Here is a 72,089-nt window from a genome sequence, read left to right as displayed (position 1 = left end):
TCACTTAACATAGAATCCATCATACTGATGTATCTAGTGGAGTCTAAAATCACTATGGGGCCTCCCTTATCAGCTGGTCTTATAACTATTGAGAGGTCATTTCTGAGATTGTCTAAGGCTTGTTTTTGTAAATAGGTAAGATTGTAATTACGTTTTTAGTAGTATTTTTACTTCTGTTATCATAGTACTTATATATATCATTCTCTACCATTCTGGAGAACGTCTCTATAACTGGATGTATATTTGGAATATATAAACTATTAGGTCTAAACCTCTCCAAATCTCTTTTCTCCTCTACTTGGTCTTGATCTCTAAAATTCAATTTCAGTTGGATATTCCTAATAAACATCTTTACATCTAAAATAGAGTCTGTTAATTCACTATCTCGTGTAGGGATAAAACTTAGGCCCTTGTTTAAAACTTCCTCTTCAAAGGTACTTAAAGGCCTGTTAGACAGGTTGACCACTAGGGTCCCCTGTTTTCTCCCACATTTTCTTCAAACTTGGTCCTGGATGTTCCTCCTGACCCTTTCCGTTTGTTCCTTCCTCTGCTTTGGGATCTCTGTCTCCCTGGGAAGGATTTGTTGGCTATGGGGAAAGGGGTACATATGGGAGATCTACTATTACCAGTTCTTGGGAAAATATCATTCAGTTCCTTCATATTCTTCTTCCTAACTACTGGTTCATTACTTTTATCTGAGAGTATGTTAGCCACTTTCCCTTTATCTGTAATGCGACAGTAACATCCTCTGAGTATACAATATGTACCACATCTGATGTATTTTCATTCGTTATAGCATTGGTAGTAACATCGACATGGTTAACCATTGTTACTTCATTAAGTAATGGTGGGATAACATCCTTAGTAATACATGTATTATTCACTTCAGAACAAATGCGTACAGCTTTTGTTACATTAACATTATTGTCATTACTTGTTTCAGTTACATTTCTAAATACATGTCCATTACCCTGTTCTTTGCTGTAACGTCGGCAAGTAAAGACATTCCCACTTTGGGAATCCTGTATGTCCCTCAAAAGTGTATTCTTTTTATTTCAAGAGTTCTCTTCTCAAATAATTGAACATTGTCTAGTAGTTTCTCCATACCATATTGTGCTTGTGGACTCTGAAATTTATTAACAAAACACTCATATTTTCATTTACACTTTTCCTTAAAAGTTCCTCTTCATGAAAATGAAACTCATTAAGGAGTCTCATATAATTAAAACTGAGTTCTAAATTGAGCTGTTGCCATTTAAGCAACAGCTCAGGAAAGTTGTTACCTGAGGTTGGCATCTTGAGAACGCCAGACCTCGAGGTATCACACGCTCTCAAGACATGCCTCAAAATGTTGCCGTTGCAACTGGAGCCTCTTTAATTTAATAAAGTCAAATTCCATCTTATCAATTTCCCTTCCTATCTCTGCGATGTCAGAGATATTACCAGTTCCAATTTCTGGTTCAACAAGTAATAAAATGTTCTCTGTAGCTGTTAAACAACTCCTGAAACGTGTTAACTTCCGATTAGCGATCCAGTTCCTCTGGTCTATAGGGTAGTTCCACATTCACCTCCGATGGACTGCTAGCCATTCCTTACTGCAGGCATTAAACAGGAATAGAATAAAACCAGGCAACAAGTTGCTTGCAGTAAAAGGTAAACGCTCCTAATTCAGACGACAGTGTATCATAAATAAATTAACCACAAAAGGAGCGAAATGGCTTTGCAGTAAAAATCCAGTTCCCAATGTAAAATAACAAAACAAAACAGCAAACCTCTATTTCCAAAGTAAAACAGCTTTTTCAGCTCATAAAAGTAGTATGCTGCAAAGTAAAGCAAGTGTAGCTGGTTCTTCAACCCAAAAGAATCGCACAAAAGTATAATCCAAACGAGAACTTTAATAGCTAGCTAGAGTTAAGCTTTCACCAAATGGCTTTTTCAAAACTTCAACAACTGCCATTAAAACAAAGCATTTAAATATACAATGGAAGAAGTTCATTGGTGCACATGACATAGTTAATTGACTTAAACTCTAGTTCATTTACATATACACAGAAATCCTTCTGATATACTTCTAAAATACATTTAAAAAAGCTAAGATAGTTTATTCATCATAATACAGAAGGACATAGTATAAATACACATCTATGACCTAAAACAAATGTAAAATAAGATAGTGAAATGTTATAAAAAGTTATAAAACATCCATAGTGTAGCATGAAGAGGAAAAAAAGGGTAAAATACGATTGATTCAAGTGTAACTATATAAAAATGCTCCATAAAAGTCTATATAAGTCTATATAAGTCTATATGTCTATATCATTTCTAGATGTCCGCATAAATAGATTACCTAGTGGTTTATTAAATACATCAGTGTATAGGAAACCCTGTTTTAGGAATACACTGTTGCATCGACATAGTATGCACCCCAGATATGTTTTTGAGAACATTATGAAAGGGCAGTTTATGCGAGCATCAAGGTTGAACCCATGCCCCTCAGGACATTCCAAAGAGATTGAATCACTTACAAATAGATTTTTGGAACGTAAATATGTGATGAGAGACATAGATAGGAATAGGAATCAGGTTGACAAGTTGAGAGACACAGTGGCTAAACCTTATTTTTCAAGGAAAGAAGCATCTGAAGCAGTACCAGCTATCAGTAGGGGTGATAATGTTAAGTTGTCCTTATTTTACTCTAGAGATGTTGACAAGATCAAGGAGATAGTACATAGACATTGGGGAATCCTTGGATTGGATGACCAAATCTTAGAAGTAGTAGGTGATAATCCAAGGTTTGTCTATAAGAATAAACCCAATCTAAAAGGACCTTATGCCATCGCCTCTAGTAGAACATGGTTACCAGAAACCAAGATCTGACCATAATACAATATCCTGTCAAAATTGTAATCAATGTCAATATATAGACAACAGTGACACTTTTAAACATCCGACAACACAAAAATTTTTTACTTTAATACTGGCACCAATTGCACCAGCAATAATGTTGTATATATTGCTAAGTGTGTCTCTTGTCCGGTATTTTATGTAGGCAAGACTTGCAGACAACTTAGAGAACGTATAAGAGAACATGTTTACAACATTAGGATAGCATCTGATCATAATGCACTTGCCAGACATGTTAGAAATACAGGACCTGACCATTACTTTAACTTTAGTGTACTACAACAAGTTGAACCTAATCTCAGAGGTGGAGATGTTGATTCACATTTATTGAATGTGAACTGAGATGGATTGTCCGCCTTAGAGCGGACAAATTCTGGTGTCAATGATAGAGTCCAGGTTAAACCATTACTACGTAAGAAAAGGGTTTTAGACCCCTACTTAGTTATTTCTCCCTTCCCATACACACGCCTACCTGTATCACCATTGTCTACTGAGGTGGATTGTCCCCTCTCTGAGCAGACATTTTCCTGGTGTCATTGATGGAGTTCAGGTTTTACCTTTTACTGTGTAAGCAAAATGTTTTAGATTACACACTTAGTTGCCTCCCCTTTTATACACATACCTACCTGCACTACTTTTAATTCATGTACTATCATATATCTGAACCCTGTTGCACATTGAGACTTATATAGACTTTTATGGAGCATTTTTATATAGTTACACTTGAATCAATCGTATTTTACCCTTTTTCCTCTTCATGCTACACTATGGATGTTTTATAACTTTTATAACATTTCACTATCTTATTTTACATTTGTTTTAGGTCATAGATGTGTATTTATACTATGTCCTTCTGTATTATGATGAATAAACTATCTTAGCTTTTTAAATGTATTTTAGAAGTATATCAGAAGGATTTCTGTATATATGTAAATGAACTAGAGTTTAAGTCAATTAACTATGTCATGTGCACCAATGAACTTCTTCCATTGTATATTTAAATGCTTTGTTTTTAATGGCAGTTGTTGAAGTTTTGTAAAAAACATTTGGTGAAAGTGTTTAACTCTAGCTAGCTATTAAAGTTCTCGCTTGGATTATACTTTTGTGCGATTCTTTTGGGTTGAAGAACCAGCTACACTTGCTTTACTTTGCAGCATACTACTTTTATGAGCTGAAAAAGCTGTTTTACTTTGGAAATAGAGGTTTGCTGTTTTTGTTTTTGTTATTTTACATTGGGAACTGGATTTTTTACTGCAAAGCCATTTCACTCCTTTTTGTGGTTAATTTATTTATGATACACTGTCGTCTGAATTAGGAGCGTTTACCTTTTACTGCAAGCAACTTGTTGCCTGGTTTTATTCTATTCCTGTTTAACGCCTGCAGTAAGGAATGGCTAGCAGTCCATCGGAGGTGAATGTGGAACTACCCTATAGACCAGAGGAACTGGATCGCGCTAATCGGAAGTTAACACATTTCAGGAGTTGTTTAACAGCTACAGAGAACATTTTATTACTTGTTGAACCAGAAATTGGAACTGGTAATATCTCTGACATCGCAGAGATAGGAAGGGAACTTGATAAGATGGAATTTGACTTTATTAAATTAAAGAGGCTCCAGTTGCAACGGCAACATTTTGAGGCATGTCTTGAGAGACGCTGATACCTCGAGGTCTACGCTTCTCAAGATGCCAACCTCAGGTAACAACTTTCCTGAGCTGTTGCTTAAATGGCAACAGCTCAATTTAGAACTCAGTTTTAATTATATGAGACTCCTTAATGAGTTTCATTTTCATGAAGAGGAACTTTTAAGGAAAAGTGTAAATGAAAAATATGAGTGTTTTGTTAATAAATTTCAGAGTCCACAGGCACAATATGGTATGGAGAAACTACTAGACAATGTTCAATTATTTGAGAAGAGAACTCTTGAAATAAAGAATAAACTTTTGAGGGACATACAGGATTTCCAAAATGGGAATGTCTTTACTTGGCCACGTTACAGCAAAGAACAGGGTAATGGACATGTATTTAGAAATGTAACTGAAACAAGTAATGACAATAATGTTAATGTAACAAAAGCTGTACGCATTTGTTCTGAAGTGAATAATACATGTATTACTAAGGATGTTATCCCACCATTACTTAATGAAGTAACAATGGTTAACCATGTCGATGTTACTACCAATGCTATAACGAATGAAAATACATCAGATGTGGTACATATTGTATACTCAGAGGATGTTAGTCCCATTACAGATAAAGGGAAAGTGGCTAACATACTCTCAGATAAAAGTAATGAACCAGTAGTTAGGAAGAAGAATATGAAGGAACTGAATGATATTTTCCCAAGAACTGGTAATAGTAGATCTCCCATATGTACCCCTTTCCCCATAGCCAACAAATCCTTCCCAGGGAGACAGAGATCCCAAAGCAGAGGGAGGAACAAACGGAAAGGGTCAGGAGGGGAACATCCAGGACCAAGTTTGAAGAAAATGTGGGAGAAAACAGGGGACCCTAGTGGTCAACCTGTCTAACAGGCCTTTAAGTACCTTTGAAGAGGAAGTTTTAAACAAGGGCCTAAGTTTTATCCCTACACGAGATAGTGAATTAACAGACTCTATTTTAGATGTAAAGATGTTTATTAGGAATATCCAACTGAAATTGAATTTTAGAGATCAAGACCAAGTAGAGGAGAAAAGAGATTTGGAGAGGTTTAGACCTAATAGTTTATATATTCCAAATATACATCCAGTTATAGAGACGTTCTCCAGAATGGTAGAGAATGATATATATAAGTACTATGATAACAGAAGTAAAAATACTACTAAAAACGTAATTACAATCTTACCTATTTACAAAACAAGCCTTAGACAATCTCAGAAATGACCTCTCAATAGTTATAAGACCAGCTGATAAGGGAGGCCCCATAGTGATTTTAGACTCCACTAGATACATCAGTATGATGGATTCTATGTTAAGTGATGGAACATTCTATGGTAATATAAGCCTTTTAGAGGTTGGTACGAAAGTCTTCCAAGTCTATGACACTCTAGATGACCTCCATCGTAGTCATATTATTTCGATACCCTATTTGAATATCTTAGAGTTAGGAATCCCTTGATACCAGTAATACAAGGCTTCAAGATTCACAAGTCATTGACTTCCCTCCCTGAGACCTATTGTAGCAGGGCAAGGATGGCTAACTGAGCCTTTTTCTATTCTACTAGAATATTTTCTTAGACCTTTAGTGGATAGTAATAAATATATCCTTAAAGATAGCAAACAGTTTTTGCTTGACTTATATGAGTTTACTGCTACACTGAAAGATAGGGAACCATTTTTACTGGTTACACTTGACGTTACTAGTCTCTTCACCATGATTCCTAACCAAGAAGGTATGTTAATGTTTCAAAGATATATTCGTAGTAAATCTAATTTTGAAGAAGGGACAGTGGACCTACTTTCTTTATTTTTAGAGATTGTTCTTGAGAACAATATGTTTATTTTTGGAAAGGAGATCTATATACAGAAAGATGGCGTAGCTATGGGCACTTCATGTGCCAATAGCTACGCCAACATTGTGATGGCAGACTGGGAGGAGAATTTCTTTTTCCATTAACTTTATTCCAGAAATATGTGGGTTACTACAGACGGTTCAGATGACCTCTTTTTATCTGAAAGGAGATGAAGCATCCCTTCTGGAATTCTTTGATTCCATTAATGGACTAACGGATTTCTTGAAATTTACTATTAATTATTCCAGTATTGAAATATCATTTCTAGATGTCCGCATAAATAGATTACCTAGTGGTTTATTAAATACATCAGTGTATAGGAAACCCTGTTTTAGGAATACACTGTTGCATCGACATAGTATGCACCCCAGATATGTTTTTGAGAACATTATGAAAGGGCAGTTTATGCGAGCATCAAGGTTGAACCCATGCCCCTCAGGACATTCCAAAGAGATTGAATCACTTACAAATAGATTTTTGGAACGTAAATATGTGATGAGAGACATAGATAGGAATAGGAATCAGGTTGACAAGTTGAGAGACACAGTGGCTAAACCTTATTTTTCAAGGAAAGAAGCATCTGAAGCAGTACCAGCTATCAGTAGGGGTGATAATGTTAAGTTGTCCTTATTTTACTCTAGAGATGTTGACAAGATCAAGGAGATAGTACATAGACATTGGGGAATCCTTGGATTGGATGACCATATCTTAGAAGTAGTAGGTGATAATCCAAGGTTTGTCTATAAGAATAAACCCAATCTAAAAGGACCTTATGCCATCGCCTCTAGTAGAACATGGTTACCAGAAACCAAGATCTGACCATAATACAATATCCTGTCAAAATTGTAATCAATGTCAATATATAGACAACAGTGACACTTTTAAACATCCGACAACACAAAAATTTTTACTTTAATACTGGCACCAATTGCACCAGCAATAATGTTGTATATATTGCTAAGTGTGTCTCTTGTCCGGTATTTTATGTAGGCAAGACTTGCAGACAACTTAGAGAACGATAAGAGAACATGTTTACAACATTAGGATAGCATCTGATCATAATGCACTTGCCAGACATGTTAGAAATACAGGACCTGACCATTACTTTAACTTTAGTGTACTACAACAAGTTGAACCTAATCTCAGAGGTGGAGATGTTGATTCACATTTATTGGAATGTGAACTGAGATGGATTGTCCGCCTTAGAGCGGACAAATTCCCTGGTGTCAATGATAGAGTCCAGGTTAAACCATTACTACGTAAGAAAAGGGTTTTTAGACCCGGTACTTAGTTATTTCTCCCTTCCCATACACACGCCTACCTGTATCACCATTGTCTACTGAGGTGGATTGTCCCCCCTCTCTGAGCAGACATTTCCCTGGTGTCATTGATGGAGTTCAGGTTTTACCTTTTACTGTGTAAGCAAAATGTTTTTAGATTACACACTTAGTTGCCTCCCCCCCCCCTTTTTATACACATACCTACCTGCACTACTTTTTAATTCATGTACTATCATATATCTGAACCCTGTTGCACATATAGACTTATATAGACTTTTATGGAGCATTTTATATAGTTACACTTGAATCAATCGTATTTTTTTTTCCTCTTCATGCTACACTATGGATGTTTTATAACTTTTTATAACATTTCACTATCTTATTTTACATTTGTTTTAGGTCATAGATGTGTATTTATACTATGTCCTTCTGTATTATGATGAATAAACTATCTTAGCTTTTTTTAAATGTATTTTAGAAGTATATCAGAAGGATTTCTGTATATATGTAAATGAACTAGAGTTTAAGTCAATTAACTATGTCATGTGCACCAATGAACTTCTTCCATTGTATATTTAAATGCTTTGTTTTTAATGGCAGTTGTTGAAGTTTTGAAAAAGCCATTTGGTGAAAGCGCTTAACTCTAGCTAGCTATTAAAGTTCTCGCTTGGATTATACTTTTGTGCGATTCTTTTGGGTTGAAGAACCAGCTACACTTGCTTTACTTTGCAGCATACTACTTTTATGAGCTGAAAAAGCTGTTTTACTTTGGAAATAGAGGTTTGCTGTTTTTGTTTTTGTTATTTTACATTGGGAACTGGATTTTTTACTGCAAAGCCATTTCGCTCCTTTTTGTGGTTAATTTATTTATGATACACTGTCGTCTGAATTAGGAGCGTTTACCTTTTACTGCAAGCAACTTGTTGCCTGGTTTTATTCTACTACTGTTATAGCGTTTATATCACTTTATTGAAAGATGAAAATAGCGAACGCTATTTCATCGGCCCCAAAACATCTAAACATGAAAATATCGAACATTCAGAACAGCAAATTTTTTTCCTATGGAAAAAAATTCGCTGCTCCGAAACACATACACACAACACAAGCACATCAAACAAACAGCAACCACACACATACACTTAAATTCCTACATCTAACGCTACACTAAACTATACATACACTACTATCTACCCACTTACCACAACCCAAACCCTAACCCTAAGGTCCGTCACTATTGCACACTCACCTAACCCATGCCCTAACCCTAACTCACTTAAACCTCCCCTAACTCTAAAGTCTGTCACTATCTCACACACGCCTAACCCTAACTCACTTAATGCGCCCCTAACCCTAACGTACAAACAATCGTAAACTTACCTGAACCCAACCCCGTAACTTTCCACCACAGCGCTAAGAATAGCGAAGCCACAGAAATGGCCAACCGAATTCTTTCGCTGTTCTGCAGCTTTGCTATTCTTAGCGTTTGCTGAATAGTGTTCCATATCAGAGCATTCCAAGTTTTAATACTTCAATGTTCTGCTATAGACCCCTGTTATATACTTAGAGAGTTGTAGACTGACAAGCTTTGCATATTATGTTTGATAAACCTATATGAATTTAATATAATCTGTTCCTGAATGGTTTACTATTGGCTAGTATAAGTAGAGTCTAGCCAGAGTATAATAGAGTTAACATTGGCAGCAATGGAATAAGATTCTATATCAAGAAATCTAACACCACCATACTCCCAAAGTCTAATATGGTTTTTATAAGCAATTCTCAGTTTTTAAGGATACCGTAAGAAAGAAGTTAATATTTTTCCATTTTCTTTAATAGTTTTTTTAATTAGGTATTAAGGCTATTGAATGTAATATATAGATAATGTTAGGTAGTATAATCATTTTAATAAGGACTAACCTATCTTCAAAAGTAAAAAAAAAACATTCAATTTATTCAATAAGGAGTAGTACTTCTTCAATTGTTTTTCAAAATTATGATTAATAATCTTACTCACATCTTTATAAGTTTGTATTCCTAAATATTTTAATTCTTGCCCTTCCCAATTGTATTTATACCTGTCTTTAAACTTATTGTCTAGTAATTGATGTATCACTATGGTTTCAATTTTATTATTACTAGAGTTGAATAACAATATTTCTTGAAACATTCCAGTTTCCTCATCTATTTCTTCAATTGAATTGTTTGGCATTCCTAGAGCTAATAAAACATTGTCTGAAAACATCTATATTTTAGATTGAAAATCCTTACTAGTTGAAAACCCATCAATTTTATTATTGCTTCTTACACTATTAGCTAGGGGTTGATGACTAATGCAAATAATGGAGAGGACAAAGGGCATCCTTGTTTTGTACCTTTGTTTAAGATATACCCGTTGAGAAATGCAAGATCTGATTTTAATACATGCTTTAGAATCCCTATACAGATTTCTTAATATTGTAAAAAAAATTGTTCTGGAAGTGCAAATTCTTCCAACATTTTAAATAAATAATTCAAATCCACAGAATCAAAGGCTCATTCTAAACTAATCAGAGGCACTTTTTTGTTCAACCCAACTACTAAATACAGAATTATCACATTTTTGATATTATCATTAATTAATCTATTAACTATAAATCCTGTTTGATTCTTATTAATTAATCTACTACATCTGTTAATCTAATGGCAAAAAAATGGAAGTAAAAACTTTATAATCCTGATTTAGTAATGAAATATGGCTGTATGAAGCAACTAACTTTTTATCCTTTTCTTGTTTAAGTATACGTGAAATTGCAGAAAATTTCCATAAAGGAAGAATTATTTTATCACTCTGGATTATCCTGAAAACTTCACTCAGTAATTCTAAAACATTTAAAAATTATATAATCTAATTCCATAATTAAGCCATCTAACCCTGGAGCTTTGCCATTTTTATCTTTTTAAAAAAAATCTTTAATTTCAATTAAGGTAATAGGTTTATTTAACAGTTACATTTGCCAATCATTTAGTTTATTAGTAATATTTTTCTTTAAATATGTATTAATTTTGCAGTCATCAAAATTAATATTTTGATTTTTATTAAGATCCTTAAAAATATTAAGCATTTTCTCTATATCTGAATAAAGCTTATTAGTATGGGGAATTCTAATATTATTGATTTGCGCTTTTTTTTTTGTTTAACATTTTACTTCTGTTAGCTAATCTGTGAAAATTTTTTGAAGTCATTACATAACTTTGTAGTTATAATTTTTCTAATGCAACCTCTACTTTATGTGTTAAAATTGTTTGATATTTTGTCATTAGTTTTTAATAATTTCAGTATTATCAAATTTATTTGTTGTTCAACCCTCTCTTTTTGTATATTATCTTGAATTTCTAATAACTCTTTGTCCCACTCCTTCATTTTATTACTAGGCCATCTCCCATCCTATTCTTAATATGCATTTTTAAGGAACCCCATAATATGACTTCATTAATCTGACCATTGTCATTCAAGGATAAAAAATCCTTTATTTGTTCCTTAAAGTAACTTTTCTTTCAGTTTCATTGTATATTTTAAAATCTGTAAATAATTTGAAATGTCCTTAAATCCATTGGTATATTAATACTTAATGCATTATGGTCTGATAGAGGGCAAGGGATAGTTTTAAAATAATTAACTTCATTAAGCAAATATATGGAAGCATAAATCCTGTCAATTGAAATGAGTGAAAAGTAATGACTTATCTTCTGCTTTTAACACTAAATCGATTAAGTTATTATCGTTATTCCATTTATTTAATACTTTGCTGGTGCTAGATGTTTAGCTTTCTTCTGAACACTTGTATCTTCAATACTAGATATACAGTTAAAATCTCCAACTTAAATTAAATTATCCCTCCAGTAACTTTGTGTTAAATTTAAGTGATTTTTAGCCACCTCTTGCATCTATTCCATAGATCCAGTAAAAAATTTGCTTGTGTATAGAGTTTGCTATTATACTTCATTACTACAGATGTGTACATTCCTTTATGATCATTAATAGAGTCCATAACCCTAGACATCACCGTGGATTTTATTTTCTATAGTATAGCTGTTCCTTTTTTTTTTTTTTTAAAGAAACAGATGATAACACTTCATAGCCTATATTATTTAGGTATTGTATATCTTTACCTTCCAAATGGGTCTCTAGTAAAAATTATTCATTGATGATTTCCTTTTTGCCATTATTTAATCCATTTACATTAACAGATAGAGTAAAACTATCCATAGTGTGTATTTCAGATAGATTTGTTTACCATGAAATCCACACAAATTCATTAACTCAGGCACCCTCCCCAATTCCCTGAGTGATCATCTACATGCTTTCACATATAGAACCCAAACCCAGGTAGCAAAACCCCATATCTACAAAACAACCAGAAGCCTCACTAAGTTCAACCCATCAACATTTAACACCATTCTAAAAGCCCATAACTGGAGCTCTCTACATTCTCTACAACTAGATGAAGCTGTTAAGTATTTTAACAAAATCCTTCTAGATGCCCTTTACTCTCTTGCCCCTACATGACCAAAAATAATCAAAATTAGCCATGCTGCATGGTTAACTAAACCTACAAAACTACTACTTTTAGCTAGGGATAGAGCCTGGAAAGTCTGGTGCAGTAACAAGACACTGACAAATGAATCTAACTTTAAACAACTCAGGAACAAAGCCAAAAAACTAGTCATCAATGACAAAAAAAATATTTTTCAAAATAACTATCCATCCATAAAAACAACCCCAAGAATTTTTTTGAAATCTGTATCCTCTCTCTTCAATCCCGGAACCAGTCAAAATCCATCCCCATCCCCTGACATGACCTCACAACATATATCCCACACTTTCAACTCCCACTTTATTGATGCCATCCTTAAATTCATTCCTGAACTACCTACAATCATCAGGCAAGCAACCATACAAACGTCTTCCAATCATCTTGCATCCCATGAAACTACCACTAAAGCTATACAAGAAATCTATAGTTTCTCCCTAAAACATGTTACCACCTCTCTAATTCTAAAACTTAAAAAAAAAAAACTGAAACCCTGTTCCCTATCTGCTGGCAACTCCCCCACAGAATACTTGAAAATTGCTGCTGACACAATAGCATACCCCATCAGTATTCTAATAAACCAATCCGTCTCTGAAAGAACCATCCCACAAATCTGGAAAAATTCCATTCTAATTCCGCTCCATAAGGCAGTAATACAAATGACCTTACTAACTATAGACTGATCTCTCTTCTTTCTCCTCTCTCCAGAATATTAGAAAAGTGTACAGATAGTCAACTATTCAACCACTGCATAGACAACAACCTCCTCGACCCAACACAACATGGTGCTCACCCATTCAATAACACCACCACTGCCCTCCTCTCCTTCACAGACACCATAAATAAGGCTTTAGATGCAGGTTTAATAACGTCAGTAGTCCTGTTGGACTTATCAAAGGCATTTGACACTGTGTCACATACCAAACTACTTCAACAACTGTCAGAAATAGGCTGCTCCCTACATACGCTGTGCTGGTTTGCTAACTACTTACACAACAGACAACAATCTACCTGTCTGCTAAATAAAATAGGAATACTCCAAGGGTCAATCCTCAGACCTGCTCTTTAATATTTTCATAAACAATTTACATCTAGTGTCCACTCAGACCATGCCCGTCCAATATGCAGATGATTCCACAATCATATCCTCCTCCAACAACTTTTAAGACCTCTAAAAATAACCCAAATGTATTTCAATCCATAGAAACTTGGCTTAATGACTCTCGATTGCTTCTAAATACCCAAAAAACTAAACTGTTTATTTTTCCTGTCAAATCAACCCCACAAGACGTTAAAATTTACTCCCAAGATAAAATGGAAATTCAGGTTCTTCATTCTGCAAAACTACTTGGTATAACAAGAAATGATAAACTCTCCTATGAGCAACTCATTCTTAACACCATAAAAATAATTCACTTTAAACTAGGTAAACTCTACAGGCATCAAAAGTACATGGATAGACCCAAAAAAATCAAGCTGGCCAATCTTTACTACTTCCTTCCCCTTTTTATGGTACTTCCATCTTCACAAACTTTCACTCCTCCCTCTTTAATAAACTGCAATGGTGCTACCACAAAATTGCAAAAGTTGCCTCCATCTTGCAACACCCTACCCATCCTTGCCAAGCTATCCAGGTGCTTAATTGGTATGAATTATCCCAATCCCTCAGTTACACCCAACTAACTCTGGCTAACAAGCTAGTATATAACCCAGAGAAATGCCCTACCCTACTGTCACCCCTTCAACCCTATACCCCCCTCTAGAAATCTGCGGTCCACAAATAAACAACTTCTGATCACATCAAAACCAAGCAAAAGAGTAGGACAAAACCTATACTCCTATTCCATAGCTAAATTATGAAATGCTCTACCGACATCTATTACTTTGTTAGATTTCCTTAATGCTTTTAAATCCTCGCTAAAAAGCTACTGTTTTAACAACCCCAAATGTCCTTGCTCCCTTAATACCAGACCCCCATAATCTTATTGCTTTCCTCTATCCAAAGCTATAACCAGTCACTAATGACCAATCCACCTACTATTTCTCTCTAACTCATTCCCTGGTGGGAAAAAATAGTGAGTGGGTACTAGTGTATATCTCAGTTTTTAAGGCAATGTACATAAATTGAAGTAAATATAATTTCTTTTTTCTACAAAATGTCTTTTCCTTCGTTAAATAGAAGGTGCTACAGTATTTGTAAAAAAAGTTTGCTATGATGTGATAATTGTTGCCTATATTTTTTATATAGTTTAAAGTCTATCTTTCGAAAATTGTATAACTACCTCTCTATTGTAATCTGATGTTTTTATTTTACTCATTGTGGAACTTTTCTCCCCGGGCTTCCATTGAAAATGGGCTTCTGACCCATTAAACTTTCCTGGTCAACAAATATCAATCAATAAATAAATAAATAAGAAATAATATGATTCATCTATCCACCAAATTGATGCTGTTAAATGTAGATCTCCTCTAATATTATCATAGTTTTCCATATTATTTTGAATTCTTCTTTTCTACACACTAATGTACTAAACCCATTAAGGAATAAAAACAGAAACAAATATACAACTGTAACTATATAGCTATCCATATATCCTCAACCCCTTTTTCTCCATTTTGGGGTGTCACCTCAACAGTGACAATCATTTCGAGCTAAGGTTTACACCCTGGGTGGCTAGCCCTGCCATGGTAGTTCATCTGTACCACTCACTTGCACACACACTCGCACCTATGCCAGTTTAGAGTGTCCAGTCCACTTATTGCATGTCTTTGGAATGTGGGAGGAAACTGGTGCACCTGGTGGAAACCCACATGACTGCAGGGAGGACATGCAGATTCCACATAGAAGGCACCCCAGTCGAGAATCAAACTGGAGAACCTCTGGCTTTGAGATGACAACACTAACCGCTGCACCACCGTGGCCGTCCAAACTGTAACTATATATATGTATATATTACTAATAAAACACTATCATCCATGGATACCAAAGTTCCTAATTTACCTATCAAATAAACAAACTACTAAACTATTTTCTACCAACCAAAACCCGAAGTTTCATCAAGAGCTAGCCAAAAGCTACCATAACTTACAAGTAATTGATATAATATTATGTATACATTAGAAAGACTGTAAATGTAATTATATATTTTGCCATTTAGATTCTTTTTCTCGTTATGACTTTTAAGACTAATAATCTACCACAGTTAATCCCAAACAGTTAATAATCTGGTAAATAATGTGATACATAACTATTTATGTAATGCTAATATACTTATCTATTAAATATTTCTGGACTATTTGATCATTTAAACACTGTCATATTCAAATCTTTAAATCTCAGTAGAATGAAACATGAATAGATGAAGTCATTAATGATGTTGAGTAATATATACATATGAAATAATTCTTAAAAAAGCTCTAAATTGGTGTTAGTAGTATAAGTGACTATACCTAAAATTTGCACATCACCCTTAGTATGATAAATATCAAAGCAACTAAATCTCATTTTACTCATTAAATTAATTCATAGATATGTATACATTACCAAGTCTGATGAAATGATCCTGCTGTTTGACAGGATCAGACAACACTTGTAGTTTATAATGCAATTAAGTATTTCATAATGGTCATTTCAAGTCAATTTCTCCTCTCCCACTCCTAAGAAGATCCACCCTAATCTTTATCAGAAATGAAAGAACTGACTCAGTAATAAAGCACATACGTTTCAGCTTTGACTTGCAAATTAGTTAGTTCAAATAGACTTGATAGATCCAGTGATGTACAATATGTAAAAAGCTTCAGAATTTATGTAACCATACTATAGATTTCAGTTTTCAGGATCTTTTTAAATGTCCCTTTTTGTAACTTTCTGTGAAAATTATATGAGCATTTATATATTTATTATACTTCAATATGTATCAATATTTCAATATATATCAACAATATTCTTAGCCCAGGTACAAAAACCAACCCCTGCCCCTATCCTGACATGCCATCTGACCTTATAGCTGCCAAACTTCTCATATTTTATTAATAGTATAGCTAATCTTACTGCCTCCTTTTCTTTTTCTCTACTAAATAACCTTCTTCCTACATTCTCCTCCTCTTCTTAGCTACCTCACAACATCTCACACTCTAACACAACCACACAAAGCTGTAACAACCCTCCCACTCAAACTGAATTTACTCTCACCTCTATCCCTACTTCTTGTATAAAGAAACTTGTTAGCCTGCCAAATTCCTTAAGATTGCTACTGAAGCAGTAGCCTGTCCCATCAGCATTCTAATTAATAGATCAATCCATGAATCATATGTTCCCTCTCTTTGGAAAAAAAGCATTATCCTTCCACTCCACAAAGGTGGTACATCCTCTGATATTTCTAACTTCTGACCTATGGCTCCTCTATCCCCAATATCAAAAATTATCGAAAAATGTGTCCAAAAACAATTAGTTAACTATTTGCACTGCAACAGCATCCTCTCCCCCATCCAACATGGATTGCTTCCTGGCCACAGCACTTCCACTGCACTAATATCCTTTCAGGACACTATAAACAAGATTCATGACTCTGGATGTATCACATCTGCCCTATTTCTAGATCTGTCTAAAGCATTTGACATCATATCCCATACTATCCTTCTCTCTCAACTCTCTTGCATAGGCATCTCTTCACAGTCTCTTAACTGGTTTATAAGCTAGCTCTCAGATGGGCAACATGTTGTCAAATGGCAGCATTCTCCCTCTATGTCCATAACCCTGCTGGCATCCCACAAGGATCCATCTTAGGCCCCCTTCTTTTTAGCATATTCATAAATAACCTTCACCAAGCATTACCTCATACCGCCATAGTCCAGTATGCAGATGACTCAGCTATAGTCTGCTCTGCACCTAACCCCATTATTCTACAACAAATTATCTAAACACCCTGCTCAACTATTGAATCCTGGCTTCACAAAAATCATCTCTCCTTAAATGCCAAAAAAACTAAGCGTATGTTGTTTACTCCCAAAAAGAACACTGCTATTAATGGACAAGACTTCAACATTCTCTCACTGAACTCAATAAAAATTGAAATTGTAGCTAGTGCCAAACTGTTAGGAGTCATAATAGATGAAAATCTAAAATTTGATTTACATAGCCAATGCAGCATATCAAAAACCGATAAAAAACTTGGCCTACTCTACAGGCACAATACATTTCTCTCCCCATCAACAAAACAAGCTTTAACCCTCTCTTATTTGCTTCCCTCTTTAACCTATGGTGCCCCATTACTAATCAACCTGCATTCCCCCCTTGAAACAAAAATTAGAGTCCTGCTACAACAAGATCGGCAAATTTGCCTCTAACTCCTGTCATTATACCTACCACTGTACAGCCTTGAGAAATCTCCATTGGCTTGAATTTCTACATTACCTACTACTGCTTCAGCTTACCACCTCTCATAAATGTATTTACAAACCACAAGACTGCCCTGCACTCAGCTCCTTATTTTCCCCTTACTCTCCTCCTAGGCCACTTCGATCTGAAAACCAAAACCTACTACAAATCCACAACCTCAACCTATCTACAGGTAAACTCCTATACAGCTAGACCATTGCTAAATCCTGGAACAATCTCCCCTCACAAGTCCATTCCAAACAACAGCCCACCAAGTTCAAAAATGCCCTACACAAGCATCTCCTCTCTAACTGGATTTGTAACTGCTCCTCCCAGACTGATGCTATTACTTAACTCCTTTTCCCCAGACCCAGTGTTGTTTCTTCCTAACTATCTAACCTCCATAACTTTATAATTCTCCAGTAGAATTAATCCATTTCTTCCTTCATTCATCTTGATATCTCCTTAACTCACCTAGGCATACAACCTACTAACTATATCCTATGAAGCTTCTGTCTATGTGCAATTTCCTCACTGCTGTTTTTTCACTTCTTCTATACTCATAATCTGATTTAGAAACTGAAGCAGTAACATGCAAGCAGTACCATTGATTTCTTTAATTTCTCAAACCTGTTTAGTGTAACCAATACTCTTTTTCCCCTTACTTTAATTATTGTTAACATTTGGCTCATATTGTCTTTTGTATCAATTATTCTTTAACATATATGTACCTTAAGAAATCTTGTAAACTTTGTAATCCCTTGGTTGTTGTTAATAAGTAATTGGAGCTTTTAATATGTAATTGAGCTTTTAATATGTAATTGGAGCTTTTCTCCCAGGACCTCCACTGCAAATAGGCTCTCTAGCCCAGTGGACCTTCCCGGTAAACAAATGTCAATAAATAAATAAATAAATGTGGGCACATTTTTAATGGATTTCTTTTCTTTAAGCAGTTTACTAACCGATTATATTATTCTCACTCTTATTTGTCCACTGGTACTCTGCCTTGTTTCACTTAACCTGCATTTTTAAGATCCTCCATCAAAGAGCCATTTAATTATCAGTTCTTACTTTCCTTCAATGCAATAATGAGATAAGATTATCAGAGATTGTAGCTGGTGTATACCTCTCTTAACTTACTAATATTGCTCCTTTATTAATGTTACATAAAAGATGCTTGCTTATTTTATTATTTATGATAGTGTAAGCAATCTTAAATATAAATAAATTGAATTAATGACTGTATAATTTAAATGCAAGCCTTTAGTTATTATGCATTGCTGTTCTAGTCTGTGTTTCAGATCCTAATATTAATGTAAAACTACAACATGTGAGGATGACAATTTATTACAGACAGTAGCTGCCAATCTCTTCTTAACCTTTGACAAATATCTAAATTACTCCTTCCCATTAATTTTAACAGTTGGGGCTGATAACACTGCAGATTCACCTATTATCATTCAATAAAGTGCAAGTAGACCACATATCAGAAATAGCACAATGCAAAATATTATCGCTTCCAATCCTTTACTTCTAAATAAATATTTTTAAAGATAAAATGTATTTTGAACATATTTCTCACATATATATTTGACGTGTAGTTCAGTTCCCTTCTTTCTCTTCATTGCTGAAGCCATGATTCATTCTCTTCATGTTGTCACAAATGTCAGTGCTGAATTTTGAACTCTTCAGAGACCTGGATTATCACTGAAACAGCTCAAGAAGCAAGCAGGGAGAAAAACAAGTAAGAATCAATTAGATTTATATAACTATAGCATTCTTTTTTTTAGCTTGTTTGTAAGTGCTAACTGCTTCATATATGACCTGTGAAAGTAATGTGTTATAAAAGAACAAACAAAACACAGTCACCAGCAGTTTAACACCACTATTTACCATAATGCTTAAATCTGTGATTCTTTTAACTCTACAATGTATATACTGAATAAAAACAAAATTCTTATCTTATATAGGTTTACAATTTCTAGTTCTTTAAAGTATAATTTATTGCCATTATGATACAAGAACTATATCCTTATAATTTAGGAATGCATTTATAGGTTTTGCTCAAATGGAATATATTTTTCTTACACTATAGATATAGTAAGACTAAATGTTTGTATTGCCTGTCCTGCAGACCACTTAAGGTTTGAAGCATATATACACGCTTACATTTGATATAAAGTTTATAGTCCTAAATAAATCCTTTAATTGAAGGGTAAATCTATTGTTTCAAAAGATACAAATCATGTAGTCAGAAGGTAAAAGTCACTTGTTTTTAAGCTTTTTAACTTTAGAATTAGTTTTCCATGAATTCAGTTCAGTCTACCTCTTGAGGAATGAAATATTGCAGTCCATTTCTTCAGTGATGACGAGAATTTTATTTTTACTAACAAATTCTTCTAGTTTGTCAAATATTTTGATTCCTTCAGGAAGAAAGATTTTTATCTTTGCAGGAAACAATAAAGTAGCTTTAATATTATCGTTTTTAAGTACTTTAATAAGTGACAAGCATTTTTGTTTCTTTTATCCATTACTTTACTGGGATAGTCATTATCAAATCTGATTAGTTGCTGACATATTTTAATAGGTGGATTAGACCATGCTGCTTTTAATATTATATTTGATCTTTTTCCATACTGGACATACATTTAACAATTACTGAATGTGGAGGTGAGTTTTTTTTGAATGTGTTATCAAAGATTCATGAGCCCTTTCTATCCCAAAAGGTAATGTTTCAGGTAAGTTTTTATGTAACCAGGTTGTTAAAATGTTTATCATGTTGTTTCCCTCACGTTTGTGAGGGATGACATATATTCTGATATTGTTTCATCTCAGTTTAGTTTCTAAATCATCAGCTTTTATCTATAAGCCACTTGTTTTGTCTTAAAAGTAATTTAGTTTGAGACTCATCTTCAGTTACTCTCCCTTCATTGTCATTTAAATCTTCTGTGCTACTGGCTTGTTCACTTTGCTGCTTCATAAGAGTTTCTAAATGGTCCATCTTCTTCCTGCATTCTTCTTTAAAACTTTCTCTTTTAGTATCCAGTTTGTCCATTTTTATCAATATATCATGCATGCCCGGTATTAATGACTGGATATGTTTTTTAGCAGAAGAATCCTAAGTACATTTTTTGAGTGACTAACATCATAGTCTCTTCCTTCTTAAACAAGTGGATGAAATTCTGACATGAAAATGACAGCTTTTGAAGAACGTCAAACTATTATCCTTTCCTTGAACTATTGCTGAATATAAACAGTTATCAAATATCCCCCAAATCTAATTTTTTAGTTAAATTTTCTGTCAGAAAAGTTTTCAGTCACTGAGCTTTCACCAGTTGCTGCACTCAGTTAGCCATCTTGGCCATGCCCCCGTAACTAGGAAAGTTTCATTACCGAAAGTCAAATCAAGTATGGAAGTTTTCTTTTCTTTCTCTTAGTTCATTTTTGATGAGTGGTAGGATGAATATATAAATCCACTCAAAGATTTTTACAAGTGATTATCCACCACTCTAACTTCTTACCTCTGCACTGGGTCATGCAAGGTGCTTCTTCCTCCTGCAGGTTATGCAAGTTGGATTGGTGGAAGCAATGACTTTCCACAGTATTAAAGGATGAAGGTCAGAAATGTGGGCCCCCCTTATAGCCATGGGGTCCCATTGCATCTAATTGGCCAAAATGACCTAAGGCCGGCCTTGCTCATTATAGTGTATTAGGGATACTAGAATACTAGCTGCACAAAGAACTGACTTAGCTATAGTTCTATGCAATAATGTATGACACTACTACTTAGAGGTAGCCCTTTACAGTAAATAAATAATAAAAAGCACACCTGTGACAGTGGTCAGTTAAAAGAGGCATTGAATTCATAACACATAGTAACCGGATTAAACTTTATTTTAGCTGGTTAAACGGTAGCTTAAACGTACAACTAGCATCCAGTATTACAGTTCAAAATCATCACAATATTCTTTAAAGAACATTAATTTTACTCAGTGGAAAACCGTTAACCAGTAGCCTGTCAGTTTTAAATATTTGTGATGTTCTACTTGCATAAACTACAACAAGCAGCAGTTGTAATCCAGGACTGGTTAAACATATCCAGAGCCAGTGAACCTCTCATGAGAGGCATAATGGGCTTTGGCAGCTGCTCATGTTCTATGATGATAATTTACATCGCTTCATCCCTAGGCGGAAAGACTGACTAAGAGTTGGGCTGAATAGCTGAAAACAAGCTTCACTCACAGCATTTACTCTTAACAACAAGCAACACTTAAAGTGCCTCTTGAGGCAGCGAAGAATCAGCCTAAATGGTCATTAACTGGAATGATCACCTGTGAGACTCTGGGTGTGTTCTGCTGTCCAGTCAGTGATTTATTTATGTAGGTATACATGTATGTATCTATCCATGTGTGCATTCACTTATTTAATTTGTTTGTTTGTTATTTGTTTGCTGTGTAGATGCACTGATTTAAAGACCCAAGTAATGACCCATTTTCTTCAGACAGTACATTAAAAAGCTTGTAAGAAAATAAGAGCATATATAATAGGTGAACATGTATAGAATTACAAGCTGTGTATAAAGCAAAAACAAATACTAGAAGTAAAAGTGAATGTAAAAAAGTAAACATATGTAGAAATAATAAACTTAACTTAATTAAACGAGCAAACCTTAAAACAACACTGAGTGTTGCACTGTGGTAAACAGTGGTATGAAAGGGATCTAAAAATTAAATAGGAGCGAGAGAGAGAGAGAGAGATAAAGGAAAGTTAAAAAAAAGCTTAAAGAAAGTTGTACTCAACCAAGGCATCTATGGACTCAGGCCGCTAATAGAGTCAGATAAACAAAAATCACAGCCAAGGATAAAGTACCTCCAAATGAGCACAAAACGTGAAAATCCAAAAATGAACTCGCAGAAGCACAACACGACAATAGAAAGCTGACCATTTATTGAAAAAAATAAAACAGTTAAAAATCAGTAAGCGCTTTCACATTCATTCGAATCAGACTGTAAAAGACCAAACACCTATCAACATTTGAATAACCACTCTAGCTGCTTACTGGCCAATCACAAATGCATAATTAATATCAAATGACATCCATATCTAAAAATCTAGAATAATTGAAATGTTAGCATATAGATTAAAAAATGCCATAAATTAACATAGAAAACATATACTATTAAAATATGCTTGTAAAACCATTGATAAATATAGAAAAAAAAACATATAGAAACAAATGTGTGGTCATACATATGCACCCATATATGGATAATAAACAAACAAATATATGTATGTGCAAATGTACATCTATGCGTAAAAATATGTATAAAAACATTCATGAAACATACAAAAGATATAGCACAATACATACACGATACATGTATTGTATATCATCTGTATTTGTTTAATCAATGTAAACGTTTCATGAAAGTAAAAATATATTCCTTCTTCACTTCAATGCTTATGATCTCTGGCCATGAGAAAGGGCTTTACAGAGACTCTATCATTTAAACCAGATGCTCTATTGGCCTGTAACAGCATAATCCATGTGGTTTCGCTCTGTTCTGCAAAGTTTCTGTGATCTTCTAGCCTAGTGGTCTTAAACACTAACTCAATAGCTGTAAATTTAAAACTATGTTTTGTACCTTTGGTAATAATGTGTTTGGCCAAGGCATTGGTGTTGTCTTCTCTATTAATGGCGTAAATGTGTTCTCTAGCATGTTCTCGTAGGGTTCTGTTGGTTTTCCCTACATAGAAACACCCACATTCTATACATACTGCTAGATAAACCAAATCACGGGTTTTGCAATCAGCATAAAAGTGAAAATTATATCTTTGTCCAGTATCAGGATGAACAAAATGATCTGTATTGGACATATAGCAACATTGGTTGCATGATCTACAAGAAAAAGTCCCTTTCCTATTTGATACAACATGTTGTTTCTTAGTGTTGCCGTAGCATAGTAATCGTTTCAAGGATTTAGTGTTCTTATATGTAAAGTTAGGAGTATTCCTCACTGCTCGATGTAACTTATCATCCACGGTGAGGATGTTCCAATTCTTGAAAAAAATCTCTCAATTCTTTATATTATTATTGGTATATGGCATCATTAGCCTCGTTGAAATCTCTCTGTTGTCTGGTCTATCTGTGGGACTGTGTCTCTCATTGCACCTACATATGTATGGTTTACCAGATGAGGTCCTGTTCACCATCTCTTCTTGGTGTAAAATTGCTATTTCATTAGGTCTATAACCCCTGTCTAGAAATTCATTGTGCAAAGTTTGAATGGTTTCTTGGAACTTGTTTTCATCACTAGTAAGTCTAGACACCCTCAAAGCCTGACTCTTCACTATATGATTATAAATATGTGGAGGGTGCATACTAGTAAGGTGTAAAAGTGTGTTTTTTCTACAATCCTTCCTAAATAACTGTGTCTGTATAGTATTATCTTCTTTTAGTAGCAGAACATCCAAGAATTCTATCCTATCAGAGGACCATTTATCTGTAAAGGACAAGAAATCAGTTTTCCCATTTATGTATTCTATAAACTCGTGGAGTGTATCAACGTCTCCTTCCATAGTAGATAAATGTAATTTACAATGCGCTTATATAACAAAATGTTATTGCCATAATATACACTACACGTAATATATGTGTGTTCCCAATACGCCATAACAAGGTTGGCGTAAGAGTTGGCACACAGAGTGCCCATTGCCACTCCTTTCTGTTGTAAAACATATGAATCATTGTAGACAAAAACATTTTTTTAGTACTATGTCCATTAACATGGCACATCTCATTATCAACTCCCTAGGCATATTCTTCTGGATGAAGAATAATCTCATGTATTCAACCCCTATGTTGTTCGGAATGGAAGTAAACAAAGAATCACCATAAAATCTACTTCATCATTACATGATGGCAAGGTAAAGTCAGTCAGACTTTCCAGAAATTGTTGTGTATCTCTGATTACTGTGGGAGTCTGTTCTACTATCTTCCTAAGCTGTTTCTCCAAATATATAGAAATTGTCTCGGTTAGCCACCCCCTACTTGAGACTATAGGTCTCATCGGTGGGCTCATAGTGTCCTTATGGACCTTTGGTAGCTCTCTAAAAGTAGGTATAGTAGGTCTTTCAATTAGAAAGTACTTGTACAGGCCAAAATCAATAAGATTACAAAGAAACATATCGTATAGCTCATCATATACCCCACTGATGATTCTGCTCAATTGTATGGAATTGATGCTCAAGTAATTATCTTTATCATCTAAAAGACTTTGCATTTTCCACTCATAAAAATCAGTGTCTAAAATGACTATGGCGCCCCCTTTGTCTGCGGACCTAATCACAATATTCTTATTTGCTTGTAACCCTTCAAGAGCTTGTTGTTCATTAACATCTAAATTATAAAAATCTTGTTTAACTTTTATGCTACTTCCATTACATAATGTTAACAGATCTCTTTCACATGCTTTCTCAAACGACTCAATAAGTGGATGTGTCTAGGGGATAAAAGTAGAGAGTTTTTTTTAAAAAAAAAATTTTCTTCATTTCCTGTGTCACCATATATTAATCTAAGGCTTAAATTTCTTGTAAACATTTTCAAATCTATCAAAAAGTCAGTAAAGTCAATGTCCGTTGCTGGGATAAACGAAAGCCCTTTACTTTACAGCCTTCTCTCAGTTGGTTTTAAAATATTACTACAAATGTTAATTATTAGGTCTGACTCACTGGTTGAAGAAGTTTCTTTTGAAACTCCAGTCTCTCTTCTGGCATTTTGCATTTCTTGGAACCCTGTTGTGGGGTCCACAATGTCTTTTGGTTCATCTGAATGGGACCAACAGAACCCTACGAGAATGTGCTAGAGAACACATTTACGCCATTAATAGGGAAGACAACACCAATGCCTTGGGCAAACACATTATTACCAATGGTACAAAACATAGTTTTAAATATACAGCTATTGAGTTAGTGTTTAAGACCACTAGGCTAGGAGATCACAGAAACTTTACAGAACAGACAGAAACCAGATGGATTATGTGGTTACAGACCGATAGAGCATCTGGTTTAAATCTCGATAAAGCCCTTTCTCGTGGCCAGAGATCATAAGCATTGAAGTGAAGAAGGAATATATTTTTACTTTCATGAAACATTTACATTGATTAAATACATACAGATGATATACAATATATGTATCTTGTATGTATTGTGCTATATCTTTTGTATGTTTCATAAATGTTTTTATACATATAGATCTAACAAAAACTGCTTAGAATCCTTCAGCACAGTTGGATTTAAACTGATAACTGGTCGTAAAAATTTCTCCACATACAAAGACAAGGGTTCAGTAACCTACCCTCCTCCAGCAACGATAGGTCTCATAGGTGGGTTCCTAGGTTGCTTATGAATGTTGGGAAAACGAACAGACCCCTGCGTGATAGGATGAGGGAACATCTCTATCAAATTAGGAAGGGGTCCCCACATAATGCACTTGCAAAGCATGTCACTGAGTTTGGGTGCACTCATACGTTTAAATTTCAGGTGATTGAAGCTGTTACACATAGTATCAGAGAAGGTGATATTATTACACATACTGAGTATAAGGAAACACGGTGGATTGTACTTTTAAGAGCAGATCGGGGTAGTGGCCTCAATGAATGGGCTTCTATTAAGCCAGTTTTGAAGAAAAGAAGATGTCGTAAATAAGGTCTCTGACAGTTTCTGCTCCTCAGTTTGCAGTTTGTAAATGCATACTGGTTTAAAGCGATTATATATTTTAAGAATGTTTTGTGCAATGTTTTTGTGATATTTTTATCTTGTTTTTATTTGTATCTTTTTATTTTTCATTGTGACTTTAAGGGTTGATTATTTAATTGATTTATTAGATGGGTTGGTTTTGTATAAAAGTTAGGTTAGGTTTATTGTTTTCAAAGGTCTGATGAAGCTCCAATGCGAAAGTGCTTACCTGTATTTGTGCTGGAATAAATAGTGGATTTTTTTACTTCGTTGACTGGCTGAGCGTTTGTCCTCATTGAGTTGCAGCTGTGTTTTACCTCTGGTGGTGTATATATACCTTTTTTGTGTACAAATAAAATAAAATGTATGACCACACATTTGTTTCTATATGTTTTTTCTATATTATTAATGGTTTTACAAGCATATTTTAATAGTATATGTTTTCTATGTTAATTTATGGCATTTTTTAATCTATATGCTAACATTTCAATTATTCTAGATTTTTAGATAGGGATGTCATTTGATATTAATTATGCATTTGTGATTGGTCAATAAGTAGCTAGGGTGGTTATTCAAATGTTGATAGGTGGTTGGTCTTTTACAGTCTGATGAAGCATTCAAATGAATGTGAAAGCGCTTACTAATTTTTAACTATTTTATTTTTTTCAATAAACGGTCTGCTTTCTATTGTCGTGTTGTGCTTCCACTAATAGAGTCAACAGTGGGAGGTAAAGTTAAATGTCTAATGGTCAGCTGTCTTATGTTGGGGAATGGTGAGAAAAGAAATTGCTGCCTCTGCAACCTCTGGTGCAGACAAGGAGTTCCACAGGCCAACAATATACTTGAGGGAGTGATGTAACGTTCTTTACTAAGGTGACAGGTATGTGCACAAGAAGCAATGATGTCTTTGCAAGTCACTCCTCCTGGGGTTAGGGATGCTGACAAGTCACTACTACATGATGGCTCCTGTTGCTCTGTTCTGTGCTACCCACTAGGTTGTTGCCCTCTATCTTCTATACATTCCATCATAAGGCTGACTTTCTTTGGAGTCAGGGGCCTGCCTCATAAAGGCATACATTACCAAGGTTTGGAGATATCTTATTATGAAAAGCTAAGAACTCTAGACAGCAGAGATGAGTCTGTAGAAAGCTATTTCAATGCATTACAGGGTAAACATAGGCCTGTCTAGAGTAAGAAGCCCACAGACAGTTAAGGGGATAAGATAGGGAATATAAGAAGATATTAATGGCCAGTTAAGAACAGAATTTATGGTTAAGTAATTTGTGCAGCAAGCCAAATGATAGGATAACTCTTTCAGTAACCTGGTATACTGTTTATTTTAATAGCCTGAAGCTAGGATGCAAAATGAATGAACAGGGTTCTAATGTTTTGGGAACAACATAAAGTAATAACAGATTACACCTAGTCTAGTTGAAGATAAAAATACAGTTTTGGCTAGAGCCTAGAAGAATCCAGGGTAAGAAGTTTAGTAATTGTATATGCAAATTTCAGTTGAGTAAGGCCTTTTCTGATTATGAAATCATAAGAGTACAGAGTACAAGATAGCCCTGGAATAACCCTAATTTACTTGTTTAAGGAGATATTTAAGATGAGACTGTCCTGGGTATCTCTGATCTGAAAAGCAGTACTAAAAAGCAAGGAGTTGGTAATGGGAAAGATGACAAGGAGTCTGCCATTAAAGCACCAGTTTATTAACTTTGGACTGATATCTTTTTTGAATATGAGTGTTGTCATTGCCAGTTTTAGAATGAGAAGATCATTATGTAAAGAGCAAGCTGCAGCTCAGGGAAATCACTGCGTGCTTGTTAATGAACATGAAAAAATAGAACTGGCCAGTGATCAAGCCTTAGGGGATTTGACAGTGTTAGATAGCTGTGAGAGAGAGAGAGAGAGAGAGAGAGAGAGACAGGGAGCCAGAGAGAAGGACCAGACTAGACTTGAATCTCTCCATTAGAGGGCTAACTAGAGAACCAGGACAACATCAATGTAAGGGACGTGTAATAAGAAGTAAACAACTGACTCGATCAGATCTCACTTGACAATATGAAGTCTATAAAAATAGTTCTCATTTGAAGAAAATTTTCTGAATTGGTAAAAATCTGAGTGGTAGCTAGCAGAAGGGCAATAAAGATATTGAAGCCTGACCTGAGAGCATGCAGTGAATTTCAGAGTATATATTTGTTGTAGTCAAAGTAATTCTAAGACATTAAGTTACATTAGTCTGTAAAATACAGAAAATGCCAGTCTGCAAAATTAACAAAAATATTGCTATCAGACCATGCTAATTTCAGCAATTGTTTGTTAGGTTAAAGTTATGATTCTCATTTAGGGTTTGAAAGGTCTGGGTTCAAATCTTGCACAACCCCAGAATTTTATCCAATGCTAACCCTCCTCTGGAACTCACTTCCCATGCAAGTTAAGCAAAGTGACAGCTTAACATCTTTCAATGATGATTGGATAGGTACTCATAACTTTATTCCAGAATTTACCTGTTTTGTCCTTCTTAAGAAGAGGGAATAATATAGGGGTAACTACTGGCAAGGTCTAAATAGACTTGTGAATAAATAGTTTTGCAATTTCTATAATCATATAATTAATAGATATTAACAATAAAGTAAAAGAAGAGTCCCTTGCAGATGTGGTTCTGTGTTTCTCATACTACTGCATTTCTAAATACACTATCTCTGACATCACATAACCAGATCATAATACAGATCATTGACAACTTCCTTACCCCACTGTTCCATAATCTCACTGAAAACATTGAGTGTTCTTTGATGAAACCAGGATTCAGTTAAACCTAATCAGTACATTCCATTTCAGTTATATCCTATTGATCAAACATGTCGCTCATATTTATCTTATATGTAAAAGAATATTTTTAAGAATAAGTGGCAAAAGATGATCAGGATGGAAATGAAAATCATAAGGAAAAGCGGGGTGGAGGAAGGGAAAAGACAACCAAACATTAATTTATAAGCATTACCAAGAGAGATGTTTATTAATATCCTGTTGAGAATGCAATATTATCAGCAGTACTGATAATTAATACATAAATGAATAAGTAAATAAATAAAAATGTTTATTTTGTCTGCCACTTCTGTTTTATAGAAACAACCTTCCATTTGAAGATGGTGGTACTAGTTTGCAGACTTTGGGATACAAATGGTATGAACATAGAATCTGCCAAGCAGAGGTTCACTCATTGGAGTACACAGATAAAGATAATTTAGAATTGTTGTCATATAATAAATACCTTTCAGGATAATAGAGTAGTGGTGTACTTTAGTGGACAGAAGACTTACAAGGAGACAGCATCATTGCTCGGTATGTTACCAGCTGATCTTGTCCAGCTAGTAATTTTTAATTTTTTTTTCTCAGTACTAACTCTGTTCCAGACCAGCATCCCTTGTTTCTTAATATTACATTCAAAAATGTTATAAAGGATGCTTTAGTCAGCATATGTAGATGCCCTTTGTAATTCACATTTAACCATTTGGGTTCTGTTCTCTTACAGATCCTGAGCCCTACCTTAAACTGATTTCTATGATTTTGATTAATCCCGAATCAAGATTTCCTGCCCATTTGGTGATATTCAGCCTGATCCCAACTGCTATCATAGTCACGTTCTGCTTCTCATGGTACTCACATCTGTTGCTTATCTCTGATCATTTACAAACACCACAAACAGGTTATCATTCTCTTAAAATTATTTTCTCATTCTGTCCATCACAAATGTTTCCGTCAAATGCTCTGCCCTAAGTCCAGCATGTTGTATCTTCTTCTCTGTAATATACAGAGTATGTGTTTAATAAACCGTTGCCCAAGTATATTGTAATCAGTAATCACGCGGTCTGATTTCCTGTTTTGAGACAGAGTCTGAAACGCATGCCAGTGAAGCCAGCAATACACATCATGTCTCGATGTCTTTATTTCAGCCATTCTGATATATCTAATGTCATATCATTTGCTATAAGTTCTACAGTTCTAGACTAGAAACCTATCAAGTTGTCAAATGAATTTTCACCAAATACCTGGATGCTGTTTGGTTAAATAATGTTAGCTGAGACACACTTTCAGTGATCATTGAAGTTGCACTTTTCCCCACTGTTGTGACACCTTGGAGTTGGATTTGGGGTGTGTGAGGTGAGGTCACACTGTCTGGGTGAGAGTTGTAAGGCAGCTTCCCTCCATAAAAACAGCTTTTTTTGTGTTTATTGAAAGTGGTTTTCTGTATTTGTTTTTGACTGAACAGCATTCCGTGAACATGCATTTGGTGACTCAACATAATTCCTCTAGAACATAGCATCCTTCAAAATGCTCCACACAAGAAATATATTTATTTAATTTTAGAATTCTTTTGAGATCGCTATACAGCACCACACAAAACTATCACCTTACACTGTACTTACATTTCTTTATACAGGTCCAAAGACTTCATTCATGATTAATTGCATCAACATTTTTCATAGAGGGACACAGAGAACATTTGTGATTTACTGCACCAACATTTATTCATATAGGTGCACAGACAGCATTTGTGATTTACTGTACTACCATTTATTCATATAGGTACCCATGTGCACAGACAACATTTGTGATTTACTGCACCAACATTTATTCATATAGGTACGCAGCATACTGCTCAACTGTACAGATTTTCACAGAATGTCCAGATTTATGCCTCATATTTTTGGCGTGTTCCTCCTAAAATCTGTACCTTTCTGGCAAATAGCTGAAGATTGAAGATATTAAATAATGACAAATATTTGAGTTTTAAGACTCCATATCCTTCAGAAAATTCATGCTAATGCAAAATCTATGATTCTATCAACTTTCTAAGTTTCTACGAGCAATATTTAAAATCTGTCCCTATTTGTCCCCCCATCATTTTAGGCTTTGTCCACATTTTTTGCTCTAAGAGGTTGAGAGGTATGGTACTCAGGTATGCCGGCAGCATCTGAGATTTACTGCACCATCATTTATTCATATAGGTACCCAGGTATGCAGGCAGCATCTGAGATTTACTGCACCAACATTTATTCTTATAGGTACCTAGGGACACAGACAGCATTTGTGATTTTACAGTACCACCATTTATTCATAGAGGTATTCAGGTGCACAGACAGCATCTGTGATTTACTCCACCCATATTTCTTTATATAAATATACACGTGCACAGACAGCATTTGTGATTTAATGCACCTAAGAAAAGACCTGCAGTAGTGGTTCCGTTCACAAGAGTGTATCTTCTCCTGCCATGTGTGCACAGATTAGGCTACCATATGAGGCAGTGTAGCATGTATATTCGACCCTCGGCAGATCTCACTCTTCCTCCATGTACTGCATATAATGCAGCCATATTTGATAAGTCTCCACAGCTGGATTTTAGTGCCGATTTGTAATGCTGATCTACAATGAAGACTGATGTGTGCCCTGCTCTTACATAAAGAATTCTTTTGCCTTTTCCTTGCACCTCTGCACCTCACAGGTAACTCTTGTAGAGTGATACCTGTTAAACGTCTTCAGATGGACAGTGCCAGCATGTCAGTACAACTCTAATAAAGAAATATTGACATTGCTTTCTTGTTAGCACGCAGGACAACATTGTCACAACTGTCTTATAAGCTTTAATGATTCCTTCATTTCTGGACAGTTGACTACAATGTTTCATGGAAGTCTTGTTGTCTGAGTGGTAACATGCAGGTGGCTAGCGATTAAAGACATTTTCATAAATTAAAGCCAGAAGTATGACATCAGATGTTAGCAAAAAACAACTAAGACAGAAATGTCATATGACACATTTGTATTTCATAAACTGTCATAAACTATCAACAATTATAGAAAGATAAAACCTAAGTTGACTTTTGTTTAAATATTCTGCTTTATCAGTTTCTTTTTGCATCATTTTGGTATTTTTCAAAATAATTTTATGTACCTAAAATCTGCAAATTTGAATACTTGCTTACCCATGGAAACGGCTCACATCATTGTCTAACAGCATATGCCACATTGTCTAATCTTAGGTGATTAGGAGTATCCATGACCCTTCCTGCCTTTCAGGTGATGAACCTGGACATTGAAAGACATCTAATGATAAGGTAGCCCTGAAACAAAAATTGATTATTAGCAAGCTGTATTCTGTGTAACCGATTACTCCATACTTCAAACTCCCTACAATTACCTTGGTGCAATAAACAGTAAATAAGCAATGGACTGAAAAAGGCAAGAATAAAATACAGCCAAAGAGTTAATATTCATTAGAAAAGGCAAAAATATGGAGTTAAGAAAAACAACAGCATTGCACAATTAGCAAAGCAGCTGGCAGTCCCTTTACTGTAGCCCCCCCCCTCCCCCAGTCAGCTTTATAATCTTTCTCAAAGTGATAGGAACACCATATGTACTACAGTTATTTCCCTTGGGAGCAAGCTCAAATATTACTGATGACTACACACGCAGCATCTGTGCAGACCTGATGCTAGGAGTGGACAGAAGACAGTGAGTGCTCCACACTTTAGTTCAAGATTAAAGTGAGCACGAATTGTGGTCTGAAAAGATGAAATGGCGTGGGTTTTTGCATGATCATTATAAACTTAAACAAAATAGCCCTGCATTTGTTTTAAGATATATGCACTGCTTATTAATTGAGTAGCTAATTAGTGTGTATGTATGTATGTGTATATATATATATATATATATATATATATATATACATACAGATAGAAATATATATATATATATATATATATATATATATATATATATATATATATATGTATTATATGTAACAGTTTTGAGGACATGGATGAGACAGCATTTATCAATATTGCCTGAATTCATAAAAGTCAAAAGGTCACATATTCAGAATATTAACGCTCAGGTATGAGGAATCTTACAACAGCTGCTACAGATATGCCCCCATTGCTGTATTATAGAAGTCGCTGCAGGAATGATTAAATAACCACTTTTTTCTGAAAAGATTTACTAATGCACATATTTATTCCTTAGTTTTTTTTTTTTTATACGCACTGAACTTTGATAAAAAGGATGATACTGAGAGTTATTATTTTGGAGTGAATTCCTTGCTCAGACCGTGCTACTCTAAAAGTGACACACAAACACACTTACTGTAGAGACTAAACCCAGTTTGAAACAGTCACTGACTTTGGATATTATCAAGCTTTATAAAAGACAGACAGAGGAGAATAGTTTTGAACAGCTTTGCTTTTTTCAAATCCTGTGTAGAGCTACACCTGTGGAAATACCAGAAATATTCTGTCTCTTTCTTTATTTCTCTCTTTGTCTCTCTGTCACACACACAAATGACACACGCACGCACATGCACACACACGAGCACACACACACACATACACAAACCCTGCCCGCATCTCCCACAAAAAAAAATAAAAAAAAAAAAATATATATATATATATATATATATATATATATATATATATATATATATATATATAAACATATTACACAAATTCGTCTCAGGTTGGAGCAAAAATACTTCACAATCCTTCCCTTTAAGTAAAATTTATGGCTATATAAGTAAAATCTGGTGACTGTCTCACAGTGTTGATGAGCTATTATGTGGCCCCTACATATCAAGATGCTGGCAGTACTCATGACTAATAGGCTTTTCTGTGTCATCACCCTTTGTGCTTATACAGTATGTGCCAAATAAGAGTTAGTCTGTGTTTACAGTTGGAACTGCTGCTTTATGCTGGATAATTCTGATTGTAGTTCTCTTGTTTATGCTTTCAGATCTGTTCAAGTTCTCAATTCTTCTGCATTAAGGGAATTACAGATGTACAACTTATCTCAAAGTTCATGCTTAACTGCATCTTTTTTCCTTGATACATTGATGTATCATACCTAGTGTTAAGGATGACAGGCAGTGCCCCACATGATTTTGCACTATAGCTTCCTATGTTTACCATGTTTCTACGTTACTATTCTTATAGATGTAAGCCACTGTGCTCATTCATCCCTCTTTCCTACAGTCACCTATGTATTGCAGTTTACTGCTTCAATTTGAAAAGCTTTAGTTAGCCATATGGCGGTACTTGAACGAGACACCCCTGGGGTAGCATCCCAGGGACAAATCTATGCTATTAAAATTTATGGCAGCAAGTGTAGCAATGTAATGATATGTACCCCACTTCCAGAGATGTAATTCTACTACCTATATTCAAAGGCCACAGTTTTATGAAGTTTAGAGATAAGTGACACTGCATAAGCACAATAAACGTAATGGCACAATTTGATGTCAGGAAATCAGGAAAATAAACAGAAACAGTTGCAGATCAATTCCAGACCAAAAAACGCCGACATGGTTTGAAAGTGGAAAATGTAATCGTATAAAGGTATGATTGCTGTGCAGCTGCATTCTAAGGTGACAGAAATGTAAGCAAACAATAAGTACAATAAGTATGAGCTATAAAAACAGTTCCTGAACTTCGCTTCTTTCTAAGTTATAAAGCTAAAACACATAAAGGCAGGTGAAGTATGTCTGCCCATGTGTAAAGACTTTGTTCCAGCTCCAATTTTGTACAAAATGATGATATCATCTAGCTAGGAGCAGGCATAGGAAGGGCAGAGTGATAAATCTTTATGCATAACATTTGCTGCTGTTTAATTTATCTCTGCATATTATAGAAGCAGAACCTCTACACATTTGTTATGGACCCCTTGTAATCTATATGAATATGTTTAACTTATGTAACTGATGATTTCATGCAGACCAATTCGCTGGAAGTAATTGTTGAATTAATTGCAAACCTTGCAGATTTCATTCCATTCATCCCTTTGTATAACACCATAGTTTTCATAATTTAGTTTTGTAACCTTTCCACATTTTGTGAAACACCAAGGTAACATGTCACCTTAAGGATGGGCAGTGCTAGGCTGCAGCCACCACACTGCAACTCTTCTTACAGTGTGCATCTCAGTACCATTAGCATGCACTATTCATATATTGCATTCACCCATTCCTTACATATGCATTTTGTCTAATTCAGGGTCCAAGGAGAGCTAGAACCTAGACAAGCACTCATTGGCCATAAGGCAGTAAAACATTTTGTACGGAGCCCTGATCCATCTCAATACACACACAATGACACACACACAAACATACACACACACACACACACACACACACACACACACACACACACACACACACACACACACACACACACACACCCTGGCACAAACATACATTCATATGCACACACATACTGAGGCAGACAGATAGACATGCACATATTGACACACAGTCATGCACACATTGGCAAGTACACTCACATGCACATTCAGGTGCACATACATGCTGAGGCAAACCGACGCATGTAATGACATGCAGTCACGCAAACATTGGCATGAGCATGCACTCGCACACACACATTCACATGCAGACATGCGACAGATACATACATGCACATACACACATACATACACACACACACACACACACACACACACACACACACAAACACACACACACACACACACACACACACACACACACACACACACACACACACACACACACATGCACTTGCACAGCACACATGCAAATGCACTGACTCACATTAGTATACATATCTTCAGGCAATTTGCAGGATCAGTAATACACAGAGTAATTTTGGGATGTGGATGGAAGTTGGAGTATTTTGCAAATAGTCTTGTGAGCACAGGTAGGGCAAGCAGACTCCTGCAGAAGGCAGCTCAGTCAGGAATTGGGCTAGACTGTTAAAGTAAGGTAGCAGTGCTAATCACTGCATCTTCATGACCCCATCCACTAAAGTCAGCAAAGAAAAATCAAATAAAAAGTGGTACACATCATCCTCTTTTCTGAATCCCTATGCCGTCTAAAGTTGAATGAGTGAGGAGAAGTCTCCCAATCTGCCATACATCAAAGACTCTCTCAACCTTTAGCTATATATAGGCAACTCCAAAGCTGTAGTGCTTCAAGACAGATGCTATCTCTTACCAGGGTGTTACACGTGACTGAACGTTTTGACAAGGAGGATTTGTGAATAATTCCATGGGTGAGTGACCTTCTCATCCATCATGTTCTCCCAACATGGTATTTTCCCTAGCTAGAGTATCAGTGTATTTCTCAATCAAATGTAAATATGTTACCCATTTACCACGAGGAACAATTCATCCTAGCTGCTAATCTCTACAGGTTCCCTCACTTAAATCGTAGTTAACCCCTTTCAGTAAAAGCACAGCTGAAGTCTCACTCTGTACCCCAGTAAACATTCTAACTATTGAAATCAGAACCATCCACCATTCTTCACCACTTTCTTGATCATCCATTCAACTTAACAGTCTCAAACCATTGAACAATCTCTTTGCATAAATCACAATCCTTTCCTTATTTGCAGTTTTTTTAAAAATTAATTAACATACAGCCTTGTTAGCTGGTCAATTATTTCTGTTTCATTACATCCATCATGCATCCCCCTAGGTGTTACCTGTGTGGTAAGTCAGAGCTGTCTCCCCCAGGATAGCCGAGCCAGCAGTAGCCATTAACTCCCATCACCTCTGGCTAGTTCCAACAGGCACCTAATACGCTACTCTAACTCAGGTTACTTGCGGATTTATCGCTCTCTGCCATGGAAGAAGCCTGACAGGCACTGCTGAAGATATAATACATAAAGGTGAAATACTGAATGAATGTAAATTCATATTATTATAGAAATAAAATGCACATAAAATGTACCTTAGAAACCTGATTAAATGTTAAATAAAGACAAGAAGTATACCAGCTAAACCAGCTTTAGAAAAGATGATGAGGTTGGGTGGAGCATTGCTGATTACATATGTGTTCTTCAGTTCTTGGAAGCTGCCACCAAACTGATTACCCAAGTAAATATTTTTAGGATGTTCCAAGCATATTATCATCTCAAACAACTTAAAACATGATTTGGGGGGGCATTACTGCTTGCGTATAAGTGTCTTTCAGTTCTTGGAGCTTCCACCAAACTGATTATCCAAGTAAATATTTTTTGGATGTTCCAAGCATATTATCATCTCAAACAACTTAAAACATGATTTGGGGGGGGGGGGGGCATTACTGCTTGCATATAAGTGTCTTTCAGTTCTTGGAGCTGCCACCAAACTGATTATCCAAGTAAATATTTTTTGGATGTTCCAAGCATATTATCATCTCAAACAACTTAAAACATGATTGGGGGGGGGGGGGGTGCATTACTGCTTGCGTATAAATGTCTTTCAGTTCTTGAAGCTACCACCAAACTGATTATCCAAGTAAATATTTTTAGGATGTTCCAAGCATATTATCATCTTAGACTACTTAAAACATGATTGGGGGGGGGGGCATTACTGCTTGTGTATAAGTGTCTTTCATTTCTCTAAGTGTCTTTCAGTTCTTGGAGCTGCCACTAAAATTATTTGGCTTGTGGATGAATATTTTTGAAGCTGTGTTACCTGGAAAACAGTGTACATGCTTGTGAAGTAGAATGCTACTGACATAGTATTATCTGGACTGATTTACCTGCCAGAGCTGAGATGAATAACTATGTAGTGTTATCATCTATTTTATAAACTCAACTATACAACAGCATACAAGAGTTTGATAGAACAGTCATTTAAAAGACTACCCTGAAAATTTTTATAACACTACATAACTATCATTTAGTTAAAATGGACAAAGCAATTATTTTGCATGAAAATACACTAAAAACATCTACAAAACATATAAAAAATACAGCTGTCCATTTTGTAGGTTCTATAATGCATTAGGTGTCTGCATGGTAAAGATGTTACAGCATGTTTGGGGAATCTGAGGCACTTGCACTTCAAGTCCATGCCTGACAGCACTATTGTGGGTGTGGTAATATATGTACTATGCATAACCCCTCATGCCTTATTGCATGCATATACTTCACCTAAGTAAAAATTTCTTTCTGCTTACCAGCACCCTTACAGTTCACCACATCCTAGCTAAATGCCCATATAAAATGACATCTGTATTTTAGTTACAGTTTGAATTCTGTCTTTAGTAGTTCATGTATGACAATTACATTTTTTGTAAATGCTTTTAGTGCATTTTCATGCAAAATACTTGCATTGCCCATTTTAACTAAATGATAGTTATACAGGATGTTGTTTCAGCAACCTTTATGTTAAACTGTTGCATGCTATTACACAGTCTAGTTTATAAAACAGGTGATAACACTACACAATTACTCCAATTACACACACACACACACACACACACACACACACACACACACACACACACACACACACACACACACACACACACTCTGTACAAATTTGACTATATCAGGCAGTAGCAGCTGATCTGCAGTTCTGAAATATTGTAATATTGTGTCTTTCTAAGTATTGAACATAAAGTATTTGATTTTTTATTAAATGTGTTACATTTATTAACTCTTAGTCTCATTTTGTGGTCAATTTCATTACAACGCTCTGTTTTTCCTGTATATTTGTAGCAAGGTCATGTCTGAAAATAGAGCTGAGTAGCCAGTTCGCCTACCTAAACAAATAAATACAATTAAGTAAAAACTCGTGTTCTTCTTTTTCTGATTTACTGTGTTTTACTGATAATAACACAGTTAATGTGCATGTAATTCACTTGTTCAGATAAATGAACAGATCATTGTGCAGCTTCTAGAAAGCGCTCTCATAAGCCATGTAACACAATGCATGAAAGGGCTATGTTTCCTCATGCAATACATATATATATGTCATATCACACATAGTCAATGCATTCCTGCAAGTACTGGTTCAGGTGATAAGGAACTCCTTTCAAAGTACTCCTTTAAGGGGAGATTTTACAAGTTCAAAGTCATAGGTAGTGAAGTCCATTAACTTATATATCACAAAGACTACTCTCTGTACCCAAGAAAGCTACATTCCTTCAGTATAAAATATTGTAAACTGTATGTTCCATCCTGTTTGTTTTAGGCTTCTGCTGGGGTGTAGCATGCTATTTTAAAAAAAAGTAGCAGTCTGTGATTTTACAGCTGTTTGTCATAGTTAAGAAGTCACATTTTCTTGGAGTATAACATTCTCAGGCCACCTGACCATGTTTTAAAAAAAATCCACTTTGTTGTGTAGAGATCTGTGTCTGTGTTCTGTAAACACCAGCATGACATAATAAAGTGACAGTGATGATTTATTAGATGTAACTGCCCCCACTAACACTGAGCACCGGTCCAGCAGTGCACATAAATATTTTTGATATCTTCTGTCATACCCGCTTTCAACTCTGCTTAGTGTTCAACAGACCCTTTCTATTCTCTATATTATGGTACAGTACCATTTTGAAATATTACTTGTTTCCTCAGCTCACTTCCTAGTCAAAGTTGTTGACATTTCATTGTACTAGAGGATTCCCCTCTGTACCATCAGTTAGCCAAAAATAAAATATAATAGATAAGGACTTCAAATGACAAGTCCTGCACCATGTTTGATTTCCTAATAATATACATTGGTGCATTTAGCTTTTGCATTGTATTCCTATAGATATTCATTAATCTTTATAGAAAATTAAACATGCACTATTGATTGCAGTCTGGTAGCCTCACCCTTTTATTTATTGACATAAATAAATTGATATCAGTTTCTACTTTTTAGCATCTCCCAATGTGCACTTTCTTTGAAATGAAGCAGACACATTCCCCTAGCAAAATGAGCTGAATGGAATATTCACTTACAGTTTTGAGATGAGCTTCAAAGCAATAAAATAAATTTAAAACTTTGAATATCAAAATATAAAAAAGAGACTGTGGAACAAGAAGTTTTATGTCTTCAGTATGACATGGGTTTGACTTACCAAAAAATCTTTTTGCAGTAGCCAGCAGTCAATGAATATATTATGCCATATCTTCTTCAACTCAGACTTACAGTATGTAAAATGAACCAAGATTGGCTCTGCTCCTCTCTACAGAAATTGAACATGCTGTTCTTACGAGTTAAGTACCAGAATAGCAAACAGTCCGTAAAGTTATGTGGCTCATATCTCTCAAATGTCCAGATTTTTGCGGACTGTCCAGATTTGTGCCTCATATTTTTGGTCTTTTTCTCATAAAATTTGTGGTTTTCTGGCAGATCATTGAGGATTGAAGTTACTAAATAGACAGTTGAGTTTCAGACTTCATATATTTAATGCAACAGCTTTTATTCTTGCAACTTTCTAAGTTTATAAGAGCAATATTTAAAATTTGTCCTTGTTTTTGGGTGTTTGCCCCCCTTTATTTTTGGCTTTTTCCAGATTTCTTGTGCTAAGAAGTTGAGAGGTATGATATGACTTCTTTCATCCAAATTCATCCTGTTATTTGATGGTAGTCAAAAGCTGCTTTCACTGTATTTCCCAGTGCAGTTAATATAGGACAAAATTGCATTGACAACAGACTTTCTAGTTTTTATAGTATTCTTCTGTATACATGTTATTCCCATCTTTCCTTCAGGAAGTGTATGATCATTTCAGCCCAGGTCAGCATGATCTCAATTGTACGTTTACTCTTCCTAAAAGAGCCAAGCTCATTTAGCTAATGACCAGTAAGGCACAAAGGGGTGTGCATGTTATAAATATTGACATATGGCATGGCATACTGTAAGTTACCAGTGCGAATAGTCAGTGACATAATTCCTTAGGCAAGTAGTGATGTCTTTGCCACAGATACTTTTGAGTGTCTTGCTGCTTGTATAAAACTGGCAATTGTGTTTTTATGCACACTGAAATTTAAATTACTCAGTTTTGGGAAGATATGTTTAGCACTGTGTTTTGAAAAAAAATTGCCTTGCTGAAGGATATGTTTGAGGAGGTAAAACATATTTGTGTCTGAATAACAGCTATGACTGCTATGCAGGAATGACTTTAACCAAAAATATTAAATTTGTATGTTTTATATCACTATGTCAGCAAATGAGAATGTTATGAGTCAATGTTTACAAAACAATATGAACTTTCAAAAGTTTGACAGTATTAAATGTTTTTACTCGCAAACCAGAAGTAAAGAAATACATAAAAAAGTTTCTACTATAACTAGGAATTTATCCATTTATACAGTAGTTAGGAAACAAGAAACTCACCCGCTCATTCAAGCATCATATTGTTATAAGAAATATTATGGAGAGTAAAGCTTCTCACACAGAAATGAAATTTTTAACATACAAAGTCTAATTCAAGAGGTGAAAAGAAAATTTAAGTGAAGTATAAAAAGCATTGCTGCAGTCATACATTTCATAGCTGATTCACCCTTTCCTTCAATTAATTAGGCTGTTTATTTAGTTGTTAAGTTCTTCGTGTAGAAATTGGAACTGTATACATCGAAAGATAATCCGTGGCTTTACTCACACAAGACAGGCTACCTCAGGCATGTATGCATAGCTGCAGATACAAAAACTCAGACTGATTACATTGAGAAAGAGAAATACATCTGAAAAGTCAGATATACATGTCTTCTACATTTAAAAGGTGACTCAAGATAGCACAACACAGCATTAGCTTTAATCATATCACCACTATATTAATAATAATAATTATCAGGATGTTTGCAAAGTATGGAAATGCAATCCAGAACCCGTTGAAATAGTTTTCGCTTTGATATAACACTAATTTCTGAAGATCAAGATGCATAGTTATATTGGTCCACATATTGTGATAAATTATCATTTCCATATTTACAGCCAGATTCTTGTTCACATGCATCTTGGGCAAGATGCAAAACTACATTTCCCTTTAGTTAACTTCATACCAGTCAGTTCACATGGAACATGTATAGTTTCATACCTAATTACTAGGTTAATGACCTCACTGGGCCTTTTTAAACCTAGCCATGCTTCTGAAAGGTAAGACTCAAACCCCGTACTTTGTGTCTGTAAGGTACACACCTTAACCATTATACCAACTCCCAACTCAAGTCTGCGTCACCAACAATGAGAACTACACTCTCACGTAGTACTTAAAGAACTGAGTATTGCACAATATTTCTGTCTTTTTGGACAACTTTCCTAGAGTTCACTGCCCATCACAAGGATGAGATTATATGTTTTATTAGATTTGGCCTAGCTGCTCTGCAAGTTGTTGTGTAAGCTGCCTGGACATTTGAACCATTTCATCCATTGTCTGCTTCTTTTGACTGCCCTGTAACACATTTTGAATTATAAGAGATACAGTAATGAAACAACAAAAATGTCAGCCTAAAAAAATACTGATTTAACTCAGCTTAATATTATAGTTTTGTTAGAAATGCTATATTCTCATTGTCTGAAATACTTAACTCTCCAGCATTGATAGTGGCTTCTTCAGTATACTAAAAAATGATGAGCATGAGCAAAGAAATTGATAGACTAAAACAGATGTGATGCTACAATGATGCGCACACCAGGACAGATAGCTCCTAGATCAAGATCCATTTTAGAAGACAGTTCAGGTTAAAACACAGCTGCAAAAGCTCAGCTGGGTGAGTTGCCATTTCAATAAGCATCCTGGATGCATTAAAAAATAAAATCTTCTAATTTACTCAGCTACATGCCAGGCTTCATCGGAGATGGCTAAACAGTAAATGATCTAAGTTTATATGCACACACACCTGATCATCCTTGTGCTCATAAAGCAGTACAAATATGAAACAATTAAGTAATTAAAACATCTAAGCAATTTGAAATCCAGATGCAGTATTCAAACAGACAGTCATTAAACATCTAATTAGTATCTGAATGACGTGTGCATATGTGCATTTATTTAGCATACATAAGTCACTTTGTTACACAAACAGCTAACAAATGAAGTGTATACTGAATACTAAGCAATCCATCTTTTTTGATGTACAAATCTAGAAACATTTCTTTTCAAGCCCAAACTGACACTTTTTAACGACTGTATATATACTGTTACAACTGCAGTAAGTCTGAAGCATTATTTAATGTTCCCAATTCATTCCAAATCATTTTGGTTTACACCACTAGGCTCATCTATTCATCTACCTCTTGCCCAAGCCTTGGACACCACCAAGATATCCCCTTCCCACTACTCATCTTTCTATATGCTGAGTAGCTGCCCTGATTATCCCCAGTATGACCTTTCATTATGCAGTTCCCTAGAGAGAATCTCTTTATTCTGCATTAAGTTAGGTTAGGCCACTGCAGTAAGATGCATGCTGCAACCTAAGAATGTCTGACAGTGATGTATCATATAGGCAGAAACCAGAGATGCAAGTATTTCTGATACCGTTACTGCTTGTGGCAAGAAGGTGCAAAATACATGTTCCTGCACATGCTACCAGAATGCTTGCCAGTGTTCGATTCCTGCTAATATTGCAGTAGAGAAGTAAGTATAATTACAAGTACTGACTTCACTACAAGCTCTTTTTTAGGAAAGAAGAGGAATTCTTGACATTTTTTTCCATGGGTGAGCCACCGATGGCCCAGACCCATTCTTGAGCCTAAAATGCCAGTGCCTGTGCTTAACATTCACAACTGTTTGCATTTTGTTTTATTGAACATGTAATGCACTTTTGCTAATGTTGCCTTGGAATATCCCTTGCTTCAGCACACATATCCCTTGTGCTCTTGCTAGTGTTAAAATAAACTAAAGGAGTCCAGCTCCATTGGTGTAGACGGATAAATCCCTGTCTATGAATTGGGTGACCTCTGTCTAACAGCACCATTGCCTATGGGATATGGCTTAGGGAGAATGGGCATGGCTATCCTTGATGGGAAAGGTGTAATAACACTGTATCATTTCAAAGTCCCTCAGAGGAGGGACAGCAATACTTGGGTTGGTCTTGGGGCATGTGTTCAGTTCACCAAGCTGTGATCACAGTAGCCTTCCCAACTGATGGATAAAAGGCTTCACATGTATGAAGAGGCACAGTAGCCCTTGTGGTGAAGCAGGTCACATGCTCTACACCAAAGGGGAGGGACTACAGACCTAATGAAAAAGTTCCTTCTTTGTCAGGATGCCAGCAAGACACAAACAACCTCTACAGCTGCCTGGATGACAACTCCCCAGATTTGGTAGAGATTTGATGGTCTGCAAGTTTGAGAGAAAAATACATAGAAATAAAATGCATCAATGGAAAAAAATAACATAAACATATAAATAATTATTCAAATGTGACACTGAATGTAATTATACAAATATGATGACATCTCTGTTAGACCCAAGACCCAGATGTATTCCATTAAATATCAGGATCACATTTAAAAGGTGTAGTTTCTTCTTTTCAAATATAAATGCTCAAAGCAAATAAATTTGAGCACTGCGTTTGCAAATGCTATTTTTTGCTCCAAGTTGTGGAAGGAAGAAGAAAAGTGAATGCTTTTGTGAAAAGACTTATTGGAGCACGCTCCCTACAAGTGACATCACCACATGTATACCAAGTGGGAGGGGCAATTACTACCCAAACACTTTATTCTTGTTTATTTTTGTGCCCTTGCTCAATGGAAGAAACATCATATTTCTATTGCAGTTTTAGGTTTTTATTTAAAAATTCGGACCCGTCCTTCTACTCTTTGTAATTGTCTACCACATTTCTTGTTGCGACCGCTACTTTAACAATTTTTTTCAGTGTGTATATAGCGGAATTGGGGAAGGCATGATTAGTATGTTTCAGTGGTGTGCAGAGGTGTTTCTTTCTGCTATGTATGTGTTATGATCAATGGTATGCTCCTGAGCACTGATTACTACTGATATTGATTACTAATCATTGTTTTAAACATGCTGATATTGTTTTTTTATGATTTTTATCAAATGTTTCTACAACTGAACACGTTTTGCTTTAGTGAACTGGTGCTACATCTATCTATATATATATATATATATATATATATATATATATATATATATAGTTTCACTTCAGAATCCTGAAATACCACGATCCTGAACTTCATAATCCAGAAGCCCAAAATCCTGAAAATTCAAAATCCTGAAAACTCAAAATCCTGAATCCCAAAATACTGAAAATATACAGGACACAAATAATGACAATATTCCAGTACAAGGATACACAGAAACACATTCAAGACAAAGGATAGCACTTTTCACAAAGTATGGTCAGGGTGGGAATGGTGGGAAGCCCCCCCTGCACCCCCCCAATGTAGCAGGCTGCGCCCCCCACACCCCCTGCTAATTAAATATATCAACTCCAAGACTGCACTCCACAGAAAAAAATGGCAAACATACCATCACATGTTTCATGACTGCCTGTTGTAACCTTAGTAATGTTCCCTTTTAACTTGCAGTACTGCAACATAACTCATGATAGTGTAGTGAAGTGCAATCTTGGAGTTGATATATTTAAGTAGCAGGGGGTGTGGGGGGCACAGCCCCCCTACATGGGGTTGCAGGGTGGCTTGCCCCCCTGCTTATATTTGATGGAATGAAATCTGGTTTGTGTTGTATGTAGTCAGTATAGTATCCTGTGTGTTTTCAGTATTTTGGGATTCAAGATTTTGAGTTTTCAGGATTTTTAATTTTTAGGATTTTGGGCTTCCAGATTATGAAGTTCAGGATTGTGATATTTCAGGATTCTGAAGTGAAACCACACACACACACACACACACATATATATATATATATATATATATATATATATATATATATATATATATATTGTTGTTGTTTGTCTTTCGGCTTTTCCTGGTTAGGGGTTGCCACAGCGGAACTCTGGTCCGCTAATGATTGGCAGTAGATTTTCATGAATGCTGAGGTGCCAGCTGGACATTCAACCATCAACGAAAGCATGCCCATTTACGTATGTCTTTCGAACGCCCACCCAACCACGGGGAGGACATGCAGACTCCACACAAAAGGTACTCCCTGCACTCTAGTCGGGAATCGAACGGGATAACCTCTTGCTGTGAGGCAACAATGCTACCGCCACACCACCGTGGATGTCAATATATATAAATATATATATATATATATATATATATATATATATATATATATATATAATTTCAGTCCTGTGCACTACAGATATTAATTATTAATCATTTATTGAAACATGCTGTTTTATTAGCTTGTGATTTTCAACAGCTCTCACTGTAGATGTGTGCAAATGTTTGGTGAAGTGGTCCTACTGCAGTGTAAACATGCTGAACCAGTTTTGAGCATTCAGCACTACTGATATTAATATTTTCTAAATATGATAATGCTAATATTTTATAATTTACAATGGATATAACTGCACATGTGTTTGTGTTCTGCAGTTCTTTGCTTGCTACATGTACTGTTTGTATTAGTTCTTTTTTCCTGACATCCCATTTTAGTGCAATAGCTTTATTACAGGGCAACGTATGAGAAATTTGAGCACTGTAATTTCACACACATTTGGGAAACAACCCCCCTGTGGTAGTACAGTGGACCGGTACTATATTTTTGTAACAGCCTTTTAGACATTGAGGGGATATTTGCTTCACCTTGTAACTTTCCGTGATGTTACCGTTTTCATGAAAACTTCCATTGCATTTCATTATGTTTGAGGTCTCGCTTGCTCGCAATTAGACAGTAAAGAAATAACCATTTAATATTTTCCATTTAGAAGAGGTGTTTTCCACTTGTGACAGCCTATGAGTGTTATACTGGGCTGAGCCCAGTCTTTTATGTTGATTCTTCAAAAATATTACTTTCAAAAAAAGATATACTTATTTTATCATGTCACATTTCAGAGTCAGGCAATATAGAGTTTAGTCTCACAGGGTTAAGGTTACAAGATTCAACATCTACTCCTTTGTTTGAATGTCTCGATTTCCACCTGCAAGCAGTGTGACTTAGACCCTGTTCCCCCATGAACACGTGCAATATCTTTCAGCGGGTTTATGTGGTTAAGAAATCTATATGCATAAAACAAAGTGAAGAATAGGCAAGCAACTCACTTGCAAAGATGTCCTTTCGGAAACAGTACTGCCTTTTAATAGAGGAAAACCGTATGAGATTCCATGTGCTCTGTGTTGTGGATAGGCATGTGTCAGTAAGCATTTGTAGAGTTTATCTCGAGCTATTTCAGTTACACAACATGCTATCTTCCTACAGATTCATCATAGTTTGTAATTGTTTCTACTAGTACTACTTCAGTCAGTATATATTTTTTAATGTTATAAGAAAGCATGTTCTATTGTAAAAATTTGTTAATAATTTCTAGCATTGCAGTATTTTATAAACCTAGCACTATGTGATCATATTTAATATAGAATGATCAAGCAATTATTTTACCCTCCTGTGGTACCTGATCCAATTAAACTGGAACCTTAGGATAAAAACTGGCACTGTGGCTGAGGTATGAGTCTTCCATCAGGGAGCTACTGCCCTCAGTGGGTGCTGTCCTGTATGATGGAACAAATGGAGTAGCCTCTTGGGGGAGGCTTTTAGGTTTACAGCAACTCTGTAGTATTAATTAATGTAACAGTTTCTTAAATGAAAGGGTTGCCTCAATATAGTAAGTATTTGTGATTGCTGGCATCCAAACATAGAATGAAAAATAGAATAAAAATAATGCTTACGGAATTAGTGAATCTAATGGGGATTTTGACAGCTGCATATTTTCCAACTTATAGTCACTGTGATTTCACACAGATGCATTGTGGATAAAAGTGAGTCACACAGTGGCAGATGGACACTGTATTGTAAAAAAGAAAGAACTCCTAATCAGAAATATTGCAATTACATTGACAAATTAAATCATCTGTTGCATGTTATTACTATAATCTGTTTTATCACTGTGACAGGAAACTATAAACCATCTCCTCAATATGTTCCATTTTGCTTTTTCAGGAGTATTAAACATTTTGTGTTATATCTGACTGTGGCAGCAGCATACAGGCAGCCATGCTGTTGTTTTGTATCCTGGCTCTTATTATGGCAGAAATAGTGTTGCTATTATTGTTGTAACACAACCCCTCCTCATCATTCGAATGAGTGCCCCAGATGGGCATCTATGAGGGGTACTGCCATATCTCCCATTCATACATCATCAGATAAGGGCTAGAATCACATGAAAAACAACATTTAATTTCACCATTGTTTATTTCCCTTAGTACATTTGCAGAATTGAGGCTCTTTTCCCCTGTGCTGCATTTCTGTGTTAGTAAAAATATTCAGTTCACAGTTTGATCTGAATTAAATGTAATGTTACTTTCTTTAGGGACTTCTCTCTCTCTCTCTTGCTGTTACATAATTTCTTGCCACCAAGTAACTGTCAACAAGTTTAGGGTTGACACACTCTAGGAATGGGTTCTTTTCCATTGCATCTGATGTTGTGAAACAAAAATTAGTAAACGTCTTCTTGAATGTCAGACTGCTTTATGAGAAAAATGGCATCCAATGTATATCCAATCCAAAATGAAAACTGAAACAGTGACTAATGACACCTTCCTCAAAGTTCATATTGTTATCAGTACTTTGGGTAAATTCTTTTGCATGAAATTCCATTCAAATATTGTATATGGGCTATAGTTAGACAATCATTCTACCTCTTCCAAATGCTTAAAAAAGTCATACCCCCTTTGTGTAAATAATATATCTTTGGTTCTTATATTCATCATTTAGCACATGTGTATTACAATGCAATACAATGCAGCTCTCCAAACACCATGTCCAGTTAGAAAAAGGCACAATGTGGCAATCCCAGGCATGAGCTCTGGAGCTATATGGCTAAAACAAGAGCCTTTTTCATTGTACCATGTCTACAAGTTCCTATGTGGCTATCTTAGATTTTTCTTCAGGGATATGAAATACTTTGGCCTATCTGACCCCTTCACCTACTGAAACTTATCAATACATTATATACCCATATATTCATCTAGCTATATAAAGCTGTACTGCAACAGTTACAAATCCTTTTGGTATGATAAATATGTGTCCCAAACTATTTCACATGCATGGAACAAACTTACATTGTACTGCAAACAATGTGTCACTTTGTTCCACTTCAGTGTATACAAAACCTCTTGCACCTACAAAAATTGCCTACTTGTACAGTAACAGTAATTTGAGGTGCACAATTAAATTCCAGTACCATTGCAGAAAACATCATGTAAGTAGCAAGTGTAATTACCATTGCCTTTATAGAACTATCTGCAATCAATATTTATTTTATTTATTAATTTAACATTTGTTTACTGGGAAAGTCCAACTTGGAATGAAGCCAATGTTCAGCGGAGGCCTGGGGAGAAACCCTCCAGATGCATGTCTTTGTAATGCGGGAGGACACCGGATACCAGAGCACCTGGAGAAAACCCACAAGGGGAACCTGGATGAGTAGATGGGGCATTGTAAATACTTACCTGGGATAGCACCCACAACTCTCCTGGACATGGGCAGTCAACACTAAATGCAATCTTGGGTATTGACTAGCATTTTCACGGTATTACATTGGGATGAAATGGCTAGGCTTAAAATGACCTCTGGGTCAATTGCCTAGTAATCTTGTAGGATCCTATGATCCTATGATACACAAACAGGGGAGCCAGGTCAAGCTGTAAACATATGATACTGATAGAATTAATTACAGTGGTCTGAGTTCTTTAATGTGGCATACTCCATGAATGTCCATCGTGCCCAGATCATCACATGGCCAGCAGAAGCACACTGTATTGCAGTTGTACTGTCATATGGATGCACATGTGAAGGCAATGCTTACCATCAGTGACCTCAGTAGGATTATCACCTTATTGTGCCGATCTCCAGGTCACTGTGCAGTTGGTACATGTCCTTACATATGCCATGAAACAGACTCAGTATCTCCACAGTGATGTGCAAAAACAGCTACCTGTGTTTGAATCACTGACCTGCATTCTTGCTGGTTGATTCTGAGTGTTGCATACATATCAGTGAAAGTACTGGAGTCATGCTAGTAATGTACACCCCTGTGTCTCTCCCCCATGGTGGGTATATCTGCCTCAGTGATAGTACACAAATCAGATGCTGTGTAAGCTGGTGACACATGTGGAGTTTGTGTGACACTCTCAGATACTTGATGTCTGTTATGGTCTGGTGAAGCCATGTGCTTGGGTACTCTCTCAAATGGGCCCCTGTATTTGGTGTGAGTGACACTTTTCTCCTACAATGTTACATATGGTGTCATTATGTAATCAGACTTATATGTTACCATCATTGTGAGCCACACAAGCCCTGTTGACACCAGTATTATACTGTCCTATTGTGTTGGACCTTCCATCAGTGGAACCTGTGAAAGCTTGAAAATGGATGACAACATTGTCAGCTTACACACCCATATGTCTCCATATCTCCCTATGAAACACATTCTAGTACTTGTGGAAACAGTACCATACAATATTTTGGAAGACATACCTAGTGCTCAGGGACTATAATAGTGCTCTGTCTTCAGTCATGCAGTGGTGTGTGCTATACTCTATTAACCTGGTGGTTACCCTGCTGATACATGAGTGGTTGGTGTCAGGGCTGCTTCCACATCCAAGCTTTACCAGGAATGAGGGCAGCATATCCCCCTGTCTAAGGAGTGACACCATAAACTTCTGTGTTGGAGGTCCAGTACCTGTAGTGGACCTCTGTGCCACAATGTCCTATAAGTTTTCCTTTACAAAGAATATAATATCAGTAACCCTCTGTTGCACCTGTTGAAGAGACCTATTTTTGCCACTTACATCATTCACATTCTGCCCCAATCCATGCCACATCTGTTACTGGTCATCAGGTGATCATGTCAGTATATGTACTTTAAGGATAAATCATATAATTCAGTGGGTATATAGGCTATGTTGTGTCATGCACATTATAACCATGGCCTCAATACCTCTATGTGAACCTGCTAACAGCAGCACTTATTGCTATCCACAACCTCCCCCTCCATATGGTATTGTACTGATGCTTCTACTTATGTCCCTGAAAGCCCCCAACCTATATGATGTACTCTCTGCTGTGTACTTTGTTTACAGCTTGCTCTTCTCTTGCACAACCAGACACTAATGCCCCATGCAAGTTCAACAGAGAACAGTTAGACATACAAAAAGACATATGCCTTACTCTGCCTGAAAACCACCAGAGAGTCTGCAGTTGCAGATTATGTACTTTACTAGGCAGGATTCCTTCCTTAACTTCGTAATGTTCCTCAGATGCAGAACTTTTTACTCAAATTCCTCTATATCTTAGTCATTCCACTGTAAATGTTGCTGTGCAAAATGGCAGCGACATTTTATATTGTGCTAATAGTAGGCAGTTAGTGTGGCAGTTATGTAAATTAAACCAGATAGTATGGCATAAGCTGTGCATTTGCCATTAAGCGTGATGCATTGACCTCTATAGTTATGTTTACAGCATGAGTATATGCATTGTGCTGCAGTGCAATGATATATTCTGCAACAAGTAATTCAAAATATGTGTCCGTGTGCACAGAGTTCCAGAGTGCTCTTCAACAGGACACACTGAGTGGTCACAGCTGATTCTGGAATAAGTAAAAGCAGGGCTCTTGTATGGTGTGCCAGGGAGAGTAGACTTGTCCTGTTCCTCCCACAGAGGGATTTTAAAGAGTACCTTCTAGGCAACTGTGATGGCCCTTTTTAGAAGCTGGATGGCTGATATGAGAAGGGACAAGTACTGGGCAGTACCACTAGCACCACTCATTTTGCAGAAATAGTGTCATCATAGCCACCTCAACTTGCTCCACAAATGGCAGGCAGAGGTTTGGGAAAGTGAGCCAGAGAACATTTTTCTTTGGTTAGTGCCATTGTTTTGTAGTACATATGCCATTGTAGAGGAGAACCAGTTTAACATGGTTGGATGTCACAGAAGGCAGGATAGGTTTATGTTCTGTGGTAGTCCACTGTACACCTCCAAATGTGTTATTATCATATGTGTGTATGATATTTTTTCCACATTATTTTTTCCTTCTGCATGTCCAGTAGTGGAAGAAGAGTGGGAGAAGCCATGATCACCTCATTCTCCATCAGCCATTTTATCCACTGTTAAGTCACTAGTGTCAAGCAGGTCTGCATCTCAGGAGGAAGGTTTTGGTCGCAGGTTCATAATTAAGCACTGGACAGTCTGCAGTCCATTTCAAGACTAATAAAAAATATTGGAAACTTCTGTCTAGCCTGAAGGACGACAATACAAAATAGACCAGTGGAGAATTTGAGGCTGCCTATCCAATTATTTAGGTTTATCTTGAAGGTGTCAGGGAACCTGTAGTGGACGTTTGTTCCAGAGATGAGGGATACATTGGGATATGAATCTATCATGCCAACATATCCTATTTATCTACTGATGAAGGTTTAGTTCCTTTAACTGAGTATTTGAGGTAGCATTAGTTTCTGTGAAGGAATAGCAGGTCAAATATGGTCAGATATTTCGTGGCATGAAAGGCTAGACACAGATCCCTATGGTGGAGTCTCTAAGAGAGTGAGTACACATAAAGGGCTGCCAGTTTCTCCTAATAACTAAGATGTTTGAGGCCACTGATCTTTTTAGTTATGAATCTCTAAGTTCTCTCAAGTTGTGAGAAATGTTTAGATAAATACATGCCAAATGATGCATTATATTCAATAATGGGTCTGATAAGATATGAGTAAAGGGGAATTAAGACTTCCTTCACTCTAGTGAAGATGCTTTGGAAATTAGATGGGCAAGATAAAAGGCTTTCCAAACTACTACAGAGACATGATGGTCAAATGATAAGGAATTATCAGGGACGAGTGCAATTAGGGATACAGACAATAGGCAAGAAGGGGCTCTAATTTATTTGAAAAAAATTTTAAAAGAACCAAGGAATTGGGAGGAAATAATTAGAGAGGGAAAGGCAATAGAATGGGAAGAGGCCAAGAATTTATTTGGACTGCAGGATAGAGATTGCCTTCGTTATCACGGATTGATATCAGAGTATAGACAAAGAGAAAGAAATAGGGGATCCTAAGAGAAAGACCAGCACTGGTAGAGTTTTTAGTAGAATCTAGAACAGAAGCTGCTGTTAAAAAAGGAATAATTAGTAGAGCATACAAAAATATTAATAACTATAAGAATCAATCAGTGGAGGTTAGAAAGGATTGGGAAGAGAGACTGGATAAGCAATTCACAAAGAAACAATGGGAGGATATATGTATATCCATAGCTGACTTCAGGCACCAGCGATTGTAACATGCCTGACAAACCAGCAGCTAGTACAACAATCTTATGTCTTGATAAACCAGCTAGCTAATAACTCTGAAAGATATCTCTGGTTATAGTAACAGTGTTTTGTCAAGTAACAGGCTTCACATTTGCGTTAAATATTTTACAACTGACATAGAGCCCCTGGTTTAGTCAAATCCTGCTGTTGGGCATTCTCTCCACTAAAACTAACAACAGGACCCATTAATCATCCTTGATTGTGTGGGGGCCCCGCAAAAGCTGCTGCTGGTTGGGGAAAATGAGGAGAAAAGAATGCGCCAATTTTCTGCTTACGCTCTTTAATTGAACAGGGCTGAGATATGACCCTGTTAGGATAAAGCTGATAATGAACATGAGCTAGTAAGCACTAGTGAGATTAGCAGCCTAGACTGACTGATCTCAGTGCATGCCTTGAATTTTAGGAAGTGATGATGCTTCCAGTCTCCAGGTATAGTTTTCTCTTTCAGGGGATTTTTTATAAATACTGACAGAACACCGGATAATATAACTCTCAGCTGCTTTGCTCAGGAATTCTAGGCAAAGCCAACAATATCAGCAGAATAAAGGCTCAAATTCAGGAACACATTTTAAATATTATTCTAATCCACTTAAAAAAAGGTTAATAGAGTAACACATTTTGCATCAATTTGCATTTGTTTTTACAATAAGTAGTATAAAATTCTGATCTATGGATTTATTGACTGTCTGTAATCCTGAATGATTTACTAGCAAATCAAAGGGACAGAGCAAAATTATTTGGCAAAGTCAAGGATGATCTGTGAAATCAGGGACAGTGACATGTGTGCATTACTCTTCAGTGAGGTAAATAAAAGTGACTTACCCTGGCTGCTAACCAACAGTCACTAATCTGGTGTAGCAGTACCAGTTGTGAGGATATCAGATATTGTCATCTGTGCTAGCATGTATAGCTGCAGTATTGTAAATACCTGTAAATAATTGTAAAATACTCTGTGTTATATATACCAGCATGACTAGCTATAATTTTCTAAATAAGTCTGTTTTTTTATTATTACTTTGTGGATTATGTAAAATGTTAGAATCAAACAATGTTTTTCTAGCTGAACAAATGTACATTTTTTTTTAATAATAATTCTAATAATAATAGAACATAATTCTGAATCCAAGTTGTGCCAGTCAGCTGACCTGGAAGTGATGCCATCGTGTGCCAGAGCTGAAAGGAATGGAATCTTCACAGCAGCTGTTTTTATTTACTTTTCAAAAGTCTGAAATGAGAGAGTAGAATTCTCATAACAGCTTTCTGTGGTTTTTAAAAAATCTGCTATAAAAAGCAGGTTTTGAGTTAGCTGCAGTTGTTAAAGAGTTGTTCAGTTGAGTTGAGTTGCAGCAGTTGTAGTAGTCAGCAGTTGTTTTCCAGATCAGTAATTATCACTCAAGTGTTTCCAGAGCTGTTCAGCAGAAATAATAGGATTTACTATTCCAGTTGTTGAGGACTGGACAACAGCCTGAAGAGTGGATGTATATTCTTATTTTGCTTGCAGAAGTAAGAGTATCATCTTGCCTTGCTGACTTAATTAGACTAGACTGGGACAGTTAATCTTTAAACAGTTAGGGAGTTACAGTTAGATAGTTAGAGTTTTTCTTAATCAGTGTGAAACCTATCCTACAGTGTTATTTTCATAATCCCTGTATGTGAAGCTCTGTGGTTTATTGGAATCAGTTATTCGGTGTAAATATGTTTTAAATCATTTTATTTATTAAATGTTTTACTACTTTTTTATTGTGGCTGGCTATTGAAAAAGTACTTTTAGTAACTTCAGAGTGTTTATGCTTATTGTGATAACACCAGGGCCACTCTGAAAAGCATGACAGCTTGGATTACATGCTACCTTACATATCAAGATTTATTTTACTCAATATAATTGAAAACCCCTTTTGAAGGGTATTGTGGTATTCTGACTGGTGGCAGTGTTACTGTGTAATTTGGGAAAGAGGACATAGCAGGTAAATCTGTGTCAGTCTTTCCCAAGAGTGTTTGTATGTGTGATTATCTAATATTTAAGAGTCTTCTTCTTCTTCTTCTTTCGGCTTTTTCCCGGTTAGGGGTTGCCACAGCGGATCATCTGTCAGCTCATGATTGACAGTGGAGTTTTATGGTGTCGAGTTGCCAGCCCGGCGCCCAACCTTCCACAGAAGGCACACACATGCACACACTCACACCTAGGGCCAATTTAGAGTGTCCAATCCACCTACTGCATGTCTTTGGGATGTGGGAGGAAACTGGAGCACCCGGAGGAAAGCCACGTGTCCACAGGGAGGACATGCAGACTCTGCACAGAAGGCACCCCAGCCAAAAATTGAGCCGGAGAACCTCTTGCTGTGAGGCGGCAATGCTAACTGCTGCACCACCGTGGTCGCTCCATCAAATATTTAAGAGTAAGTGGGCCAAATACCTAGAACTGGGACACAGTACTCTGCAGTGAGTAGTTAGAAGACTCATTTGGGGATCTGGATTTAAGCATATAGTCCAGTCCCAGGTTTGGAACCTGTTCCCAATGTATCCTTATGGGAAATTGTGTGTTCTATCCCTGTTTTCAATTATGCTTCCTTACCAGACACAACAGTGAGGATTGAGGCTCCTTAGTTACTGCCCTGGCTTTAAGTACGGGGTCATCACACCAGTGTAAAACTAGCATTGCTATGGTTTATGCTTGTTTGTGTGTGTAAAAATATCACTGAATTTTATCTGTGCACATTCCCAATAAATGCTCCCCATGTATTTAAAGGAATAGTCAGATCCCAGATGATGCATTCAAGCCGGTTGAATATTGATTTTGCTACTTATCAGAAGCAAACGCAAGAGATGATGCAAAAATTCCTAGAAAGGGGCTATGGAAGTGATATATTAACTGATTCTTATAGTGAGGTAACTTCATTAAGAAATACTACAGCTAGACCATATTTTAGTAATGAAGTTGTAAATTCTGAGATGTTGGACCATATGAATAATGTTAATAATAACAATGTTGTCTTATGATATATAACAACTTATAATAGAAGTATCCAACAAATTAAAAACATTTTATCTGATAATTGGGGTGTATTGAGAGCATTACCTGAGCTACATCAATTTATTGGTGATATACCCAGGTTTGTGTATCAGAATTGTCCTAACCTGAAGCAACAATTATATTATAATGACATAAAAGATGGTTTCAATCAAATACAAGCCGGTAAAAATGGTACTTATCCATGCTACAATTGCTGTTGTAATGCTACAATTGCTTTTGTAATTATATTAACAAAGAGTCCAGTTGCATTCATGCTGTAACTGGTAAGAAATATGAATTTAAGTGTTTTGCTACTTGTAATTCAACAAATGTGGTCTACTTGGCAACATGTAAACCTTGCCCTAGTTTCAATGTTGGAAAATCAACTAGGAGACTAAATGACAGAATAATAGAACATAATTCAGATATTAGACGAAATGTAGTATTAAATGCTTTGGGATGTCCAACCTTTTGGCTTGCTGGGGCCACATTAAGTGAACAGAAATTGTCTTGGGGCCGCATATAAAATATATCATATAGTTAACTCTTTCGCTGCCACAGGAGACCAAAGTCGACCTCCTGGCTGTACTGTAGGTGCATTCGAACAATTAATAAATGTAATAAATGCCTAATATTTGCCTTAAAATTCTAATTCCAATTCTGATTTTAATTCTCTAATCTAACAGTTAACTCTAACATCTTAGTTAATATATAGATTTTTTTTAACAAATAAACAGATATTCACTACAGCACTTGCATTTCTCACTGGGAAAACCACTCCAGCAGTCCATCTACATACAGTGTCAACATTAGCAGTCCTACAATACTATAATCCACAAAAATAAGCCAACAAATTTGCAATAAAGTAAAGAATTCACATTACTGACTTAATAAAACAATTCTGAATAAGCTACAAGAGGGTCTCACCCAAACAAATGACTGGTGCCAGAAACATGACCTCAAGCTAAATGCCAAAAAATGCACAATCATCCCCTTTGAGGAGAGTGATGACCCCACAAATTATCACATTAATAACAATGTTGTAAGCATGCAATCAGTCGTGAGGTGCTTGGGCACCCAGGTTGATAGAAACCTGACTTTTGACCACCACATTTTCTCCGTTGTACGGAAAACTTTTTGCATGGCCCACCTCATTAGTAAGGGTATCTCATCCAGGGACAAGGAGGTCATAACATCCCTGTATTCTTCCTTTACAAGAGCAATTATTGAGTGCAACACCCCTTTTGGCACGTGCCTCAGCAAACACCATGCCAAAAGAAGACTACAACCATTTCTGATAAAAAAGGTCAAAGGACTGAGTTCACTTAGTTGTCCAAACAGATTAAAAAGCTTCTTGCTTTCCTCTGTCTCTCACTGGCCACTATAAATTTCATCACTGGCTTGCTTTCCAGGCTAAGAAAGATCCTGCCTTAAGAGACTTTCTCCATCTCAGAAATACTGGTTATATTTAAAACACTCACTACAAAGACCACAGCCTTCACTGCAACATGAACAAGCCACTTTGTATGGACAGGTTCTTGACACAAAAACTTTCAACTTCTGTAAAAAGCTCCTCTCATTATCAAGCAATGTAGTTCAACAATACTACAACTGGATGGATAGCCATGAATGCACTCCTTAAGTAAGTAATATAGCCTTCATCAATCCGGAAGGAAAATCCACATACTAAACTTTCCCAGCTGGATGGCTAAGATCTAATATTGGTTACTCAAGTCTACTTGTCTAAGAAGAGGGGCCTATTTAACTAAGAATTCCATTTGCAAAAATATATTCAGTATACATATTAAATCTCTCTCTCTTACACACACACACACACACACACACACACACACACACACACACACACACACACACACACACACACACACACACACAAAGGGAGCCCCTACTTGTAAAATAGGCAACCTCAGTAATCACATAACACAGTCTCACTGATTGAAATTGTCTGGAAGTCAAAATATCTGAAAAAAAAATCATAACAGAAATGGATTCCTCCATGCAATTTCTCACCACCAAAAGGACCATCAATAAATCAACAAATAACTGCTCAGCAAAAATTAAATCAATAAGAAATCTATAAACTCTCTAAGATCATACTACATACTGGAGTAAACATATAGCTTCCCTCCAGTCTAAAGCCATTTGACATTCAGACATTTTAATTTGTGCAGAAGTTATTCACAGACTGACCGTTTACTAAGCTGTAATGCTGACCATCGCTTTTGATAAAAACAAATTCCCACACTTTGTCAATAGCTCAAAGTGAAGAAAGGATTACTTTTTTTATTTATTATGTATTTATTTAATTTTGGAAAACATCTTTAAAACTGTTAAATTGATCACACACCCAGAAACACAGAAAAGTTATTGTGATAAGTAAACCACAGACTGCTGCAAGAAATCAGTCACAGCACACTATGCTTACGTCCGAACCAATGAAGCATACCTGTCAATTCCAAAAGAACTAAAGTAGTGTAATAAGAAAGTTATTTGCAAGGTTATATGGCAGTTTATATTGGAAATAAGTGGAGATATTAAAAACGCTCTGTTTCTCATAATTATGCTGAAAAGTCTTCCAAGGTAAATACAACCTTCTGATTTAGCATGGAACCATACCTCTCAATCTTAGAGCAAACATTCTGGACAAAGCGACAAATACAATTGGGACACAGGCCCAAAAATAGTTATGTATCACAGACACCATTGAAACAGGTGCAGCTGCAAACATTATACATCACGCATAATGTTTCTATCCCATTATTGCCAGTTAAACATTATATGGCTCATTCAATCCTGCCTTCTTTTGCAACAAAGAAAACCATACTTTGAAATGACAAATCCATTAAAAATAATAAAACACATTGGCTCCATATCCTGCAACTTCCTACCTGCAGACAACCACAGAGCTTTCACTGAAACTATATCTGCTTATTTCCACAGAATGACACCTCTCCCTAATTAAGTCTAATGGTATACAATCTACCAGGATCTGGACTACCTGAAATAAATTAAATTATGGCCTGTAAATTGCAAGTGCACTTTGTTTAATTAAACTACATTTCAAAGCCCACTTGTATTTTTCAGTAACATCCCAATATCCATTTCCAGGTCACTTTACAAGACATTGGCAGTGGTAGACTTAGCATCCTCCAGATCCCTACAGGACCACACTCATACTGCTAACATTGTCCATTAAATGTAAATATCCATCCAGAAGCTATGTCTTAAAAAATCTATTTTTGGCATTCCTAGTACCCAAGTATCAGGTTTTGAAACAAAGAAACATATTCTTCACAGTTTGTAAGTCTCTGTCTTTAATAACCATCTATTATTGCAGTACTCCCAACACAAACACACACATACACACTAAAACCCCCAACATTTAAAAAATGACATTGTCCCCACTTGATTTGCCAGTATTGATGATCCACCAAAGATATGCTTACTGCTGTCCAATCTACCACTGCTTAGAACCCACCAATGACAAGACAGTACTGGGGGATTTCTTTGTTTGTCAAAAAAAAACCCAATAAACTTTATATGCTACAGTCCCACATTAGTCAATCCATTACTAACCCATTAACCATAGGCTGCTGTCTCCTTCTTAATCCCTGGGACTGCATTACCTTGGATGACAACTTTTATTTCCTAAGCAAAAGACACAAATTGGAAGATAAGGCAAAAATCCAGACATTCTTCGAAAATCCATACAGTTGAGAGGTATGATTTCATATTCAATACAACATTCTCCCTGTCAGAAAAGCTGCAATTTAATGAAAGTGTACTTTTAATGTAGGATGCATTTGTGAGCTAACTTTTTTGTATGTTAGCCTCTTTGTGCATGTGTCTCTCTCTGTCTCTCTGTCATGCACACATAAACACACACACACACACACTTCTACTTTCACGCACACAAACATTCTGCTTTCATGCATGCACTCACTCACACCATACTTACCTATTAACACAGGTTAAGTGCTGTCTCTTTAAAAGGCAATGGCAGCAAATCCATAGACGAGTCCCTCTTCAGCAAGAAGACACACATTGATTCTTTGGCACGAAATAATGGTGCAAACACACAGACCCTTCTTTGGCGCAAAAAAAATCAAAACTAGAAAGATGCTTTGGTGCATGCGCACACCGATGGTAGAGTTACAGGTCACGGCCGCGAAAAACACACAAAAAAAACTGTTTTGGGGCATGCGTACATCAGTGTTGGAGTTAGAGGTAGAGGGCCGCATGGCAGAGCTCTGAGGGCCGCATGCGGCCCGCGGGCCGCAGGTTGGACACATCTACTTAGAAAAACACATCAGTGAAACCAATGCATTACATTCTTTTATATTTAGAGTTATTGACATTATTGATAAAGGTATTAGGAGAGGTGATGCAAATAATAAGAAGGAAATGAAAGAATATAAATGGATATTGTGATTATGTGCAGATCACATGCCAGGTTTAAATCAGACTATAACATTGAAATCGATCCTTAAACATAGACAAAGTTGTTTGAAATGATCTGACAAAAAATTATTTTATGGTTTTAAATATTGTAGCAATGTGTATATGTTCTATTTATATTTTTTATATTTTTATATCATTGCTTTGTATATAATTGATTTTTTAGAAGTGCATCTTTAAATTAATTGAATTACTTGTGTTAATTGATTGGTTGTGATGTAGATTTGATACTATTTAAATGTGCTTATTGGAATATGATGTTAGCACTGATGTAGGGTTTGTGACCTGAAAGCTTTGTTTTTCATTAAAGTTCATTGCTTTTTGTTATGTTACTCAGTTTGCTTTATTTTTGATATTTGAGCTTACGTGAATTGTTGTTTTACTTAAGTTCATGTTATTCAGTAATTTGTTTTCATTTATATAAATGTATGATTGCCTATGTCATACGTTATAATTTAATAAAGATGTTTCTTGCTAAAAAAATGATAGGGAATTATCAACACAACAGCATTTGATTGGAGGGGTGCATTACTTATGTGGTAAGTTAAACTGTTTTGCTTGTGAAAATTAATTATGCTACAGATTTGTATATTTAATTTGAGACAATTGTACTTGCATTGATGATTAGCATGGTCTAACCCATGATGGAGCAATGGTGAGTCAGTTGAAGACAACAGCCAATTTACATTTGTCTGCAAACGTAGTTAACCATAAGCCAGTAGTGCTGTCCTGAAGACTGGGAAATATATGTCAAGAAGGAGAGGACCCAAAACTGAGATTTGTCATACACCACTGGTAACTGTTTTGGTTTCAGAAGTGGCATCTTCTACTCTAATCACATGGATTCTGTCGGACAATATAAGGATTGATATTCAGATTTATAAGTATGTTAATAATGCCTGCATGGGGGATATTGTCAAAGGCCTTGGCCAGCTCTAGATATGCTGTATCGACTGCATAATCACTATGCATGGCTTCAGTTACTTTTTCAAAGAAATTAATGAGGTTAAAGAGGGAGGATCTTCCTTTGACAAAGCCAAATTGATGAGGATCCAGGCTTTGCATATGAAGCTAGTGAGACTAATGGGCTTATAGTTACCAGGGTCTGTGGTTGGGCCACCTTTGTGTAATGGCAGTACAATGGCTGATTTCTATGTTTCAAGTATGTAAAAAGTGGGGAGGCTTTCAATAAAGAGGTTAAGCAGGGGTTCAGAAAGGCCATATTTGGCACTGATAATCAGACAACCTGGTATGTTATCAGTGTCCATGGATGAAGTATTCCTGATTTGGAGAGTGCTGAGACAACTGATCCATAGTAATTAAAGGGGGTCTGGTATTGTGGAACTTGTGGAATAGCTGTAATTGTGTATGGATTAAAATTTGTGCTAAATTTGTTAGCTAGGATATTAGCTATTTCCTTTAAGTAAGAGAATATATTATTATTGTGGACTGTTTCCAAACATTAGTCAGTGTTAATTCTTAAATTTTGAAGTAGTTAAAGAAAGATTTGCACTTATTTTTTTATTTTAGTGGCTATTTTATGTTCATACTCAGCATTGAGTTTCCTAATGGTTCTCTTCAACTATTTTTTAAAGTGTACTCTTAGGGTAGTTATGTAGAGGGAGACCTATTTTAAGCATTAAGAAGTCCCTTGGCTCCAGGTGACCTTGTGAGGGCACTGGTACCCTACATATCTATCTCTCCGGGGGGGGGGGTAGGTGACAATTTCTCTCTTGAGGGTAGAATGTGGGGTCTTCACTGGTTTGTCATTGCTAAAGTGTGATAGCAGTTGGATTCCTGCCATCAGTATGCTGGCTGCCTCAGTTGGTAGAGCATGAGACTCTTGACACCTTGGCAGAGCCATTCAGCTGGCAGGTCCTGCCCATTGGGCCTCCAGAGGAGCAACTGGCCCATAACATCAACCATTCAGGTAAGTGATGCCTGGGTTTTGCCCATTTGCCAGCTTAGCAGCCAACCAAACCAGGAGCCCATTTGAAGGTGTTTATACCACCAGCAACACAGACTCAGAATGTCACACTGGGAAAAGCAGTAGCTATTTGCACCATTTCTCTGTTAAACAGAAATGCACATCTTCTTTTAGCTGTATACTGTCTGTCTCACACCAATGTCTCATTTTCTTATTGTTAGCTAACCACATGTCATGCATACAATTGCCTGGTTATAATACTGGCCACTTCATGTATAATCATATAAAGAATGCAGATACAGCTCAGGGGAATAAGAGCTAGAAAACAGAATAGAAAACAAACCACTGTGAGACAGGAGCAGTATCCACTGTGATTTCCCATTGATGAGAATACTACATTAATTTATAACCAATAACTAAGACTTGTGGTGTAATGTGGTTTTGCTTGCAATGTTTTAAAACAGTAACAAAGTAAAAAAATAAAGCCAGCACTGCGTGTGGTAAAAGAACATGAATTTAATGTGTAAAAATACACATAAAATAAAACTGATAGCACATAATGACAAAAAAACTCCTAGGTGTAGGGTATCAACCCAAAACCACCTGAACCAAACCAGTTTCGGCCAGAATACCTTCTTCAGTGAAGTGCCATAAATACCGAGTTAACAAAACTCACTTATAAAGTCACAAAACCAGCCCACCAAAAAATACCATTGGATGATACTTCCTTCATTAATAATGTCCATTCAAGCCTGGGGAGAACAAAGCCCCTAATTTAATTATCCATTTCTTCTCTTTAGCATTTAATATGGAGTGCCAAAACGATTTATCCCTACAGTCACCCTTAATGCAGTCAATAGTCGTAAACTTAAAGGTAACCTGTTTATGCTTTAAAGTATGTTTGTAGAGTGCATTGGATTGCCTTTTATTTTTAATGTCACTGATGTGCTCACCTATTCTAAATTTCAAAGGCCGTGACATCTGCCCTATATAAAAGGCAGAACATGAACAGGTGGCCAAATAAATCACCCAAGAGGTACTCCAACTGGCAAAAAAAATCAATATTATACACATTAGGTGTATTTTGGCTGATGAATTCAGTGGTTTTAAAGACCGTATGACAGTGTGAGCAATGCCCACATGCCGTGCAACCCCTCAAAATATCACCTGTAAGCGTTCTTTGAACATACAAAACCCTATTGTGGCCAGTTCCTTTATAACGAGAAAAGTGTGACCCTAAAGTGCGTCCCCTCCGAAACGAGAAAGAACATCTGTCTCCTAAACAACTAGCATGTTTCTCATCCCCCATCAGGATATTCCAATGTCTGTTGATCGTCTGCATAAAGGCATTGGTATTTCTACCAAAAGTTGTGACAAATCTGATAGGGGAATTATGGTCTGAAGATCTCTTCTGGTATTCCAATAAATTAGGTCTATCCTGACTCGTGGCCCAATTACATGCCCCCATAATGTTACCAGATGAGCCCCTATCCCGAAAACAGGAAATGAGATCCTTTTTGTATTGATGACAGGTCTGGGTATCAGGGCAGATTCTTCGAACACAGAGGAATTGAGATTTGGGAATATTCTGAATCACATGTTCTGGATGGAAACTACTGGCATGAAGGGGTGAATTATATTGGGGAAATTTCTTGTAGAGTTGGGTATACAAAGTATTGTCTGACTTACAACTAACCAGAACATCCAAGAAAGTAATCTGAGTTTTACTAAAACTAACTTTGAACTCAATACCCCATTTATTTTCATTAAGATAGGTCACAAACTGCTCCAGGTACGTGACATCCGATTTCCACACAAGCCAACAATTGTCGAGGTAATGCCTCCAGATGTCTATTTCATCAATAAACAGATTGTGGCTGGAATTGTAAATTAACTCCTCCTCTAAGTAGGCCATGAAGAGATCTGCATATATGGGTGCGAAAGAAACACCCATAGCTGTTCCCTGTATCTGAAAAAAACATTGGTCCTGGAAGTAGAAAACATTTTTAGTCAATACGTGTTCCACTAGACCAACTAAGAAAGTGTTAAACCCAGGTCTATATAATTCTGATACATCCAGCCAATGTTGCAGGGCCATCAACCCAGCCCAATGTGGGCTGTTAGTGTAAAGGGACGTAACATTCAGTGTGCACAGAAGCCAATCGGCTTCTAACTGTGAATCAGATATGATCCTCAAAAATTGTGTTGTATCCTGGATGCGTGACCTGACCAGGGCCAATAATGGTTTCAAATAATAGGTCAAATATTCTGAAAGGGGCTCAGTAAGGGAACCATTACCTGACACTATAGGTGACACCTGGTGGACAAATAGGGTCCTTATGTATCTTAGGTAAAAGATAAAGATGTTGTCTTTTAGGTGCCTGAATTATAGGTTGTGTCAAGTCCGAATTGGTAATGATACCCTCTTCCTTGGCTTCCCTTAAAAAAGCATCAATAGCCAATTTGAACCCCTTAGTAGGATCCAAGGGCATCCATGTATAGTACCTACAATCCTTAAGTTGTTTCTGGTAAGAGGCCCAATCTTGAACCACTACCACCACTCCTTTATCTGCTTGTGAAATCACAATATTACTGTTATTTTTACGTTTATCAATACACTGCATCTCATTACTGGTAATGTTATTGGAAAAAGAAGAATAATTATACTTACTGAAGTGGAGATCTTTGAGAACATTGTGTAAAAAAATAGAAACAGTAGATGACATGGGAGGCATAAAAGTAGATCTTTGAAATTTAAAGCCCACAGGTGTATTGGGCGCAGTATCTTCAAAAAATAATCTGAGATTCAACAATCTACAAAAATCCATAACATCTTTAGCAAAAGAATGTTCAGGGATGAAAAAGCCTGGCACAAAACTTAAACCTTTATTCAAAACATTAGTTTCTGTTTCAGATAGGACCACTGAAGATATATTATGTACATTCATGCAAGGAACTATTGTTGCTTCATCAACTTGAGTAGTCCCTCTAGACTGCTTACGGGATTTGTGTTTCCTCCCCCCCTCTGTGAGTCCTGGCTCTAAAAGGTGTCCCAGATTACTTCTTTTTGGATCAGGTAGCTCAACTGTGTTCATAGGTTCATAGGTTCATAGATAAGTACTAGGCTAATTACCCTTGTGAGCCATTTTAAGCCTAGCCAATTATCCCATGTGAGAATCAAACCCTGCACCTTGTATTTGTAGGGTAACCACCTTAACCATTATGCCAACCACCACCTCTGTATTGGTGGAGGATTCTTCCCCCGAGGTGTAACTTGGGGTATCCCTATTTCTTTTCAAAATAGGTTTGGGTCTTTTTCTCTTGAACATCAGGGATTTCCTATCAGGGAGATTGAACTTCACATTCTTGGGATATTCAAAGGGTTTACCTCTTTCATAATCCCCAAGGTCCCTACTAAACATCTTTGTTTTTTTATCTTTAAGGGTCTGCTCCAGACCCAAAATATTATTACTTAACTGATTCAAACAAGATTTATAGCAAGGTAGAGATTCAAAAGCTGATGCTTCTAAGCATAGGGATTCCACTGTCTGTGTATCTTGTTGGACTGTACATTCATAATATGCTGCTAGTGCATTAACAAAGCCCTTAGAGGCCTGTTACTGAACTTGTGCCCATTGTTCAGCTAATAAATCATCCTCATTGTGAACTAATGGTTGTAGTTTGACCCTCAGTCCCCTGGGGGGTAATCTGCTTATGTTGATAAGCTTTGAAAAGTCTCAAGTGCCAAACTTTGGTTCTAAGATGCTTCATACATTTAGTAAGTTTAAGAAATACCCCATTGCAAAGACTGACCGGATCATCATCTATAGGACCCGAGTCCATATGAACATTGCCTGATCCTAATCCAAACATCTCCAAGTTGTCCCTATCTGATGACAGATGCTGAATAAGGGAAGCCAAATCCATGACTAGTGTAAATAGAAATAATTGTCTTTACCAAAGTTATATGGAGAAAAAATAAATATGTAATCTAATATAGGATGTCTTCTATCAGCCTCCAACGTTTGGATAAATTATGCAATACACCACTTAAATCATATCAATAAATTAACTCCACCAATAAACAAATATTATTGTAATTGAATTCCACAACCCAGAGTCACTGCTACTAGAGCCAGTAGTCTTCAAAAGACAAAAAGGGATAATATGCTAAGAATGTTTAACCAGAAAACTTATACTGTGGAACCAGGGCCACTGCTACAGTTCAAAATATGATATCCAGTAGGTATTATACCCATATAATAGTGTCCAAATAACACTTGACCAATACAGTATATATTGATACAATAAATATCCCTTGTGTACAGTGTACCCAACCTGTAATACGACCAGAATGCTACGTATCAGCAAACTTAATATCAATCATACATATCAGCCACCTCAATATAATTGGCCAGTATAAATAACCAACTCAACCACTTCAGGTTCTGATACAATAATAGCCCTTGTGGTGCATAAAGCAACATGTAGAGCTGCCAAGTGAATGAATACCAAATAATATGAAAAATATATGTAGTGTGGTCCCGTCCCACATATATTAAAGCTATATTTTCATAAATCCACCAGAAGCAAATTGGCCCAAAGTACTGTGACTCCAGGTGTGGAAAGCAATCCCAAGGTATCAATCTTCACAAGATAAATCCAAACTGAAATGGCTAACCGACACCCAAACCTCTAATATGTTCGCTAAGACGAAATGGCGCCAATCAGACCGGAGCCCAACAAATAGAGGTCCTGCCACCTGAATTATACATACTCCAAATAAATCCAATGTTAGTACCCACAATCAATAAGCTAAGACCTAGGTCCACACTGATTATAAGAGAAACGGGAACAAATAAAACCCTACTCACATGTAGTATAAGTACATTATGGAACCTGTGTATAGTAAAAATAATATCCAGATGCCTGAATAGGACCAATCAATGATATATGATGTACAGATACCCTTGTGTAAATCATGAACATAGGGATCCAGTCTCCAGAACCCCAAAACCAACATTAATGCAAATTAGTATGATACAGCAAACATAATGGATCTAGGAATTGTAACATTCGAGACCTAATTCACATTCCGTACTGCACATATTACACAATGGCTCAAAAAATACAATATCATTCACCCTAGCAAAATAATAGACAACCTATATATTAGAAATATGCTAGACAAAACGGATGATATAATTACATCACTAGTCCCATATGTCCTTTAGTCAGTAGTTTGGCGAACTGGATTCAGTTGAATCTCAAAAATGGCAAAAAAATACCCGGATGTTAACACACGTTTCCCAATGCACTGAAAACCAAAATGTCCAAAAGTTCAGATGCACACATTTTATCCCCAAACATAAATGTTCGATATTCAGTCCAAAGCCCACAGGCCCCTAGATGTAGGAATTGCGATGTTGAAAGTTAGTATCGCCCAACGAATGTAAGTCCAATGAATAATGCTCCACAAAATATCCAAAATGGTTGCAAAATGTTCCTACAAAGAAAAAGAAAAAAATGTAGTCCAAATACAGACCACAAACATGCCCAATGAATCGATGACACAAAATTGTAGACAGACAGGGAAAACACCAGCTCAAGAAGAATCTCCACAATGTTGCCAACCTGAAGCACTTATAGAAAATACCTAGGTAGAATCCAGTATGTTAACATTCAAAGTCCACGACATCCAGCCAATGAAAAAATCCCAATGTGACAAAAATGATGTATCAGTACCTTCCGAACACCAACCCAGTAATAAAATAAAACCAGAAGGTGTTTGTGAGTATTAATCAATGATTAATTAATCAACCATCTGTGACTAAGCAAAGAATGCCAACTATAACCATCCACATAACACTGTAGAAAGATGATGCAGGTTCGCTCCAAAATGAAAAACTGCCAGTAATATTAATAGAAATGGAAAAGGAAAGTCCAAAAAGTGGTGAAAGACCACTATTAGGCTGGTAGATGCATACCACACAGTCGCCAACAGTGGGAACAAAATCTAGTGAGAGTCAGAACAAACCCGCGAGTAGAAATAGTTGCGCGTTTGTTCTGACTCTTAATGTTTAAAAACACCCTTTATTTTCACAGGTGTACAGGAGTAATGCCATAAAAGATTTAACTTTCCCCAAACATTAAGCAGTGATGTATAATTTTTGCATTTAAATACTGTTTCCCTTGCCTGTTCCCCCAACATAGCCAAAGATCACAGGTGAATACAAAATAAATTTCATTTGTGATCTTTCAACATTAATTAATATTATGCAAATTGACTGTAATTTCAAATTTATTAAACATTCATAAATTGAATAGGTACCTTCTTCATCTCCTTCTCCCTCCATGGATTCACCTTACTTCTGATCACATTGGAACTTTTATTAAATATCATCTCTGTAGTGATCCAAAGAAGTAAAATTCACCACCTGCTCCTTGTTACTATCACTGTTGAGGGGGAAATTATTTCTGATGTAATCAGACTCAGAACTGCTCTGAATAGTGGTCACCATGACCATTATTCCTGCACTGTCACAAGCCATGAGTCTATATACCAAACAAAAAAAATGGATGTGTGGCATCACAGTGTTCACAAAAACACTACTTTTATTTATTATTTTATTTATTTATTTATTTAACATTTGTTTACTGGGACTGTCTGACATGGAACAAAGCCAATTTTCAGAGGCGGCCCGGGGAGAAATGCTCCAGACACATGCCTTTTTAAGACTGTTAGGCAGCTCTGTAAATGGATGAGAATACACATCGATCAGATAGCACCCAGAAATGTAAGTGTACACTTTAAGATAGTTGTGCTCATAACTTGAAACATACTAGACTGCTTCTTTTAAGCTGCTTTATTTGTTTACATAATTAGATTCCCCGTACAGTCCACATGCATGGTGTATTCTTTTATTCTATCAGCTGATTCTGAGGCTTAACAATTGCTGGTGCATTAATTCAACAACTACTATGAGCCACAATTTAAAATATCAATTAATTTATGTTACATTCCCCCAGTGTCTGTATCTCATTTTCCCACACCTCATCCTTCCTCCTTATCATGTCTTTTATCTCATCAAAATGTCCCCATTTTTTGTGTAAGTTACTAGGAGTGTATTTTAATATGGTCTTCTCTTTCTTCTTAAGTTATTCCATTAATTTTAGCACCTCATCTATTGCAGTTTCTTGGCTTGCTTTACCGTGTCTAATTATAACATTCCTGACTAAAATTAAAAATAACATCATCACTGTCTTTACATGCTCCCCTCTTCTTATGCTTTCTGGACAGTTCAGAGAGAAGTGGTTCACTTACATTTCCCAGTCCATTCCAAATATTAACTTTTTTCATTTCCTAAGTTGTTTTCAGTAATTTTCTAACTTCCCACACTTCCAGAAGATGTTTCCAATTTCCCATCTCATTGTTCCCTTACCTCCAGCATGTATTTTTCACTTCTGGTAACATTTTGTCTAACCTGTCCTGTGTATAAAAACATTTTTTCAAGCACTTCCACCCAAAAGTCCTAAACCTTTAGGATTTTGTAGCAAGTTTTAATGATCTGCATATTCCTTCCTAATTTTATTCTGATATCTTTCTTCCTGAATACACCTCCCATATGTTGACCTGTCTCCACTTCTTAACCTATCTGTCCTAAATTAATATTTACTCACTAATACTTTGTTCATTGCTACTTCCAATCTAGATTCTACTAAAATTTTGATTAATTTTGGTTCTGTACAGGCCCTGTTTCCATTATTTCATATGTTTGCTATAAATGTCATATAACCCACTATATTCTAACATTTCCCTCTTTGTTATCTGGTACTTTTCTTTCATACTGTCCCAAGTTATTCTTACTTTCCCTGCTCTTAAACTCTCTCAAAAATATATTTTCTGCATATTTCACTTCATCTTTTAATTTCCTGTATCCTTGAAATATAGGGACATTTGCACATCCCTACTGGCCAGACTTCAATCTTCCATTCCAACTTAGTTAAAACCCAAGATACTCCTGTTTGAAGGAAATAGACAGCTACAGAACAGAATGCGTACAGTAAATGGGCATGTTCTCATCATCCACAGAAATTCTGTTTTCTCTCAAATACCTTATTGTCCACCATTATCAAAATATGACATTTTCAACTTATGTCAAAAATAAGTCTCCACCAAAATAATGGTAGTTTAAAGCCATTAAATTAGATTTTGCCCACTTTTAATTTTTCTAAGACTGACTGCTAGGATTGACCTGATTTGCTCTTATTGATAAGGGGATACAGCATGAGGGTGGGCATTGGCAAGATGTAATGACCTTGTGACTCAGTTGCATGGTGATTGTTGTAATTCCAAGACAGTATCTATAGGCCAAAGAAAAAGGTGGTTGTTTACCCTGAATGCATTGTGAGTACCATGTAAATGTCTGAAGAGAAGATACATGTAGTTGAGTCTGTGCATGTCCATGCCTGTGCTCATCTGCTATGCATCAATGTTGTGTAAGATCACAGGCAATCAATATCCATGGGATTTACTTTAAGCTGCGATTGTTCTACACATGCAGATTTTTATGTAGTGATTTAAGGAACTCATCTGATGCATCCCTTTTATTTTCTTTTATTTCTGATTTTGAAATGCTTTCTCACAATTTTGCTATAAATGTGTAGTATATATAGAATACTGGCACAATTCATGGAATGCTGAGCAATGCAGTTTGACACACAGAAAACATTTAGCAGTATAAGCTATTTGTAGGAATGCCAGTGAAAATCCTCTGAACTGAAAACAAAATATTTGGCAACACATCTGTATATTTAATTTGCAGAATAGCTGTAGACTGTATTACACATTTTTCATTTTTTTATTATAATAAAATAAGTGGATATATTTTATGAAATAAAGCAGATTCACTCTTTGGCATCCCATGAGCAAGAGAAATATAACAGACCATTATTTGCTATGACCATGGTCAGAAACTTCTTAACATTTTGGCAGTTAATTCTTAGATGTAATGACCACGAAAAGCTCTTACTCATGAGTTATATATTTGGTCCAGTTTTGTTTTCTTCTGTTTAACTTCTGGCTTTTAGCTAGAATTGTACAGCTGTTTTTCTCTGGCAC

The sequence above is a fragment of the Protopterus annectens genome, chromosome 16.part0 (assembly GCF_019279795.1).
Source record: "Protopterus annectens isolate FY-2018-M chromosome 16.part0, PAN1.0, whole genome shotgun sequence".
Lineage (NCBI taxonomy): Eukaryota > Metazoa > Chordata > Ceratodontiformes > Protopteridae > Protopterus > Protopterus annectens.
This window is presented reverse-complemented; position numbering follows the sequence as displayed.